General features: G+C 33.2%; 2 protein-coding genes and 1 long non-coding RNA gene across 3 annotated transcripts; 2 read left to right on the forward strand and 1 right to left on the reverse strand.

Annotated features, from left to right (window-relative positions):
- Positions 1-11287: 11287 nt before the first annotated feature.
- LOC127117916 (AP-1 complex subunit sigma-2) lies at positions 11288-13268 on the reverse strand. The gene is made up of 7 exons (XM_051048044.1): positions 13130-13268; positions 12944-13030; positions 12501-12592; positions 11958-12066; positions 11845-11880; positions 11629-11715; positions 11288-11547 (listed from the first exon to the last, which is right to left on the reverse strand). The coding sequence occupies exons 1-7, from the start codon at positions 13130-13132 to the stop codon at positions 11476-11478; spliced, it is 486 nt and encodes a 161-aa protein (XP_050904001.1). The 5' UTR covers positions 13133-13268; the 3' UTR covers positions 11288-11475.
- Positions 13269-35378: 22110 nt separating this feature from the next.
- On the forward strand, positions 35379-36420 carry LOC127117918 (uncharacterized). The gene is made up of 2 exons (XR_007802059.1): positions 35379-35528; positions 35866-36420. It is a non-coding gene; the product is annotated as an uncharacterized LOC127117918 (long non-coding RNA).
- A 15101-nt stretch (positions 36421-51521) lies between these two features.
- Positions 51522-55001, forward strand: LOC127117919 (protein ETHYLENE INSENSITIVE 3). The gene is made up of 2 exons (XM_051048045.1): positions 51522-51762; positions 52567-55001. The coding sequence occupies exon 2, from the start codon at positions 52713-52715 to the stop codon at positions 54681-54683; it is 1971 nt and encodes a 656-aa protein (XP_050904002.1). The 5' UTR covers positions 51522-51762; positions 52567-52712; the 3' UTR covers positions 54684-55001.
- The last annotated feature ends 17088 nt before the right edge of the window (positions 55002-72089 follow it).

A 72089-nucleotide genomic window follows, 5' to 3' on the forward strand; every position in this document is an offset into this window, starting at 1 on the left:
TGTTTATCATTCATCAGACTTCGCCTTAAAAACAATTAGCATATGTCCTAGGATCAATTAGATTGATCCTGTAAGTAACCAAAATATTTTTAATTTGAAAGATCAACGGTTGTTTACCAATTTTCACGGTAAACACTACGGAAATAGTAATCAAATGCGGGATTGAGGAAGATGAAGTCTCCCCCACACTCCCTAATTGCTCAGTGCACCTCTGCGAGACTCTCTCCATTGGGCCTAGAGCATTTTTCTAGCTACACCCCCAATTTTCAGTCTATTTTCGTCTTTTGTATATTTTTTTATTTATTGTTTTCTTATTATTGCTTTATTTATTTACTTTTGTTTTTTCTTTTATTTTCTTTAGTTTTTTAATTCGTTTACCTCTTGTATAGATAGTGTGTCCCATATCTTTTGTTATTATTATTATTATTATTATTATTATTATTATTATTATCATTTTTTTAATTTTTATTATTTGCTTTATTTTTTAATTTTTTTTATTGTATTTTTAGTTGATACATAATTATTAATCCACAAAGACAAAATGACTCTTAAAATTAACCTTTCAAAAAATTCAAAAGATCAAAGGTGCTTGATCAACATCAAGTATATTTTACCCAATGATTTTAAACCGAGACAAATGGTGTTATTTTTCAATTGAAGACTCAAATTGTTTACAGAAAAATTAAAGTCCAAATGATCAGGGTTGTTCCAAATCAAGGAAGTGAAACATTATGGTGCAATTGTGTTAGAAGAGACCCTATTTCAAAAGAAAGTTGGGCTGTTAATGTTCAGAGACTGAAGTTGTACTTGGGTGGTGAGATTGACCGGCTCACCACAATAATTCGACTTGTCGATCCTTGAATCATTGAAAAAGTGTCGAGCTAAAGACATAAAACAAGCACTTTTTGGGAAATTCTGAGCAGTAGAGCTCACGCTGAGCGCGGCTTCTGACGCTAAGCGTGCTTTGCTGTATCAGTAAAAAAATTACTTTTTACTCAATCATTTATCCACTTTCACTCAGGCCCATTTACCACTTTTAGGACCATTTGACGTGGACCAGTTTAGGTAATTCATAAGTCTAATCATTTCTCTTGCTTACCAAATCCTAACCTCCATCTTATCTCACCACAAGCCCTACCTTTTACAATTTCTTTCAATTCTCTCTGCATTTCAAGCTTTGATTCATCATTCAGGTTTGTTCAATCTTATTTTCAATAGTTGAATTAATATTGATGAAATCCAAAGTTTTATTCATTAAGGTGCCTTGTCAAGCTGTTTAGATTATGAACTTGTTGTAGGATCTGAAGATCAAGGTGAGTAAGTCTATGAAGTTGTTGATTGACAACAAATCATCTATAAGGCTTGTCAAGAATCTGGTGATGCATGGAAGGAGTAAGCATATTGACACAAAGTTTCACTTTCTGAGAAATCAAGTTCAGAGTGGACTGCTTGAAGTTGTTCATTGTAACACTCAGATGTGCTGACCAAAGCAATCAAGACTGAACACTTTATCCATTTGAGAGATGAAATTGGTGTTGTTGATTTTAGTTAGCTGAATATGAATTAAGGGATGATGTTAGTTGTAATTCATTTTTATTTTTATTTAGAGTCTGAGTTTGAATTTCATTTGTAGACTCTCTTAGTTTAAATACTAAATGTTAGTTTCAATTTGAATAGAATCCATTTTTTAATCAATTCCAATTCTATTAGAAAAAATTAGTTACATATTCAAATTCCTCGCTATTTCTCTTCGATCATCTTCTTCTTTATTCTTATGCTCCAATAAATAGAAGATAAATAAATATATCTAAAAAATAGATTTTGCAAAAAGGTACTTTCAATATTTCGTAGAATTTGTAAGGAGGAGGGAACATTTTTCATGTTCATATGCAATAAAATTGACTCCTTAATAAAGCTCTTATTTAGTGGCTTGTGCAATTATATTACTCAATGAACTAGCTTCTTCATTTGCAGCTTCGACTAACTCCTCCTACAACACATACTATAATATCAACTTTTATGTTTGTCAAAAAACAAAGCATCAAAATATCAATTTTTCATCATCCTAGGAACTTTTTTTATGAAAGAATATGCAAACAAGAGTGTCGGATATTTGTAGTTCGACTAAAAACCAAGGATGTGTGAGTGCCACAGGTTTGTTGCATATGGATACATGATATTTGTAGTATGCTAACTTTTTACCATGAAAAACAGACACATAAAAAACTCCTTAAAGCAGCTTAAGAAGTATATGAATGAGTTTTTCTAAGTCTGATATTGTCGACTCTAAACCTTTATGTATAAAAAGCATGTGTTTGTGTTGTAAATTCAAAGAGTGGAATATATTCAGTGATTATTGGTTCACTGAAGAGTGTAATTCTTAGGTTTCCACCACCATATGCTAACCAATAACAACATATTTCAAAATAAGAAATGCATGCATTTCAGCAGTAACTATCAGCTATTGACAACATTGGTTATTATTTGATGTTGCTTTTAATTTTCTCTTATAATGGACATGCTTCAAAAATGTTGATACTCCTAAATTTACCTGCAATCATAAGAAGACACTGCACACACATAATATATATTTCAATTAGCAATCATTATTAACTAGAGTTTAATCTTGGCTGCAATTCCATAGTATCCATTCAGCCTTTGTTTATAGAGTGAGTGTTGTTTTGTTGCCGTAATGGAAGCTTATCATCCATCTCTATCAAGTACAAGGACCTTGAGTTGGATTCAATATAAGTGATTTTGATGATGTTGTTGAATTGTTTTGATTTGATTCTTAACAGAAGTGCTTGTGATGATGGTGATGTTTAATTGTTTTGATTTGATTCAGTACAGAAGTGATTGTGATCATGATGTTTGAGATACAAATGTAGCAGCTGCTATAGTTCCAAGTCCCACATCTTATAAAATTAAAAGAAAGTACATGTTTATAAATGCCAGAGAAAGAGCCAGTATCGCCGAGTTGCTTAACATCAACTTGTGACCCATGTGGGGGCATTACTGTGGTGGAACATGGCTTTGGTCCAGCGTGCTGGACTGAGTTATACACTATGCTGGCCTGTCCACTCCAAGTTGAGAGTTGGGCCATGGGGTTTGGTCGAAGGCCCAGATCTCCTGGTCACTAGAATGGAGGGAACCGCATGAGGCTGGCTTCACAGAGCAGTGAACACCTCCTACTCTTGACAGTGGAGGGATCACAGGCTGCTGTATTCTCTCTCCAAATAGCTAGTTGGGCCTAGCACATTGAACCATCACTTTTTTTTTTAAATAAAAAGGATATATCATTTTATAAAATAATTTTTATTAATTTTTAAAAAGAAATTAAAATATTCATTTTACAAATTTGTTTTTCTTTTACGAATTACAAAAGAAAATAATACTTTTTGAAAATAAAAAATAAATTGATTGCTAATTTAAAAGGCCCATAGGGGTAGTATGTATATACAAAAAAATCTTTTTATTTTTAAAGAATAAAATAAAAATTATAATTTATTTACTAATTTAATTTTTAAAATTGTTTCTGGAATGAAAGGCTCGTAGTCGGGAAGAAAGACATGATCCCGACCAAGTGTATCACACTTTAAATATGTTTGCAAGAGGTTTTGCGAGGGGGGGGGGGGGGGGGGGGGGGGAGTATAGTTAATCGTGTTTCTATTTATAAGTGGGTCTGCATGTCTGCATAAAATAAAAAGGATATATCATTTTATAAAATAATTTTTATTAATTTTTAAAAAGAAATTAAAATATTCATTTTACAAATTTGTTTTTCTTTTACGAATTACAAAAGAAAATAATACTTTTTGAAAATAAAAAATAAATTGATTGCTAATTTAAAAGGCCCATAGGGGTAGTATGTATGTACAAAAAAATCTTTTTATTTTTAAAGAATAAAATAAAAATTATAATTTATTTACTAATTTAATTTTTAAAATTGTTTCTGGAATGAAAGGCTCGTAGTCGGGAAGAAAGACATGATCCCGACCAAGTGTATCACACTTTAAATATGTTTGCAAGAGGTTTTGCGAGGGGGGGGGGGAGTATAGTTAATCGTGTTTCTATTTATAAGTGGGTCTGCATATCTTCTTGACTCTTTTTTTTCTCTATTATCTCTTAGATATAGTATGACAAACACTTTAAGTGTTAGTACTATATAATCTTCATATCCCCTATTTTAATTGTCTCTTAGATGAGGTGATAACATCTAATTATGTCTTTGGATAGCTGGTGAGATCTATGCTCCTTAGCTTATGTAATGACACAATTATTATTATAATAGATATTAGTTGGACCCTTAATGCTAGGAACTACACCAAGTTGTCTAATGAACTTCTTGATCTAAACAACCTCTTTTGTTGCGTTTCAGGAAAAAATATATATTGGGCCTCTATGGTAGTATAATGATTGTTTCATGCTTTGAACTCTTCCAACTCAAAACGCCACAATTTAAACAAAAACATATAACCAGATTGTGATATAAAGTCATCTTTATTTGTCTGAAAGCCAGCATCAATGTGATATATTACAACAAGTTCTTCCTGACCTCCATATACCAAGAATGAATCTCTAATTCTTCTTAAATACTTGAGGATATTCTTGACAGCACCCTAATGACCATCATCTGGATCAGTCTGGTACCTGCTCATTGTTCTCAAAGAATACGAGACATATGGCCGAGTGCCTAACTTGTCATGCACACATCCTCGGGGTGATTTTCGTTGAGGAAATCAATATTGACATCCATTTTCCATATTTCATAATCATGATATACCATGATAACAAGTAAAATTCGAACAAATTTAAGCATTGCAATCGATGAAATTTTTTCATCATAGTCTATACCATGAATTTGCTTAATCACTTTAACAATATGTCGCTCCTTACCTTACCATCCATGTTTCTCTTCTTTTACATGACCTCCACTTTGTGGGATTAACCCCTTCAGGTGGAACCACAAAAGTCCATACTTGGCTAGTTTACGTGGAAAACATTTCATATTTCATGACCTTTGTTCACTTCTACGATTCAGGTTCACTAATGGTTCATTGGTATGTCACCTTGCTTGGTTATGATAAATCCATATATCTCGGGTTGCTGATGTATCTTGTTGGATGTGCTTACATGTACTATCATTAGTTGGTTTTGATGACGATAATTGATTAATTAACCATGAAGATAACAAATCTATAAGGTAAACAACTTTTGGATGTTGAGAGTTATTTGTTACAAATGGGTTGATTTCAACCGCCAAGTAAAACTTCTGATGATGAGATCCGATCAAAAAGATATCTTAAGCTTCATCAGTCAGACAATTCAAAAATAATATTGAAGTGATAATCAAGTTGTTAAATCAAACCGATGATCTTGAAGTATTAAAGAGAGAAAGTGTGAAAGCTTGGTTGATCATGCACTTAGCATATTAGAGTGATCAGTTAAAATGTAAAAGGTTAAGAGTAATTCTTGAGTTACTAAGACAATCAAACACACACACACACAAGTTTTTCAAAATGCTCTTGAATTTCATAAAACTTTTGGAAACCCTATCTTTAATCTTTTTAATGCAACATTAAGTGTAACTTAATTCTAAGACACAGTTAAATATAAGGATGTTATTATAAAAGTATGTGTAGTCAATCCTTACTTTAATATAGGACAACAGTAATTCAAAGAGACTATATGTAAGTTAACTAATGACAATATCTCACAGATAATGGATACGAGATATCGAGTCTTCACATATCTATAAATATTAAGAGTGATATTTATACTAGATTGAACCCTCATGCGAATACTACATAGTTTTTGTGTGTAATGTCATAATTTATTCTCGTAATGATAGTGGTGTATGTCACCATTTGACTTAAAATCACTATAGTCCCTACTTCAGGAGCTGGTCACTTTAGTATCATCAAATGTTGCATGTAAAAACACGACTATAAATTTAGTTTATGGGGTACCATTACTATAAAATATACATTTTATAACATCTTCTTACTTCAGACATTTATTCTACCGAAGTAACACTCATCTTTAGGCACCTTTAGTTTTTGTTAATTATTAAAACACTTTTCAACACGGTCAAAACTAACAGCCGTGGTGATAGGTTAAAGAGCGACACACTTTGAATCTCAAAACCAACAATTTTGCATGTTTTCGTAACAAAAAGGGTGTGCCCCTTAATTTTTATATTTATATTAAAATCAAACTACTTTTCACTACAGTCTATAGTAGAAACCGTTGTGAAATGTACCCCGGTACACCCAAAAAAATGTGTTAATTATATACATTTCATCACAATTGGTACTATCAATCATGGTGAATATTATTACCTATACATAAGCGGAACTTTTCTCATTTCTGTAGAGAACAACCATAACTCTTCTAATGTAAAACCCTAACATCTCTTTCGCACCTTATCCCAATCTCCATTAATGTTTGCATACCATTTCTTCACAAAACTCCAACATATCTTCTTTAACTCGTATGGATCAAGGAAATATGTCACGAAACATGCAAGATGGAAACACGAAACTTATTTCTTTGAATTCCTCTTCACATTTCAGGTACATGAGACATTTTCACCATTCATGTTATGAGTTATGTTATTGTTATAGTTTAAAATATTTGTTCTTTATGGTTCTTTGTTTTTCTTGTTGTTGAGACGGTAAACCCTTATAGGTTGTATGTTGTTGAATTTTGTTTAGTTATTTCGTTGCTTTTGTTGAGTTGTATCTTGATGCTTGTGTTATTTTTGAGGTTTTTGTTGAGTTATGTTGATGGTTTTGTTGAGTTATATTGTTGTTTTTGTATAGGTTGTATGTTTTTGTTTGTGTTATGTTTTTGTTTAGGCATGTTGATATTTTTGTTAAGGTATGTTGTTGTTTTGTTAAGGTAAGTTGTTGTTTTTGTTATTGTATATGTTTTTTGTTGAGTTATGTAGTTGTTTGTCTAAGGTAAGTTGTTGTTTTTGTTGATAAATTTTGTTATTTGTGTTATTGTAGATGTTTTTGTTGAGGTATGTTAATGTTTTTGTTGAGGTATAAGTAGTTGTTTTTATTGATACAAGTTTATGTTATTTATAATGTGTTTGTTAAGGTATGTTATTGTTAATGTTATTCCTTGTACATTGAAACTTTCATTCCGTTCAACCAACATATCATAGAAGATAAGTTTATTATATCATATGCGGTTTGAGTGTTTTACCAACCCTCACTGAATATATAACCTTTAAAATTGAATTAGAAAATAATAATATGAAAAATTAAGTTATATTAGAAAACAAATTACATTTATAAATATTTTTTGAGTTTTCTGCAACTCATTATGCATATCTCACTCTTTAACGATTATAATTAGGTTCATCACTTATAATTCTCCAGCCATCACCTCATTCTCTATTAGTTATGTATGCAAAGTTAATACTTTGAAGAATGAACTAGTAGAGAAAGGAGTGTTGGTTGAAAAATTCGAAGCATTGAAATTCTAATTGTTAACTAGCGAGATACGAATAATGAATTGCAGAAATCTCAAAAAACAATAATTTGTATAACTTATTCTTCTAATATGACTTAATGTTTTATATTATTAATTTCTAAATCAAATTGAACGCTTATATATGTTTAGTGAGAAGTTGGTGAAATAAGCATTCCACATAAGTTATAATAAACTCAAGTGAATATATCACCACGGTTGGAAGGTATAATCATGGTGAAATGTTGTGCGCTAACTCTTTCACTACAGTTCGAACATACAACCATAGTGAAATATTGAGAAATCTCCCAAAATTCTTTACTCTAGAAATGTCAAAAGTTATTTACTCTCTCAAAAGCTATTCAAAATGTTTTCCCCTTAACTCTGAAATATTGTATATATTATGATTCATAAAATTGATACTCTTAGTAAAAGGAGTTGTTAAAAGTGAGAAATTTCACAAGACACTCAACTCGGAACCTACTTAAGAATTAAGTTTGGGTTTGGAGTTTGTTCAATCCACCCCCCAGGAGGGCCTAGTGACTGTACCATTCTCATCAGCTTTTTAGATCATGTATCATTAAAATTATGATAGATAAAAGTGTATATATATATATATATATATATATATATATATATATATATATATATATATATATATATATATATATATATATATATATATATATATATATATATATATATATATATATATATATATATATTACATGACATTTTTAATTTATTTGTTTACTGATAAGTCTCATGTATATATCAATGTGAAGTACATGTCTCTGTTTACTGATCTTAACCATGTCAACTAGGCATGGGGTATGCTGCATTGACTGTACTATCTTCTGCACTTGGAGAGGCGAATGTCTTTAAGATGAGGATTTTTATATGAGTCTATTTAAGGTATACAAATTTATTATGTCTTATTAATTTAGTTCTTATTTATGACATTTGTTGAATTGCCTATGTTCTTATGCAATGTTGGATATATGAGCACTACTCGTCCATTTGTGAAAGACAGGTTAGTCCTACCACTACTGGCTTCACATGGGCCAAGAGATGGAAGGCCAAACATTCACACTCATATGGTCTTCAAAAATACAGGTAGATGATCGATGCATTGATCTTACACGATGTCATTCGGACACCCTACGCATACCATATAGTGCGTCGGGAGTTTGACGACACTTCCCTTTTTATGGTTATCTGTGATGAGAGACCTTAGTGGCTAGACACTTAAATGAGAGGTGGCTGCGCCAGTTTGGGTATGTCCATGACATCCCACGACCAGTCCTTGATGTTCCAACTGAGGGCATTGGTATATGATTTGTGTCTAACATTATTAGTTATGCCTGTTATATTACAGATCATGTAGTGGAGGTTCAACTTCCTAAGCAGTGCATGAATGGTTCCACTTTTTGAGCATGCAAATGATGTTGGACCTTATGATATTGAGGGTCTTCTGATGACTTGCCACCGCCTCCACCTGGTATTATTGACCAACAACGGCTACAGAGAATCAAACTTCTTTCATATAATATCATGCGTTTGGCAAACCTAGATGATTAGATGTATGTGTTTAGCAGATAACACAAATATCTCATGGGGGATGTATGTAGATTTTATTATTTTTGTATTATCCATATACTATTTGTATATTACTGACATTTCATCTTAACAGTTTATTAGATAACACTTTATCGGTTTCATTATTGCGGGATTAACATAACTTAACACATGACAATTAGCATAACATAAAACGGACAATTACATAACTTGACAAAACAATAATAAATAAAAAAGGTATACACTACTAGACGATTATAGACGTTTCAACATCTTGATTATATTGTCGACAAATCTAGTAATTGTCGCATCAAACTCGATCAATCCCTTTGTTGGCCTACGATGATATGTTCTCCACATAATCTTCAAATCTTCATCAGTCTTCAGCTCAATGTTGTTGTATTTCACTTTTGCTTCAGTATCAATTCACGATGCACAAAGCTAGATCTTATCCATCTTTCTATTCTCGGTGTTGAACAACAGATTATCCAACAAGGATCTCAGAACAGCGAGACTAGTGGCGTTCTTAGAGAGCCAAAAAGCAACAAGAGGTTTCACACCGTTGAAGGGAAAAATTGCCATAAACAAATATTGAAACATTCTAAGATGTTTTTTAACAACATATGATCTAGCTTTTTAATTGTCCTACAAAATATTTGATATATGCATAAGCTTTTTAAAAACAGGTGATTTTACACTATCAGGTTTTTCAGCCTTTTGGGAAAAATACGATAATCAATTGTTTTTTTTTAAATCAGTATATTTTTCCACGCACTTTTATAAAAATTGGTAAAAATGCATACCTTTTTAGAATATCCTACCGGATATTTACATTCATACCAAATTTTTAGAATACACTACTAGATTTTCGTGCGTTATTTTTAACTAGAAAATGACAAAAGTATTTTGATATTATAGAAATTTAGAGGGCTATCAAATACATCAGAGGGTTGGCAAGACAAAATCTCATGGATTTGGTTATATTTTTAGGCAATTTCTTTTTCCACCCTTATAGATTATTCTAAACCCTTGGAGAAAAGTAAAAAAATGCCCCTAATTTTCGGAGATGCATCTCCGAACGCGCTTATTTTCCACTAAATTGAACATAAACAAGTGAGCCATCCATTATACTTAATTTTGAAGATGCATCTCTGGATACACCATATTTTTGTAAAAAAATGGTGCTTTCAAATATGCATATCCGTAAAGTAATGCATCAGCAATGCAACAAATATGTAAATATCAACAAACAATGTTCCTATTAAGAAAAACAATTGAAAAACAGAAAAACGATTAAAAACAAATAAAATCAAATTAAGAATCGATAATTTTTTTTGGATTTTTTCAAAAATATATAAACAGAAAATACATTAAAGAAAATAGAAAAACAAGGAATTTAGAATTTTCAGGATGGTATCCCGTATTTAGTCCCTAAATACTGAGACTTTGATCCCTGGTTTTTTTTCTTATGAAATGGCAAGGTAAACTTTCGATTCATAGTCGACTTTTTTACGTTAGTTCACGTAAAGCCCAAAAACACAAGAACACAAGGACCATATAACGAGGATACAATTCCTATGACTATAATATTGGTTAAAATCGATAAAGTCCCCGAAAACGACTCAAATTTCAATGAAACATATTGTGTAAATGACTTCAGGGGTGCTTCAGGAGATGCATCTCCGAATTCACCATTGAGAATTTCAGAGATGCATCTCCGAACTAATTTTTGGAAAAAATGGGATGATTGTGAAAAATTTACAAAGGATGAAGAGATTTAAGGTTTGTCCCGAAATGTATTTACGAAAATTTCTGAAAGCATTTTTAAATTTTCAAAGATGTGAAACACACCACAAGGGTGAGAAAAACATTGCCCTATTTTTAAACCCCATATTCTTTTGAACCAACTTAAAGCCCATATTTAATAAATGTCATATACTATCCACACCAAATTCATGAATTGCTTTTCTTCGGTAAAAATAAAAATCAATATTTATAAATAACAGTTTGGATTGAAATTCTCCTATAACTTCATTTTATCAATTATAATTTTTGAAAAGAAGAAAATCAGAGCCTAATTTATACCAAAAAACTCATTGACAATTTTTTATTTGTCAATTTTTTCAATTTTGACTGATTCAGACCAATTTTCATCGATTTGTTTATGACCGAACCAATTTTTAAAACACTTGCAGTGCGGTAGACAACTGAAAATTTCACAAAGATAGAAAAAAACAAAGAGAAAATAACAACTTTTGAAGATATGATACAATAAGTCAATATTAAAAATAAAAAGAATACAAGAAGTGGTAAGAATTTGGATTTTTTTAAACTTAAGTTCTATTATTTGACAAAATAAGGAGGGAACCATTTTTCATGTTTATTTGCAATAAAATTGACTCCTCAATAAAGCTCTTATTTAGTGGCTTGTGCAATTATATTACTCAATGAACTAGCCTCTTCTTTTGCAGCTTCCACTAACTCCTCCTACAACACATACCATAGTATCAACTTTCAATATCAAAATATCAAATTTTTCATCAAACAAAGGTTTAAAAAAAATCATACTTGTGCAGCTATGAGTCTAAGAGTTGTTCTCTTGCTAGTCTCTTGCATCATTCCAGCCAACAAAACTTCATCCAATATAAAATATGCCTGATCATATCATAACATATATTTTCACCATTCAATCAATAACTTTGTGAATTATTATTAATGTAGAAAAAAAACATATTTAAGTTTATTAATTATTAGAGAAAGTGTGTTTGAGATGAGATTTTTTACCTTATGGAAATTAAAGATTAAATCTAGCTCACAAACCTGGTGAGAAAAAAAATTCATGACATTAAAATTTGTAGACAAATTATTAACAAGAGTTCATAATGATTGATACTCACACTGCCAAAATAGCGATCCAATGTCTCAACATAGTGATGAATAATGGAAAGTGTCTCTAATTCATTGTCTTCTTGATCATTGCATATGCAAAAGTAAAGACTAGCATATCTAAACAACAAAGACAAACTCAAAGTTATTTAAAGTTTATCGATGTATTTTGCTCATTAGACGCGTTAACAGATACTCGAAATACTCGAACATAAATATAGTTAATACAATATTGACTATCACGTGTATTATCACACATGTTTAAAATTTATCACGATTAAATTATGAATAAATATGATCTTATAATATATTTATCACAGTTAGTTTGTGACTCAATAGAATTTTATTTTTTTATCCCAGTTAAACATTGAGTAATCTGCACATTATTTTCAAAAATTTAAGATAACCTTGAACACTGTCTATAATACTAATAGTTATTTACAAAATTGAAAAACATAAACGAAATTATATGTTGGAACAATGATATATCAAATATTACACGGTCTTTAATCAAATTTTTCGGTGCGACGTAATGTTAGAGAGTTCAAACACACCTTTTATAAACAACTTTGAGTCCCCTCCACTCCACAAAGTTGCATAGCTTTGGGCCTCGAGAGATAATTAAGCCACTTAACTCTCTAAGTACCTAGCTTAAGACATTAATTTGAACAAGGGGAATCAATATTCAAAAGAATGTCACAAAACATGTAACATATATTCACCTACTTCATGAATACAAAAACATGTAACATATAATCCTACAGACATTCGATTTCAGAAGTGTAAATTCGAAACCGAAACATCTGATCGTTGTTTATTTATGTTAGTTATGATGATTCAACATGGATTTTTAATTCCATCCAAAAGACAAAATTTGCACTTTCGGTGACAAAAGCAATGCACCATGTGATCTCAAATCCAACAATTGATACAATTTGATTATTTAATTTACAAGGATGTTAGAACAAACATTTTATATTTGAATAGAGACATGTACCTTGGATCTTTCCTTTTGAGAATATGGTGAATACCATTTTGTGAGCCTCACTTTTCCTTGTCTACTAATCAGAAGCACAAAGTGAATCTACAACAACAAAATAATCACAAAGTTCAAATTACAATAATCATATATTCACATTCACATGATCTGAAAATAATATTTAACACCAAATAAAACATTTACCATTTGATAATATTATTGATGAATCTGAGAGAAACTCTTGAGAAAGGGACAGTGGTGGCATTCCACTTTTTTTAGGCAGAAAACAAGTGGTATTCTTCTTTGTAATGAGGTAAATATCAAATCTGTGTTCTGACTTATACCAAATCCTACCTTGTTTCCAAAATTGAGGATCAAATATAAAGCTATGGTTAATGAGTATTTGACTTTTTCTTTCAAAAAGAAAAAGTTACAAAAGTTTTATTCATTACACACGTGTTTGTATACATGATGTGACTTTATGGTAGGTATAATTAAAATTAAATATTTTAATAATTTAGTAATTGTAATTGATTAGCTACATAAAACATTTTAACACTATGATGCATATAAATTAGATTTTAAACATGATGTATACACATCTTCTAATATTTTTTAGACTGATATTTATGTTTTTTATTTTTTATTTTGAAAATTGGACTTTTATTTTGCATTTTTTATTGGATGATTTATGTTTCGGAAATTGAAATAAAATAAGAATACTGATGTGTGGTACAAAGAATAATGATAATCAAAATAAATTGTCTCAAGTAAAATTAATTTGTCATTTAGTGAAAATAAATCTACTCGAACAAGAATTAAATGAAACACTAGAACGTATAGAATTTATTTATCCAATTTGATCAAATCGGTCTAGTTTAGAAAAGAGAGTGACTATTTAATCCACTATACTTAAAAAATTGTTACAAGAGATTACAAAATAAGTTACACGAAAATAGTTTTCATCCACAAAAGCCTCAAAAACATCTTCCTATTGAGCTTCATACTTTAAACCACAATTTAAAGATCCATCAAAATACAATAATACTTACTTCAAAACATCGTAACAAACCTGATCAAGATTTGCCATAAACTGACTTACTATGCTAACTACATATGTTATGTCTAGTCTACTACGAACAATACCACATATGATGTTTCCAATCCTACTTGCACGAGTATTCCTCATCATCTTCTTTTCTTCTTCAATTTGAGGATATTGCATAATTGAAAGCTTTGTGTGATGATAAAAATGAGTATTGATAGTTTTAGCATCTTGCGTTCTAAACCTCTCCATCATTTTTTTTCAAATTATTAGATTGAGATAACAACAATTCATTCTTCTTGCCGTTTTTCATGATATATACATTCCTAGGATCATGTTAGCTTCACCTAGATCTTTCCTCTCAAATTCAACATTTAAAGTTTCCTTGAACTTATTGATATCTACCTTGCTAAAGTTTACTATAAAGATATCATCGACATATAGAAGAAGATAAAGAATGAATTTCTCATTCACCTTCAATATGTATATACAATTGACACAACTATTTCTCACAAAACTACACTTAAGAAGAAATTCATCAAAACAAGGATACCATTATCTTTGACTTTGTTTCAACTCTTACAAATATTTCTACATTAAACATACTTTAGAATTGTACTCTATAAAACCTTCAGGTTGCTCCATGTAGATTATCTCTTCAATGTCTTCGTATAAGAAAGTTGTTTTGACATCCATCTATTCCAACTCAAGATTATAGCGATAAATATCCTTATAGAACAATGTTTTACCACAGTTAAAAGATTTCATCGTAATCAATCTCATCCACCTTAGTAAATCACTCTGGTACAACTCTTGTTTTATCTTGGTTATTTAATTCCTGAAATACATTCCTTATTCTTGAAGACCTATTTGCATCCAACCACCTTTTGTTTTTTAGGTAGTCTCACAAACTCTTAAGTATGGTTCTTCATTAATGAATGCATTTCATCATCCATCTCCTTCAATCATCTTTGACTATTTTTGCTTTCAAATGTTTCCCTAAAGATCTTTGGTTTAGAGTATAGCAACTTTTAACTATATTCAAATGCATAACAAATAAGGTTAACATAATTGTATCACTAAGGTAGTACATTCTTCATCACAATTATATCAAGAGCTGACTAATAATCAGAAGCCACTACTAATTTCCCCTCTTTGGTACTAGAAGAAGAAACCTTAACTTCCTCCTCGTCTCGAATCTATCTAATAGGAACCTCCACCTCAAACCGAGTCTTTTGCACCATAGTTTCTGATTCTTTCACTTCTAGGTGTTTACATTTCATCCTAACACGACTTCATCAAAAGTAACATCTTTGTTTATGATAAATTTTGATCCTCTAGAATCCATCTTCCATAACTTGTAACCCTTCACACCTTATAGATAACTAATAAATATGCACTTTACAACCCTAACATCAAGCTTGTCTTTCTTGATATGCGCCAACATCTAAGCTTCAAAAGTGTTCAAATTTGAGTAGTCTACTAATTTTCTTCTTCAAACTTCCATAGATGTCTTGAAGTCTATTGTGGACAAACTTATCTTGGTTAGGTAATTTATTTTTACAACAACTTCACCCTATAAACTTTTTGATAGTCATTTCCTAATAACATGCATCTCATTCTTTTCAAAATGGTTGTATTCATGCATCCAAATAAAACATTTTATTAAGGTGTTCCATCAACAGTCATATACCGCTTACAAAAAAAGAAGGTCATGTACCTTTAATACCTTGTTTCAGGCAAAACTCAAAAAACTAAGCTGAAACAAACTTTAAACCATTGTTTGTTCTTGTAGCGGTGTATTCGTTACTATATGATCTATTGATTAAATCATAAGCAATGTATACAATGAATATAGAGTCGCCACCGCACTTTTATTTATCCTAAGGACTGGCTAAAAAGCGAACAAAAGCCTAAGAAGTTTTACACGTAGAAAACTAATGGAAAAGATCAGAGATCGGGGTAAGGGGTAAATTACGCAATGGGAAGGTGTTAGGCACCCATCACGTCCTAGGTACTCCTAGGGAGCCCTTTTCACACTTTGTTGTTTGAAAATTATTATTTGTTATGACATAAGCATTGTGCAAACATGAGTGGGATGATGAGGAAAGAATGTACATGTTAATTATTTTTGTGTTCGAACGGATGAACCCGTTGCCTACGTACCTTCCATCAAAGGTAAGGATCAAAACGCCGTAGTTCGGCTAAAAACTTCCAAAAGTTAGTGGATTCAATTTTAAAACACAAGCTCAAAGGTCTTACGTTACCCACGGGAGAAAACTCAACCTTATATAACAACTAGTCCACCATGTGAGAAAAGCTTCCACTTGCCAGGGAGGGGTTAACCCTATAATAGGCAAGGAAGGCTTACAATTCATCTACTAAGGACAAATAGGTGAGATTAATATCAACCAACTAGGGTAAATCAAACCTATAGCTAATGTATGAAAACTTAACAAACATGGACAAAGCCACAAAATCATTTGAATGGGTGAAGTTATTTGGATTATTTACAAAAAGGTCAAAGTATGATTAAAGTCAATTCAAAATGAAGTATTTACAAAAATGAAGTTTGGAAAATCATGGACTTAAGGTCCAAGTTTCTAATTTGGAAAGAGGTGAGAATATTTGCACAACACTTATTTCAAGTTTTTAAACATGTGTGAAAAGGTAGGACACAATGGGATGAATGGAATGGTGTGTATGTAAAACTTCTTAGGAGGGTCCGCCTCTTGAAATCATATGGGAAATGATTCAAGTGGGTCCTTAGGAGTAGGCTACAAATGAGCAATGAACATGGTAACAGATGAAAGTAAATAAAAGCGGATCCTGGATGCCACTCAATGGTCTTATACCTGTCTCCTAAAACAAGTAAGGATATCAGAAGCCACTCTATGGACTTATACTAATCTCCATCAGAATAACAAAAACAAAACAGGGAAGTCAACTGCCAATCCATCTGGACTTATGTTAACCTCCACAGTATGATCCTAGGAATACAAATGCCACATCACAGGGACTTACAATGAATCCTCACATACAACAACAATGCTCGAGGCAATGGGTATGAGTGACCAATGAGGTCTTACACTCTACCCCTTCCATGTCATGGGAACAGATGCCAACTTACAGGGACTTATAACTGGTTCCTCAATGGGTAATCAAACAAATCACATAGGTATGGACATGCTACAAGGAGCAATGAATGATAGTAAATGCACAATGGCAAATCAATTAATCATGTATAAATGAATCAAGTAATCAATCACATAAATTCAAGTAGCACACGCTATAACCATTCAATGAGGCTCAAGCAAAAGGGTTTGACTATGAAAGTCCACTGTAAGAGGTAAGTGTCGCTCTTAACCTTGCCATTGAGGGGCTAAGGTGAAGCAGATGAAAGGATATGAGGGGTGTGCCTCATTGCTTCTATCTCATGTCCGAGAGAGCATGTAAATATAAGAATGTGGGGGAGTTCAGAAAGATGGAACTCTTTCCCCGATTAGACTCGATAGATCTTGGGTTTGGATCTCAATGCTACAACCATGTAATGGGAGCAAGGAGAAGACTCACAGAGTAGTGGGAGATAGGCTATTTATCTCTACCTTCCACCAATTGCCTCAAATGAGGACTTTTCCTGCTTGGGACAAACATAAACAATCACAATCAATGCCTCTTAAGGAGGACTTCAGACAATTTGCCCGGTCAAATAACAGACCGGGTCTCCAGACTACATGAAGAAGAAGGTTCTATACCTCAATGCCAATTGCTTATAAGCAAAGCAATGCAAGTTCTTAAGAGAACTGAGCGACTAAAGGGTACCTGGAAACAATCAAGCATAATCAGCATCCCATTCATAATCAGATAACAATGTAGGAATCAATTAACAAAGTACAATTATACAAATAATGATGTGCATAGCACAAGGCTCACATGAACCAAACATCCTACAAAACAAATACATTAGTCATATGTGTCAAGTAACACAATCCATAATGTGGAGCAAATTCCTTAATCATTAACTCCTTAACCTGAAAAGGCACAATTAACTTCAAATATAAGTAACATGACCACTAGGACTAGCCTAGGGTCAAAAAGATGGAAAAATGTTAAAACAGCAAGCTAATCATGATCAAATTCAAGTAATATCAATAACAAAGGGATCCCAATTGGTCCCATATTCAAACTATGCTCCTATTTCTATTTATGCAACATGGAAGGTAAAAGATGCAATGTGGAGTCTCATACAAACAACCAGCAAGATCACATTCAAATAAATGCCAAAATGGCACCAAAAAATCCACAAAAATTATGTTCTAACCAGAAGACATTCAGCAAGCCACATGTTAATTTTCAAGTCATTTGGACTAGTAGATCAATAGGAATTAATTAAACATGACAAGGCATGCAAAAACAACATCAAATGAAGCCTACAATTATGCATCAACTTCAATCTAATGGTAAACAGTAATGGTGCATTATAAATCAGTAGGACCAAAGCCAAATGCTACATTAATGTGTTAGGAACTATGTCATCAATTTTCATGGTCATTGGACAAGGCATGAGAATATGGCAACATGAATAAGAATGTGTCACTAGCTAGGTTCAAAAATGATAGGCAGCAAGAAAAAATATGAATCAAATCGAAAATGGATTGTAAAAATCCACAAAAATTCACAGGGGATGTTAACATGTTAAACAAGCTTCATGCAAAAATTCAAGGCCATTGGCCAGAGGGAAGCATGGTAAACAATTAGGGGAATATAGCCTATCAAACTATGTCACATATTTACACATCCAAATTCAATAATTCACATATAATAAACCATAGACTCAAAAATTATGAAACCTATGTCAAAAAATCCAGAAGGATGTCAAGAATCAATATCTCAATTTTCAATTAATTTGGATATAGCATGTGGTTTCTATAATTAAAATGGTAGACATGTGAAATTTGGCATACATCATGAAGATCTCTATGGCAATTCAAATTTCTACCAAGCAACATTTTTATTTTTTGATTCTATAAAAAAGTAGAGAAAAAAAGAAGATTATCAAAAAAAAGCCTCAATTTATTTGGATTATTATTGGATTTTTTTATGAAATTTTTTAAGTTGTTAAATTTATTAGATATTTATTTAATAGTATACGAATTAATTTAGATTAATGGTACAGTGGATTAATTATGGAATTGCTACTACTGTTACAGCCAATGACAGTAATGTGAAACTCTATAGCCAGTACCAAAACGGCAGCGTGTTGTTTAATGCGGTGGCGGCAATTGATTTGTCCAGGCCACGCGGGAAACACTATTTCGAATTGCTCAGCGCGGACGATGGATCGAAGTGAAAGATTTTCCAGAAAATCCTTCTTCCTCGCGCAGCCGGTATTGTTCATCCACACCGGCGAATTCGGTTACGGCTATTTCTTCACCAAATCCAATAAACCGTATACCGTTGGAAAGGTTATTACGCGTAGAACACGGATATGCCAATGAAATCGTCTAGAAGTTAACACACAGCAAGGATCGATGGAAAGAAGTTTTAACATGTAACCTTTGAATCCACATATCTCGATGAATAACGGACTAAATCACACGATTCAAGCATCAATCTATTCTATGTTCCAAGCACTACCTAAACCACATGCCAATTCTAACAATCGGAGGATTCGAATCTTACCTTTTGATGATGGTTTCTGTTGGAATTGCGTGTATTTGGCCTCGGTTTATAAAAACAGATGGAGCAATTCGATGTAGGAGATGGTTGATGATGGTCTCTCAGCTCAATAGTGCACGACGAAGGTGAATTTTGCTGCTGCCATGGAAGCTCCTTGTTGCAATAACTGGAGTTTTGACCGATTCTTGATCCGATTTTCACGAACAGAAATCCTCCACCACCTGCAGATGATGAATGCTACAAAGGAAAGCACAAAAATCAGTGGATTCTTGAAGAATTGAGTGAAAAAGTGAAGAAGGATCTTGGAGGAGCTTGAGAGAATTTGAAGAATTTGATTGTGATTTGTGAATTGTGATTAGTCCTTGCAATTCTGTTAGAGTTGTGCTATATATACTCCTAATTAACAATGCCTAAACATGATTAGTGAAATGGTAAATGCAATTAGCTAAAATGGAGGTGTTTTGACAAAATGGGATTTTCACCCTTGTGCATGAAAATGGTGCATGAAGTAATATGGACGTGAACCATGCTGTATGAGAGCTCAAAACAAAGCTACGTATTGATACCCAAGCTCCTGCATCGATGCCTAGCACATTTTTGACAGTACGCATCGATGCATAACTCGTACGTATCGATACATAACACTTTTTGACAGTATGCATCGACACATGACTTGTTTGTATCAATACATAACATTTTTTAACAGTATGCATCGACACATAACTCGTGTGCATCGATACATAGCCATTTTTGCCTTGCGTGTATCGATACGAAACTCGTGTGCATCGATACATGAAAATTTTCGCCATGCACGCTCGGTGGTAATTCGATCATATCTCCTCAACCGTTCATCCGATTCTCATGATCTTGGACTTTTTGGAAATGGGAGAGAAAGATCTACAACTTTCATGTTCAACAAAATTCCATTTGAAGCTTTTTCGATGGAGGAAAATTGAGTTGAAGTTGTTCCAAAAACTCGCTATTCTTTTGGAAACTTGCAACCATAGGTCATTTTTCCTTTTGGAAACTTTTGGTATGACCTTAAATCCTTCAATGTGAGTATTTGAAATGTCAAATGAGACTTATTTGAACATGAATGGAGCATTTCTAATCACTTCCCACCTCCAAATCCATGATTAAATCCACAGTTGACCACAACTGACTTCTGTTGACTTTTGGTTGACTGGGCCATATTCTGATGAATTCCAAGCCTCTTTCACATGAGATCTTGATTCCAAATGATATCACAAGTTATATGAACTCTTGATGAAGGATCATGGTGTCCAAATTCTTCAAGAATGGCCACCATCAATTGCTCAATGCCTGATTTGACTGCTTTGGCCTAGCTAGCTTCATCTGCAAGCAACAAGGTTAGATGACAATATTTTTGTACTTTTGGTTAGTAAACATATGAAAAGCAATGACACACAAATGCTATACATGCTTGGTGATCAAGAACCACACTCACAAGGTATCCCACCCACTAGGAGGGCAGCTAAGGTATGCAAAGATCCTTGAGGCCATGATATGATATGATATGGGCCATGAGGGATCTTAGGGCAAAAATTGGGGTCTTACAGTTCTCAACACTCTCAATTTAGTTCCCAATTAATTTCTTATAAGAGTATGTCATTTCTTTAGCTTTTTTATTGTGTCACTTTTATTCTTTAAATGTAGAGGCGTACTAAAAATCATTAATAATAGTGAGGAAATATAATTACCCCATGAGTTGTCATTCTTGTCCTACCATATATTATTATTATTATTATTATTATTATTATTATTATTATTATTATTATTATTATTATTATACATACTACTTTCAAACTTCACCCTATGTTGTTTACCTAGGTATTGATTGTAAAATTTTAGTTATTTCTAATTTCTCACTTCCTAGCAAACCTTGTTTCTCTATCTCAATCAAACTTCTTTCACTTATTCTAATCTCAAATGTCATAACTTGGTTTTGTCATGAATGTCTTGACTAGCTAAAATCGTAGAGTTATCTAAAATATATAATTATGCATTTTAAACCCTTTAGTCATAATCAATGTACTATACTGATTTTCAACTTTCAACGGTATACACTCAAATTCATGAAAAAGATTTAAACTAGAAATATATTATAGGATACGACTCATGTATGATTGTCAACAAAACAGACTCTTAGCCTAATTACATGTGTTTTGTTAAGATACTAAAATTAGTTTTTCCTATAATGTATATTACACTAATTTAATCAAAATGAATAAGTATAAAAATATCAATTTAGATTTGACTTAATTATATCTTACCATTTAACTGTTAAATTTATTAAACTTGCACACAAGAATTATCAAATAATTAAATATGTCAATTTTGATCAACCAATACTAACTCACATGTATGTCATTGAGATTTTGTTAATTAATCGTAAACTAGACAAATTTCTAACCATAAAAAAAACCATTGTTTTCTTGTGGAAGATAATTTGGTGGTTAGATTTATTTGACATTTTGTGGACTACAATCAATTATCATTTTAATTTGTGAAAAAGAGATTAAGCATGATTTTGATGGGGTGCATAAACAAGTCTCTTTATTGGTTAAATGATCTTTTTTAATTAAAGATAAAATATCTGAAATCTGAATGGTGTGGGTAAAAGTGTGAACTTTAACCCTTGATCCATAATGGGTAGGGATTATGATTATATATATTATATGACTAAGTCCCTCCTGTAATCATAGAATCAGAAAGAAAGACTCCACAACTTGCCCAACTGAGTGTTGTGAACGGGAGTGTGAGATATAGAGGAAGATCAAGTCACTCATCTTTCCAGGATTCCGAATCAAGATGACAAGAAGAACCATCCTTATTCTCACAAATCATGTCTTCAACAAATAAATATTGATGTTTTAATTTCATATAATTGATCAATGAATTTTTCCGCTTAAAATTCAGATTTTGAATATTTAACTAATTATAATATTATAAATACAAATTCTTAATCGTCCTTAATACTTTTTTGAATTTTATTATTTTATAAAATTATTACATAATTATAATATTTGTGTAGCTACATTTTTTTACTCTAAAGATACTTCTCATTAAAGATATGTGTTCTTGATAATATTTGTTTGAAATAATGTTATATACAATTGAGCAAACATTCTGTTGAAATTTTCATTTGAGAAAACACAACAATAGAATTTAACCCTACAATATTGACACATCAAAGAAACATAATAGGACATATTACATATGGTGCTATATGAAATATATGTATCAAAGCTAGCTATTACAGAAATGGATTATTACCAATATTTATATTATTTTTTATCTAAGATCTGACTAAAGTACTTTCTGAGTCTGGTAGTTACGGGAGATCCCTTTTAGAGAATGTATTTGACTCTGATGTTTTTTAGCATTGGTATTTTGACGCTATTTCCTACATTATACCATATGTACTATGTACTATGAATTGTTCATAAATACGGAAAACAATATTGTAAACAATGAACAATACATGAATAGTGACGTGAACAAAATAGTATCACCTGAACAATACACGTGGGAAAATAATATTCGTGAACAATGTCCATATAAAATGTATGAACAATAACTTTTTATAATAAAACAATGTTGATTAATGAAATATAAAAAATTTGTTAATGAAGTGATGAAATTGGTTAATAAACGCTCAAATATTAAAAATAATTTTCATTAATAAAATAAAGTTGATTAGTGAAAAGTAAAAAATTAGTTAATGAAGTGATGAGTTGGTTAATTAAGACTTAGATTAAAATAAAATAAAATATTGATTAATAAAATTATGACTTGGCTAATCAAACAATTTTATATTAGTACCCCTTAATTTAAAAAAAAAACTTAAAAAAATTTAAGAAAAAATAATAAAATTATTATTATAATATTTCATTGTTCACCGTATTGTAATGTAACTTTTGATGTCAAAATAATATTTTTGGTTTTTTTTACATCATTTGATTATGATGTTTAAAATTCTCAATTTCTGACACCACCCAAAGGTGGGACAATCGGTCGGTTTTGTTTTATATTAAATTCGAAATTTAAATTCGACGCAAATCGTATTTTCATTCTTAAAGCTCAATTTTGACCAAATTTTTTATTTATTTTTGGTGGATTCAATTAATCGATTTGTCAAATAAATCGAATAAATTTAGTCGGTTTAATACTACTAAACCCATAAAAATGGTCATTTTCTTTTATAAAATTCACAAATATTCATTTTTTAATTTGAAAAAAAAAACTACCAAAATTTTAGAATAACAAAAAAGTTATTATTACATGATAACATTCTCAATATCATTTGACGTTAATTTTGTCATTATCATACTTTAAACCACAAATTAGTTAATAGTCAAAATTTCATAGTATATGTTCTCATATTCTTATTAGTACACAATCAAATCATTAAATTATAAAAGTGATGATAATCTTACAACATTATAAACCCCATTTTATAATGAATCAACTATATTGTAATAGAAACAAATAAAATAAATATTAATTGAGTTCTATAGGATTCAGTTTCTAAAGTGTCAAAAATAAATATCTGATCCCGACCAAAGTAACCATATATTATCCAAATTAAACAATTAGCTCAACCTCACATCCGACCCGACCCGATCCGTTTGTACAAAACAAACAATGAGTCGGTCGGTTTCAATCGGACGGTTTAAATTTGTCCATCCCTAAATTTTATAGTGTTTTTTCACTACCAAACAATTCCAATATATTTTATAAATTTAAAATGAATACTAGTTATAAATATAGAAATATTTATTATATGAATATCATAATTTAGAATGACAAATTTTGGATTACTTTGAAATGTTTAGTACTTCAATAGTATGCAAATCACTTTGTTAAAATAACAATAATTATGTAGAGACGGGCTTATAAAATTTACTACTTTGATATGTTTAATACATTTACTAAATTGTCATCATATTTTTGGCACTGTTGTGGGGGACTGTTATGTTATTTCGATAGGATAATTTTTGTGCTCTGTTTTTATTTTTATTTTTAGTTTTGGTTATTTTTATTTTTGTTATTTTTATCATTTGTTTTATTCTAGTTTTCCGATTTCTATTTTTATTTAGTTTTTATTTATTTTAGTGCTACTGAGGTATTTTTCTCCAAATTATGTATGCAAGATAAAGAAAGACATGTAAGATGGAACTTGATTTTCAACTCGCTATGTTAGCACAACTAAAAACTTTATCGAAGCAAATTGCTACCTTAATGCTAGTTCCAAACGATTGTTAATCCACTCAAGGCATTACAATGAGATTTTTGTGGCGAAGGTCATGTCAATGGCCATTGTGTACCAAAGAGTTGTGTTAAAGAGGCTCGCTATGTGGGAAATTATCAAGAGTCAGATTCGTACTCCAACACCTATAATTTATGGTAGGATGATTCACCACCAAGGGAACCATCTCTTCTAGAAGAGGCTTTGAATGAATTCAAGAAGTTTACTGAATGCAACCTAGAAGCAATGAAGGTCACTCAAGAAATACCTGAAAGGGGTCATCTCTTCTAGAAGAGACTATGAACCAATTCATGAAAATGACTCAAAACGACTTGGAAACAATGAACTCAAATATTGAAGCATTCAACAAGAACAATGAAGCATCTAACAAAAACATTGAAGCATTCATGAAGCATTTTGAAAATCAAATAGAGTAGTTATATGAACAAGTGGAAGCTTAATCAAGTGGAGGTTTTAACGGGAAGACATTGGATAATCCTAAGGATGATGAAGTTTAGAGAGAAGTTGAAGATGAATGAGAAGTAGTTGATGAAGGAGAAATTGAAAGAGAACATGAAGAAGAAAAATGCATGCCATCAAATGATAAAACTTAATCAAGAATAGAAGAATCAGAGGTGAAAAATAGATACGGGAAAAGAGTAAGAATGCAAAGTGAGGATGATTCGGTTTTGGATGAAGCTCCAAGTGCAATAATCTGTTTAGACATAGATATTCAACAAAATCATGTCCCTAATGAGTATTTTAGCAACAAGGTAGATGGAAGAAAAGAAATTGATAAAGTATTAGATGTCATTTATGTCTTGTTCGCTACTACCAATCTGAAGAAGATATGAAAGCAACATCATCAATACCTCAAATTCATGAGATTCCTACCAAACAAAAGGAAGAAGAAGGATGATGTACTTTTTTTGGTCATATATGCCTCCCTAACAGAGAATCAAACGGTCAAGTTAAGGATTTTAAATACGTGCTGCATGGAAGGTAACCCACAAATTTATGTTTTTTTCTTTTTCTTTCGTTTTGTCTTTAAAGTTTTAATTTCATTTTTTAATAAGTATGTTTTCCCTGTTTCTAAACCGCTTCTTCTTTATTTAACGAATAAATTTGTTTCTATTGTGTTCTTCAGTTTAGAGTATAGTGTTTTACCAATGACAAAAAGAATAAAGACAAAAGTAAAGAAAAAACAAAAGAAAAGAGAAAGGAGAGTTGTTATAGAAGTTCCAAATGTAGATTATAAAAGTATGAAGAAGAGTAATATTCGACAGTGTTGTACTCAATCATCAGATACCTCAGCAAGTAAGGTTTGAACCAAATAATTTCACTATTTACCTTCTTTATTGTATGAGTTCTTATATGATTGTTCATCTGCTAGGATCTGCATTACCGCTTAGTTGTTGTCTTTATGTTTGATTACATGCTGAAGCAAGTTATTTGTTTTAACTTATACCCTTTCTTAGGTGAACCTGAAAATAAATTTTATTCGTTGCTAAATCCTTTGAGTCTGAGCCATTTCTTTAGGTGACTTAGCCACAAATTTATCCCATTGACCTAAAAGAGAAATCTTTCCACTCTCTCTTTGGAATTAGGTAGATTGTTATTTTTCTATGTTTTGTCATGATACATGCAAACATTTATCCAAGAAATTGAACCTACAGGTCAAATGTATACCACATTGACACAAGCCACATTACAACCTGTGAAAGTCCTCAAAAGCATGTTTTCGAATAGAAAGTGACAATTTTTTAGAAATCTTATAAATTCATATGTTCGATGTCAATTGTATGTGAATGAGTGTTTACCATATTGTCTTAATAAGAGTGAACGATGAGATTGAGAGAATGTTTGAGTATATAAAAAGTTAATTACTACAAAATACACATGTAACCTTGAACACGAAGTTGATTTAACCTCGGATACAAAGGCGAGGTAACGAAGGGCGTCAAAAGTTTCCACTTTACCCATCAGTTTTAAAGTAATCGAGGGAATAATTTAAATGGTTGTTGGTCCGATCCTTAACAACAATATTTTTTATTTATTTTCAAAACTAGCATCATATACCTTTCGGTTTATTAACAAAACCGAGGGAAAAGATATATTCTCTTTTTTTAAATACTTATTACATTGTTTACACAAAATATTAATAAATTAATTTGTTTATAAACTATATTATTTATACATAATATTACATTGTTTACACAGAATATTACATTGTTTAGACATAATATTACATTTGTTCTTCATCGTCATCGTTGTTGGTGAAGAACAAATGTTGAATATCTTGGGGAAGAGCAAATGTTGGGGATCCTCGTTTCATCGATCTTGAGGAAGATCAAATGTATGATATAAAAAAAAAGTTAGATAAATAAAATAAATATTTATTTATATGATAATTTAAGAACACAAACCTTGAATCCAAATAATTTCCTACTCTTACAATCCATCATAGAGAAATTTTCCCAAATAAAATATAGAATTTTTTAAGTTTTAAATTTTACATGTCAAATGTTTCATTATCAAATTTTAATATTCATAATGTTTTTATAATAAGGGCTTTAGGTTTGACGCGAATCACTAATGACAGTGTGTTGATCAATGATAATAATTAAATAAGCGACAAATATTTGTTTAAGGGCGGTGAAGAAACTGAATAAACACACTTATATTTTACCTCGACTATTACTCAAAACCGAGGTAAAATGTGTTTTTTTAGATAAAAAAAATACAATAAAATATATTTCATCCCAAGCGCCACATACCTCTCGATTTCTATAAAAAAAATGAGGGGATTTTTTTTTTAATTTACATTGTTTATACAAAATATTAAACTAAGAAATTTTTTCAATTAAAAGAAATTTCTAATAAGTTATTTGTTCTAACTAAGAGAAAAAAAAAATTGTACTTGTAATCCATCTCAGAGAGATTTCATTATCTTGAGTAAATGCTTTCACAAGAAAGAGAACAAAATGATTATGTTTAGGAATAAATTTTTCAATGCTGTCAACCGAGGAAAACAATAAATTTATCAATATTTTCTTTGATTGATAACATATGAAGGTTATTCCAAAAATACAACAACAACATCAACAACATTATGTTCTGATGGATTGCAAGAGTAGAAAAAATGTTTTGTTCAAGATAGAAGAATATTGAAGTTTTTTTTTCTGTCTTGCAATCCGTCACAAAGAATGATGTGTACAAGTTTGGAGCGGCTACATATAAGTTAGGTTTAGGGTTAAATTTGAGTAAGAATGATTGCTTTTGATTAATGGTCTATCTATCTTTATGGTTGACATATAGCAAAATTAGTTTAGCACGAGTGTCCTAAAAAAAAGTAGTCTGATGATGGTTAAACTTATTTTCATGTGTTAACCATCATTATTAGTCTTATTAGTCACATAATCAAACTTCTCATTTCGTTCATTCATTTTATTATCCAAAATTGTGTAACTACACATTTGCAAGAGTGGAATTCAATAATAAAATAATCAAATTTATATTTTTGGTCATTCACGCGATTACATGTTATAGGTTAGATAATCAAACTTCTTATTTCAGGTTTTCACCAAATTATCTAAGATTGTGTGAATCGTGTATTTAAACGAATGAAATGCAATAAGAGCAAATTAAATACTTTTATCCAATATTTATAAGAAATAAAATAGTTTTATAAATGTTCCTTCATTGGAGTCCGTAGTATCCCAAGATAGAGGACTACTCAAACATGATTAAAGATAAAAGGAAAGTGAATAGATAAAATCATAACAAAAAGTTGACACAAGAAATAAAATTGACAAAACTTGATTATATTACTTAAGTTAAAGCGGAACATGAACATTACCAATGACAAGACAACACTAAGGAAGAAGAAATATTTATAAGTTTCTGCAATGTTAATGCGAAGGAAACTTCAAGAATGGGATGATAATTCTAAGAATTGTTTGCTCTATAAATAGCATATGACTCATCGATAAATGTCGAAAATGAGTAAAATTCAATAGAATATTGAAGATACTTATTTACTTATTTTGCCTGTAATGGTTAATTTAAGTATTAGCACTTTTATACCTTATTCAACACTTGCATAAAAAATATCAATAATTGATTAATGCTAGTCTTTAAAAAAATCAAATGAATGCTTAGCAAACAAAAGTCAGAGAGTTTAAATATTTTTGCAATGAGGAAGCTCGCGAGGTGAGATAGGTAGCTCTCTTGGATAGTCATGGAGGAGGTTTGGTTACCTATATGGATGAACTATCAAAAACTTAAATTAAGGTGAAGTAACTTAAGCTCGCAAGGTAAGCCAACCAATTTTCCTGGCAAGTCAAAATGGTTGTGACACGCCTACATGGATGAGAGGTCAATAACCTAAAAGTGAATGAAGCTTAACTCATAGGGATAGCTAGACATACTACTTAACGAATTAAGAAAGTTTTGACATCTACGTGGATGATTTGGAAAATAATAAAAGAAGAAACAACCTTAACTTGCAAGGCGTGCCACATTTCACGTAGTTAAATGTCACTTATAAGAACTTATAAATAGATGGTCTTGGTTAGAGCTTAAGCATATTATTGATTTTGAAAGATAAAAAACAAAAAGAAGGAAATGAGGCATATCAGGGGGCAAGGTGTGGGCTTTCATCCTTGAAGATTCAAGTTTGAATGTCATTTCATATTTCTTCATCTTGTATAAAGCTATCATCATCATGAATAACAGTGTTTTCTATGTTTTAAATTAGAATTTTTTACAAAAATAACCCACTTTTTCAAGGAAATTCCCAAAATACCCCTAGTTTCAAAAAAAATCCCAAGCTACCCCACTTTTAGGAGGAGGCGCCAATTCAATTGGCGACTCCTCTTAAAAATTGGATGCAGGCGCCAATTGGATTGACGCCCCTGTGTATAGCTTGAGAGGAGGCGCCAATTGAATTGGCGTCTCAGTGTAAAATGCTATTTTTTTTGTTATAAATAGATGCGTTGTGTGAGTCATTGTTACACATCTCAAATAATCATTTGGCAATCATGTTTGGTGTTCGTCGCTGATACGGAAAGGTGATTTATGCGAGAGACGAACCTCAGATGCTAATGCTGTTCTGGAACATCACTACGTTCGATCAACTGAAGAGAGAGTTGGTTCGTTGGTTAGATGGGAAAATACCAGAAGGGGAAAAATTAGAAGTATTGAGAGACTTGACAGTATCTTTGGTTGGGTACGAATGAAGACTGATAAGGATGCTAGGGAAATGATGTTCGGTCGAGACAACATCAATTTGATTGTTGTAATCAATTAGAAATATTTCTGTTTTCAGATAGCTTATTTTGTACTGAGGTTAGTTGTGAACCTTGTTGTAACAAAAACTTAATGATATATAATGATTGAAGGTTACAAAAATACAATGTTACAAAAAGCTTAAGACCTAGATGATGCTCCTCGATTGGGACAGTTGTTCTTGTTGTGTCCTGGTTGACGACAGATACTACATAATCTTATCGTTTTATCTGTGGAATCCATCTATGTCCTAATACGTGTGCTTTTTGGCCTTCCTTTTTTCTTTCTACGCATCTCGTCATTGTACCAAACTATATCACCTTCATATGTAGGCCAATATTCCTCCATTGGTAGTACCGAGAAGCTTTGATTATATACATTCATAACGGTGACGACCTTGTACACATCAGATAAATGGTTGTAAGCATCTTGACGGGTATTAGCGCATGTTGCAATGACATGGGAGCAAGGTATGCGGAAGGCTTGGAATTTATCACAATCGCACCAACTTCTGTTTAGTCTAACAGCGTAGGCTAAATTTGGTTTCCCCTCGTTGTGGTCCATTGTTTCCTGGACGCTGGAATTTTTCCTATGACGGTCAAAGACTGTTACATCGTGTGTGCTAGCTTTTATGCTCTCCTCTTTCATGACCTTCATGCAACACTCACTGAATACTTTCCCGGACATTAACACTGCACTCCATCTTTCACCTCTGGTTGCGAACGTAAAAGCCAACCTATAATAGGCCGATCTTACCAAGGCGGTTATCGGCAGATTTCGAATTCCTTTGAATACCCCGTTCATGCATTCCATAAGGTTTGTTGTCATGTGGCCCCATCGACAATCTCTGTCAAATGCCCTTGTCCACTGCTCTACTGGTATGTTATTTAGCCTTCTCCCTACGTCTTCATTAGACAGTCTAATTTCATCACGATAATATTGAAATGACAGCTGAGTTAGAGCATACCCAACATTCACCACCTTCTTGCGAAGATTCTTATCTTTTATAACACGCATGAAGTTTTGTGCAATGTGTCTGATGCAATAGACATGGGTAGAAGGAGGACCACGCCATCCATTGTCATGATTGTTGTAGGCACTCTCAATGGCAGCATGTCCATCAAAAATAAAACAGAGATTGGCTTGTGGAGCCACATGCATTCTGAGATGTCGAAGAAAGAAACCCCATCCACCAGCTGTTCCACCTTTAACAAGAGCAAAGACAATGGGAAAGACATCGTTGTTGCCGTCTTGTGTAACCGCCATGAGCAAAGTACCCTTATATTTGTCGCATAACCAAGTGACATCAATTTGAATAATTGGTTTGCAGAATGCGACACCTTTAATACGTTTGGATAATAGGTTTGCAGAATGCGAAACCAAGAAATCAGATCTAGGTCTTGCATGCATGTCCCTATGGAGACGCCAATTCGAATGGAGACACATCTTAAAAGTTGTACATGGTCGCCAATTCAATTGGAGACATCATGCAAGCACAACTTTTCATGCTCCAATTCATTTACCTATAAATACATCCATTCCATCAAGACTTCTTCCACACCATCACTCTCACTACTTCTTCTATAATACTTTTTCTACAATTTCATCTGCAACAACTTCTTGTAGTTTCATCTGCACCAACCCCCCGATAAAATTTCTATCCTCACAATGGATGAATCACATAGAGGAACGGTTGCAAACATCGCAACATATGTAAGTTTTTTCTTTTGTTAACTTTTTATCTTTCATCTTCACCAACCCCCTTTTATTTTAATATACCAACTTAGTCAAGTTTTTTGTTCTTTCTTTTATAGGATGTATCAAGCTTCCGGACTCGGGTCCACGAATATGTCCATATGGACTCGATGATTCAACCTTATGTTGAACTCGTCGGTTTTGGTCATATAAGCAAGATTTTGTCTTGGTCCGTAGATAACAAATTCATTCTAGCTTTATGCGAAAGATGGAGACCAGAGACACACACATTTTGGTTCCCAACCGGTGAGTGTACCGTGACGTTAGAAGACGTCTACATGCTTTTGGGACTGCCCATTGAAGGTAAGGCTGTTAATGGTAAAACCAACTATGCAAATTCAATTTGCATGGATCTCTTGGAGACTGATTTGTTAGATGATAACGCAAGAGGTCAAGGTATACTACTTTCACGCCTTAAGTCGTACTATAATAGTTTATACTTAGATGAGCATTCTACCGAAGATGCTCGAATAATAAAAACCAGGTGTTACATCATGCTGTTAATTGGCTCGTTTTTATTTCCCGAAGATAGTGGTTCTAGAATGCATATTATGTATTTACCTTTACTTAGACATGTAGATATAATAGGAGGTTACAGTTGAGGATCTTCTTGTCTAGCCTATCTCTATAGCTCTTTGTGCAAAAACTCACACAAAGACACATCTACATTTTCTGGATGTGCTGTTTTGCTACAAGCATGGGGTTGTTCAAGACTACCGTCCCTAGCACCCATCAACAACAACCCTTTCACATTTTCGTATGCACAAAAGTAAGTTATTTAAATTGCTATATCTTTACTTACTTCTTTAAAGATTATTATCTCTAACTAATATTTTTTGACTTTTTGGTGTATATGGTCTGCACGTGGTATGAGTTACAACAGATGTCCAAGATACTGTATTACTCAGTATCGCAATCTGTTGGATCACCTTCGACCGACAGACGTAAGGATAATAACATAATTATTTCGTTATACTTTGTTAACTTCTTCTACCTAGATTATAATCCTATCTTCTTTCACATTTCAGTTTATTTGGCGTCCATACCTTAATTTGGATCATGACCATCAGGTCAACGCTGAAGATGCGGCTGTATGGACTGCATGCACACTGATAATACGGTTCACAACCATGGAGATGCACAACAGTGATCGTGTGAAGTTGCAGTTCGGTATGCCCCAAAACATCCCAGATCCCCCAGCTAGCCTAGGAGAATGACATCTACGCAAAGTTAACGATCAATGGAACTTCAATCCATGGCAAAGCTTCGCAAGATCAGAGTGTCGCAAATGGAAGCACCGTCATGACCATGTCTTAACTGACGCAGTCATGCCAACTGAAGAAAAACCAAGGCGTACTTATATGGCTTGGTACAGATTGATTGGTTTTCAGTTCATCGCCGAGGATATGTACTTGTACGACCCACGCCAGATGACTTACCACCTGACACCTCAACATCAAACCCCCAACAACAGTGTCGGACCGGATACACACAACCCCATGTCCGTCAAAGTTTCGTTCAACCAACACACAAACATACAACCAAAACATGTCATACACCCAACCCCAATACCAAGAGCATACCCGATACCACCACCAACAAATTGACCATCAACCTGAGACCCAACATCGCTTTGCACCCACCCCATCACCCTACCACAGTCGCCTAAGCCAGAACACCCAACGATCATTCAACATCAACCGCCCATCCTTCTGCCATAGCCAAGAAGCTCAAACCTCACAAAACCAAAACATCCAACAACCTTATCTCTACCAAACACCCCAACAACTTTTCCAATCTTTCCTCGACGCATCGTTCACACCCATGTCTCCCTTCAACCGTCTCGGTCGCCTATCAATGAGTCAACCACAATCCAACTTCTCTAGCATGGGTCATGAGCTCAGCTACGGCGGTACACCATCGATACATACTGAAGACTATGCCGACTTGTCTGACTACCTCAACAGGCCTTCTCCTGTAGTTGGTAGTGACGCTCCTGGGCCCTCAGATGCTCAAACACCGGTACTGAATCATCAACATGGGTTAGGGCCACTGGTTAGGGTAGATAGAGGATGTGGGACCGAAGGTCGGTTAGGTGATCCCGGTCATCACCATTAGGTTTTTTTGTGCAAACGGAAAATTTTATTAATATCAATTGGTCCTATTTCAGATTTATCTATCACGTATACCATTTACCAAAAAAATTGCAGTTTACACTGAGGCGCCAATCCAATTGGCGCCTCCTCTTAAGTACTACACGGGGGCGCTAACCCAATTGGTTAGGGCACCTGTCCTAGCCAATCCAATTGGCGCCTCCATTCAAGTATTTAAGAGGAGTCGCCAATTGAATTGGCGCCTCCTCCTAAAAGTGGGGTAGTTTGGATTTTTTTTTGAAACTCGGAATATTTTGAGAATTTCCTTGAAAAAGTAAGTTATTTTTGTAAAAATTTCTTTAAATTAGATGTAATTATGATTCTCTTGTAAACATTATTAATGTGGTGATTATATGAAATCTTGTTCTTAGTATATCAATATTGTTATTTTTGTTCTTAATGTTTTTCTGACGTTAACCTCTGGAATTTATCTTTTAATTTAAAAAATGTTAGAAATAGATTTTATACATGATAAGTTTATAATAAAGATATTGATACTTTTTAATTTGTAAGAATGTGACTAGGTTTATTATTATTATTAAACATATGATGATGATGCTATTGAATATATTAAATGAGAGAGAAACAAGAAGTTAATAGATTTTGTGTTGTTTTTCGAGAGCAAAAATGTACTGTTAAATGATAGGTTGTGATATACTTATAAAACTTGAAATCTTATAATTGATTATACTTATAAAACTTGAAATCTTATAATTGATTAAGATACAATTTTAAATGATTAATCAATGAAGTCTAATCTTAAACCCGTTTTCTCAACTTTTATAGATTTATGTACTTTTATATTATTAGTTATAAAAAAACAATATACAAACTTCACTTATAAATATATAGGTTATTGAATAGTTGAATTAGACACCAAGCCCTTCGGGAATATTATGACCAATATCTTTTTTTCACATAAATTTGAGAATGCAATAATGTTTTTATAAAATATTTTACTTTTACTAAATAAATCTTATTAAAATATTATAAATAATATAAAAAGTAATATATTTAATTAAATAATACAATTGAAAAAATTATAATTATAATTATATTAAAACGATAGGTATTTTGAAACAAATGGAGTATTAAATTAGCTTTGATAAAACGGTTGTTATTTTAAAACAAATAGAGTATTAAATTAGTTCTATTAATGAGTTAAAAAATAACGTAAAGAATAATAATTAAAATATATAATTAAAAATATAACTATCATTTCTATCTTAAAAAGTGATAATAACAATCATTATAAAACAAATGCTATTTGTTAAATGTTATTTTAAATCACCAAACCTAACTACGAGGCACTCGCGGACCCCACACACAACCCACCAAGAACTCTCCAAATTCCCCCTCCCTAATTGACCTTTGGTCACCACTCACAAACACCCATTTCTCTCTTTCCTGGTAAGATTCCCTTCATCAATCAAAGTTTCATCTTTCTTACTCTCCACTTCCTGATCAGTTTTGATGATATTCTTGAGAAAAAAATTGTTGAAACATTTCTATTTTGTTGTTTTCTGTCTCACCATGTTTTTGACGATGGGTCTATGAGAGAATATTTTTAGAATATTATCATTGAAGCTTGTTCTGTTCTATCCTTGTGGTTTTTGTACTAGATTCCTTCGGTTATTGATAGCCTAGCCCTGACTCTGCTCTAGATCTAGTATTTAGTGTTTTGATGATTGAAATGAGAATTTTATGATTTCCTTTACTGATTTGTATTCTTTTGTTTTTCTGTCAGTCACCACCATGTGTTTGATGATGTTTGATGACACGAGGTTTTGTGGTACTCTGCGGCAAACCGTGCCAGATACTGTGGTTGATGATGATTATAGTGACGAAGAAATAGATATAGATGAGCTTGAGCGAAGGATGTGGAGGGACAAAATGCGTCTGAAGCGATTGAGAGAACAAACCAAGGCTAAAGAAGGGAGTGATGCAGCAAAGGAAAGACAGTTTCAAGAACAAGCAAGGATGAAAAAGATGGCAAGAGCTCAAGAACAGGCAAGGGTGAAAAAGATGTATGGAATATTTAAGTACAAACCGACGTTAAAGAAGAAATTTGTGATACTGCAATATTAATTAATTATAAGATGCTTATAATACAGTGGGTTAAATAAACATATATTCTACGGTTACTATAAATAGAAAATATGTAATAGTATAAGTATATGTCTATGTGAATGTGAGTACATATGTATTCACATGTATAATTAATAATTAGTGAGGAAATTTGTTTCACTCATGTTAAAAGAAATTAAGAAATATATGTATGTGTGTCACACTCTTTTATGTCCCTATAATTAGTTCATTAGTGGGTTGTCATTTTTTTAAGCACCTTATTGATAAATCCTGTTCGAGAATCAGGTTTAGCATCAAATAATTTAACATCTTTCAATCGTAATTGTGGGGATTAAACTGTGATTCTTCCTACTAAATCTAACAATCATCATTACTTAACTAATTAATTATGCGGTCATCTTTTACCAAGCAGGAGAAAAGAGAACAAAGATATCTTCATTGCAAGTTTCAACTAAGGTAGGACCAACATCACCAAGAGCTCACAAACTATGTTAAAATGCTAGAATTCCTAATTAAGTAGTAATTTTTTTTAAATAATTTTTTCCAAAAATTTTAAGAAAAAAGAAGATTTTTAGAAAGATTTTAAAAAGAGGTTTTTCCATAAGTTTTAAGCAAAATAGAAGATTTTTAAAAAGATTTTAAAAACCCACGTTTTTCCAAAAGTTTTAAGCAAAATAGAAGATTTTAAAAAAGATTTTAAAAAGAGGGTAGAAGAAGAAGATAGATAAATAAATAAATAAATGAGATAAGATATATAGAAATAACACCATATCTTATTGTAAAAAGAGTGATGTTATGCATCATGACAAAAGAAAGAAACTTATATTACTATTATATTTAAGCCACAGGATGCCTAAGGTATATATAAAGAAAAGGTACAACGTAATATTTTACAATAAAGTTAAAAGAGATAATAAACAAATTAGTATTGTCGACCTATACTTAAGACACCCCCAATTGAACTTTGAAGGTCAAGCTTGGACACATGAGAATCAAAAGTAGGCTTGTACAGTTGTTTTGTCAAAAAAATCAACAATCTGAGTTTAAGTGCTGATGGGAAATAATTTGATAAGTCCATATTCGATCTTTTCACGGACAACAGGGCAGTCAATATCAATGCATTTTGACCGTTCATGTAAAGATGGATTGTGTGCGAGATATATTGTCGAGTTGTTATCACAGTAGATGGAAGTTGGATGAAGAGAAGGACTATTGAGGTCTTTAAAGAGGTAATGTAGCAATTGGATTTCACAGGTTAGACTAGCCAAAGCCCAGTATTCCGCCTCAGAGCTGCTCCTAAAGACTATAGTTTGCTTCTTAGATTTCCATGTTAGAAGAGAAGTGCCAACGAACACTGCATAACCAGTTACCGATTTTCTAGATGTTGGGCAGGTAGCCCAATCAGAATCTGCAAAACCAGACAATAATAAATTATCATTTGCAGAATAAAAAAGTCATGTTCCAGGTGCAGATTTTAAATATTGCAATACTCGAACAACAACTTTAAAGTGAATAATTTTAGGACAAGAAATGTATTGACTAAGCTATTGGATAGCAGAAGCAATATTGGGTCGAGTAGTAGTTAGATAAAGAAGTTTTCCAATGAGTCTCCGATATTGAGATTCATCCTTAAAAGGTGGAGAATTAGGGCAATGGAGTTTGATAGAGGGGTCATAAAGAGTTTTCGAAGGCTTGGAAGCGAGGTGGCCAAATTCTTCCAAAAGTTCTAAAGTTTATTTTCTTTGGTTGATCATGATGCCTTTGGAAGATCTGACAACCTCTATCCCTAGAAAAATATGAGATTTCTCAAGTCTTTTATTTTAAAAGCGTCATGTAAAAAAGATTTAACAAAGTTGATTTCAGAAATGTCATTGCCAGATAAAACAATATCATCAACATATATTAATAATGTCGTAAAAGAAGAATTTGGATGCTTAGTAAATAGGGAATACTCAGTAAAAGAATGTTTATTTCCAATCGAAAGTAAAGAATCAGACAGTTTTGAGTACCACTGTCGGCTGGCTTGTTCAAGTCTGTAGATGGAATTTTGAAGCCGACAGACCTTGGTAGTACAAGAAGTTTAAAGTGAATAATTTTAGGACAAGAAATGTATTGACTGAGCTATTGGATAGCAGAAGCAATATCGGGTCGAGTAGTAGTTAGATAAACAAGTTTTCCAATGAGTCTCCGATATTGAGATTCATCCTCAAAAGGTGGAGAATCAAGGCAATGGAGTTTGATAGAGGGGTCATAAAGATTTTTCGAAGGCTTGGAAGCGACGTGGCCAGATTCTTCCAAAAGTTCTAAAGTTTATTTTCTTTGGTTGATCATGATGCCTTTGGAAGATCTGGCAACCTCTATCCCTAGAAAAAATCTGAGATTTCCCAAGTCTTTTATTTTAAAAGAGTCATGTAAAAAAGATTTAACAAAGTTGATTTCAGAAATGTCATTGCCAGATAAAACAATATCATCAACATATATTAATAATATCGTAAAAGAAGAATTTGGATGCTTAGTAAATAGGGAATAATCAGTAAAAGAATGTTTATATCCAATTGAAAGTAAATAATCAGACAGTTTTGAGTACCACTATCGGCTGGCTTGTTCAAGTCCGCAGATGGAATTTTGAAGCCGACAGGCCTTGGTAGTATAAAAAGAGGTATGAGCAGGAAAAATTAAGCCTTAAGGCAACGTCATGTAAACCTCTTCATTTAAATCACCATGTAAGAAAGCGTTATTTATGTCTACTTGTTCTAAAGACCAACCTTTTATAGAAGCTAAAGTAAGAAGAGACCTTACCATGGTGAGTTTAATAACGGGAGAAAAGGTGTCAAAGTAGTTGATATCCTCAATTTAAGTGTATCCTTTGGCACCCAAGCGAGATTTATAGCGTTCTATCGAACCATCTGCATTATACTTTATTTTATATACCCATTTACAACCTATGAGTGTTTCATTGTTAGGTAAATCTACTATGGACCAGGTATTGGTTGAAATTAAAGCATCTAATTCTGTTTCATAGCATTTTTCCAACAATCTAGTTTACATGCTTGATTATAAGTCTTAGGTTTAGTCATAGAAGAAATTGAAAGACATAAATTTTTATAAACAGGAGAGCAATCATCATAATGTAAAACAAAAGATAAAGGAAAAGGGTTACCATGAGAAGTAGTGTTGGTGGATAGATTTGGTTGAAGGAGATCATAATGGTAATCCTTGAGGTATGTAGGGGGAACGACTGGTCCTTGTTAATTGTCTTACTAGGATATGGGGAGGTGGCGGGGAAGGAGTATCATGAGGTAAGGGAGAATTGTGAATAGGAGGGGCATGGATGATAGGTTGATTTTGAGATTTAATGTAAGGTGTGGTGTGTTGAAGAGGAGGCAAATGTTTAAGATCAACCTCATATGTGTAAGAGGGTAGAGGTTTGGGATTGGTGGTGGGTTTTAGGAATTGTGGAATGGGAAAACAGATTCATAAAAAACTGCATTTCGAGAGATTAAAAACTCATGGGATTGTAAGTCATAAAGTAAATATCCTTTGGTTTCATGTCTACAGGCTAGAAAGATGGGTTTTCTAGCCTCCCGGGGGGGGGGGGGGGTTCAAATTTAGTGTTATGGGCATGTATGGTTGAAGCATAAGTGAGGCAACAAAACATTTTAGGTGCAGTACTGTGGGGGCTTTGTTGTATAAAAGTTGGAAAGGGGATCAATGCTTTAACAAGGGGAGGGAATTATGTTAATAATGTGCACATCATGTTGTATTGAAAAGTGCCAGAAATATTTAGGGAGGTGAGCTTGAAAAAAAAGAGCTCTAACAACATTTAGTATGTGCTGATGTTTTCGATCTACTAAACCGTTTTGTTAGGGGCATTCAACATAAGAATGATGATGTAAAATCTGTTTGGCATTAAAAAATCATGCATTAAAAATTCTAGATCATTATCACTTCTAAGGCATTTTAAAGACATGGAAAATTGAGTTTCAATAAATGATATAAAATTAGAGACATATTGTCTTGTTTCGCTTTTAAGTTTCATCAAAATTATCCAGGTAAACCCACCATAATCATCTACAAGAGTAAGAAAGTATTTATGGCCATTAGTGGATGGGGTAGAATAAGGACCCCATATGCCAGCATGCACGAGATCAAAAAATTTAGAAGAAGAAGTAAGACTAACAGGGTATGGGAGATTTTTATGTTTAGAAAAATGGAAAGTATCACAAGGGCCACATTTATTAAAAGGAAGAAAGGGAAATTGGGCAGAGATACACTTGTGAGTCGAGTCAGAAATATGCCTTAACCCATGGTGCCATAATTTGGCATTGTCTAAACTAGAAGTAGCATTAAAAGTAGAAGCAGGAAAGGACGAAGGAGGTTGAACATGTAAAACATAAAGGTCGCCAAAACGCTCAGGTATACGAATCATTTGCTAGGACAAATTTTGCAGGATTAGACATTTATCAGTATGGAAAATGAAAACACAAGCAGAAGTCGAAGTTAATTGGGTGACAGAAATTAAGTTGACATTGAATCTAGGTATGTAGTAAACATTATCAAGAGTAATGCCATTAGATAGGGTGACAGAGCCAACTATGGTGGCATCTGTAGTAGTTCCATTAGGCATGTTCATAGTAAAAGGAGGGATGGTGTTGTAATTAGAAAAGTTAGATAGGGAATAGGTTATATTGTGAGTAACATTAGTATATATAATCCAAGGGATATAATGTTTACCTAAAGGAGTAGAGATCAAATTGACATTACCAGAAGAGGAGATCACCAAGTTGACATCTAATTCAAAAGGGGTGGAGTCTTGAGGAGTGTTGTTTGTAAGGTGTTATTGGAGAAGGTTGATAAGTTGATGATATTGGTCTTAGGACGATTCTAAAATCCAGGTGGATAGCCATGTTTCACGAAGCAATGGTCGATGGTGTGATTTGTTCTACTACAGTGTATGTAGACACAAGTAGAGTTTTGATTCTGGCCACGACTTATGCTATTTGTATGATGCCCTCTTCCTCTAGAAAATGATTGTTGAGATCCACAGACACCCCCAAAATTGTATTGAACCTGAGAAACTAAGGGGGGAGTTTTAGTGGTAGAGCTGGGAGGGGTTAATTGTTTTTCTTGACCAAGAACAAGGGAGAAAAGCTTTTACGTACTAGGAAGAGGATCAATAATCATTATCTAAGATCAAACATGGAAGTATTGCTTGTTTAGTCCATTTAAAAACTTGAGAACCTTGTCTTTTGTTCGCAAAATTTGCGAAAGTATGAGACGGCACTACAGGAACACGAAATATCACATATCCAGTCACAAGTTGGTCAATTGGTATCAATCTGCTCCCATATAGAAGTTATTTGCATGAAGTAACTCGAGATGTCAAGGGTTCCTTGATGAAGACAAACCGAATTATCTTGCAAGTCAGCAATTCGGAAGATGTTGCCTTCAAAAAACCGGTTGCGTAGATTTTCCCAGACAGTGTGAGCATTTTCAAACCATAAAATTTATTGAGCAATATTGTCTGTGAGGGAGCGTTGAAGCCAAGAGAGCACGAGATTGTTGCATCTAACCCATGGATCGTGAAGAACGCTTGTTGTGTTGGGTTTTTAGAAAGTTCCATCAACAAAATGCAATTTGTTTTTGGAAATGAGTGCAACACTACTACAAAAAGTGCTTTTAATGTCGTATGTGAAATGCATTTTACCTCGGTTACAGTAGCGATGTAGCGAATGACGTCATGAAAAGTTGTCACTTATCACCTCATTGATTTAAAAACCAAGGGGTAACGTTATATGCACATGGGCTCGAACCCTAACAACATCACTTTTATTATTTTCAAAACTAGTGTATCTTATATCTCGGTTTATCTTGAAAACTAAGGGGTAAGATTATTTCTTTTTTTTAATTGCTACATTGTTTATCTAAAATATTACATTGTTTACACATAATATTAAAATAAAAATCAAATTCCCTAGAGATATAAATAAAAATTAAATTCCCTAGGGATCTTGATAAAAATCAAATTTCTGAAGATCTAGATTTTAGATCTTCGAATTATTAAATCTTGGGGAAGATCAAATGTTGAGTGAAAGATTTATCTACGGATCTTGCATGCATATGATTCTGAAGCAAAACAAAATAAGGGTTAGATAAATAAAATTAATATTCAAATATAAGATTTTATGCTCAAATTAATATTTAAGAAAATAAACCTTAAACCCAAGTAATTTTCTGTTCTTGCAATCCATCTTAGAGAATTTTTCCAAACGTCTTTATGTTTCAAGCGTTTCATGTTTAAGATGGATCCCATGGTTGAGGTGCTTCCAACATATCGCTGGAGCCAGAGCTCCGGTCTTCTTCTCCGGTGGACTGGTCCACCTTTAACCATCACCAAAATGAAAAAGCAAGACATGGATTCAAAGAAAAAATGCTCAGGACCTCGAATCTGGCCTTAATTTTGTCTAATTCCAAGTATATGAAAAGATACAGGGATTTGAATTTTGAGGATCATGAACTGAGTTGCTTCGATTTGACCTCAAAGCAACTCAATCTTGTTGCCTACATTGGTAGGACTTCAGACAATCAAAAATCAACAAGAATAATGGAGAATTGAGAGAGAATTGAAGAGAAGAAGTTTCTGAAAAATCACCTTCGAGTTGATCTAATTTCACTTGATCTTGATCTGGATTTGATTGCTTTCTCCTCCTCTTGCTTGCAGAAACCAGATGAGATGAAAAGGGAAGTGAATTTTTGGAGTTTGAACTTCCAAACAGAAGATGAAGTTCAAGCTCGATTTCAAGAGAAACCTTCAAAAATTCTATGGCAATGAGGGTTTGAAATGGTCTAGCAAAGCTTGGGCAAGGTGTTGATGATGAATCTGAAGCCTTAAGCTTGTTTAAATAGGCAATGCACTTGCACCAACTGAAAATTGGACAAAATTAGAAACCTCCTTGCATGGGGGCATGGGCAATTATTTGGGCCTTGAGGATGATTCAATCCACTCCCAATTCGTGTACAAAGTATGCTGAAATCATCATGTGGAAGCATGCAAAAGGAAATGATCATGTGAAGTCCAATCTTGCCAAAACACTTCCCATAATGAAGCCATGCGCAAGTCCCTCAAATTTAATCCAAATGAGATGATATTGGATGTTTTGGAAATGTGAGATCAAGGGAACAACTTTAATGTTGAACACTTTTTCATTTGAAGCTTGGATCATGATGAATTTTGAGGTGGAAGTTTGGGAAATCAAACATATTTGAAAAATTTCTAAGTCCCAAGTCAAATGTTCATTTCTTCCACCTTGAATAACTTTTTCTATGGACTTCAAATGAGAAAAGTTCCTTCATAAAAGTTGTATCTATTTCAAACCTCTTCAATTTGGTCACAAATTTGACCTCATTTGGATTTGTCATAAAGGATTTATGCATTTTAGGAGTTGAGGAAAATCACTTGTTCAATGGTAATGGCCCAAAATGACTTATAATGTTTCCTCTTGGCACATGCATTTGAAAGTTGAATTTTCACTTCCTCTAAATATAAAAGTTTAAGTAGACATCTTGAAATTGATCATGGAATTTTAATGGCTTTAATCTTATAAAAAATGAGCAAGTTATGGCCTTGGGAAGTTGACCTTCAAGCTAGGGTTTAGACAAAATGACCTATAATCTTTCACCATAAAAAAATGACTTTCCAAGCAAAACTAGATCTAGACCTCAACATGAAAGTTGTTTGTAATGTCATTTAGAGTAACTTTTATCTTGGAATCAGTTTCATATGACAAATATTGTAGGAGACAGGGTCTAGGGAACCCCAGTTTTGGCCAGTTGACTTTCTCTGGTCAACCACCATGAACCAACTTGCAAACTTTAAGTTCTCTTGATCTTTGGGACTCATGAAGAATCATATATGAATAAGATGATGTAAGGTGAAGTATACCTTGAAATATTTGATCAATTATTGAAGAAGTCACACAAGATACCCAAATGAATTAGGGTTTCCAAGGTAAACAAACTCCAAACTCTTGATGATTTCTTGATCAAAATAAAATGTGAAGATCATAGGGATTCATATATGATGTCTAGAGCCATTGTGGACCAATTCTTGATTGAGCTCCTTGCGTTCAGGGTCTCAAACCCTAAGTATGAGCCTGATAGAGCATAGGTGAGCATGTGCACTACCTACAAAAGAGTTAAACTATACAATGACATATTTTTGGTATTTTGGTTAGTAAATAAAGATAAATGGAGTATGATACAGTCAAATGTGTTTGGTGATCTCTCTTAATGCAAACCCAATGAATGAGGGGTAAGGAGGATGCCAAGTTGTGATCCCAATGCTAATGCATATGATGAGATAACATGAGGGATCTTAGGGTCAAAATTGGGGTCTTACAAGTAGGAAGGTTATTTTGAATGCATCTCCAAAAAAGTAGGGATTTAGAAGGAGGGATGCTAGAGTTCCATACTTGCATATGCCAAGACACCTCAGAGTCATGCTTTTAGATGAAGTTGTAGGAATCCTTGAGTTTCAAGCAACCAGAGTCTATATGAGACCAAACTCTCGTGTCATCCAATTCTCTATCAGGGATATGATAAGTGTATGGATGGATAATAAACTAGGGGAGACCATAATGATATTGAGAGAGAACTCCCATATTTTGTTATCAATAAAGTCACTAACCTTTTTATTGAGAAGTGCAAGATCCAACACAAGCATATTAAGAGCTTGTGACAAAGGAGGGCCACACCACGAGTCTAGCCAAAAATTGATTTGTTTACCATTACCAAGGCTCAAAGTCGAATTGTCCATGATTATAAAGAAGGAATTTTTTGCTGAGATCTAGATGGAAGATGGGATATGATGCTTGATATTTCCTCTATTTCTTAGAACTCGACCTTTGAGGAGATGAGCCCAACTTTCTAAGGAAAGAAGGGTATCCTAATAAAGCTTGAGGTTAGCAGCTTGGTTCATGGTGGATAATGACCTAATGACAAGACCTCAAACCTTTATAGGTTTACAACACTTCATCCAAGCAACTGTAATAAGTTTCCTATTCTCAATGTCTCTACTCCAAATGAAGTTGCACATTGAAGATTCCAAAGTTTTAATTAAACTAATCGACCAATCATAGACTTGTATGCAATATATGAGCATATTATGGATAATAGATTTCACTAGCTCAACTCTTCCTGCAATAGATAAAAGTGAAGCTTTCTAGGTACTCATCTTACTTTTGATCATGTCAATAATGAATTGAAAATGCTTGGGATTTAGTTTTCCTATGAAGATAGGACTCCCGAGTATATGAATGGGATAATGCAAACGGAAAAGCCAATATGAGATGCAATATGAGATTTCCCGACGTCTGACATGGCACCTGCATAAACTATTGATTTGGAGGCATTGTATGATTGACCCAAACAAGATGCATATTTATCTAGTAAAGTATCAATAACCTTAATGGACCTTAAGTTTCCTATACAAAAAAACATAAAATCACCAACATACAATATATGGGTAGGAACCTGAACATTTATAGCCCCTTTCATAGGAAAAACCTTAGCTTCCTCAACCAAATTGGATATATCCCTACTCAAAACCTCCACAACCAAGAAAAAGAGAATATAAGATATGGGGTCACTCTGTCTTACTCTTCTTTGACACTTAAAAAGTTCATGTAGTTTACCATTAATGGAAACAGAAATGTATGCAAATTGAAGAATCTTGTGAACCCAACTACAAAATTTGCTTAAAAAACCAAATCTCCTAAGGACATGAAGAAGAAACTGTCAGTTTAAAGTATCAAATGCTTTAACAGTGTCTATTTTAAGAGCAACATTACCATCATAACACTTCCCATTGAGGATATTGATGGTAAAATTAAACAAATACAGTCTTTTATGCTTTTGCCCTTGATGAAATCTTTATGCTCATAACTGATAATGCGTGGCATAAATGTAGCCAACCTGTCAGTAATGATTTTTGTGATGGTTTTGATTTTGAAATAGGCTAGAGCAATTGGTCTAAATTGCTAAATGATGTTGGCATGGAATCAACCCCTTGGAATTTTATTCTCATATTGGATTGAATATCTCTTTTTATTTTTTTAGCTTATTTACTTTACTTAGGTTATGGAACGATATAATTATATCTAGGAGTGGCAAAACGAGTCATCTGCCTCTTCCCACCTTAAACCCCGTAAAAAAAGGGATAGGGCGGGCAAGTCCGCCAAATGAAATTGATTTTAAAAATCTAGTCCGCCTCGCCAAGATGACGGGTTGGCGGGTAACGGACTTGTCCGCCTATTTTTTTTATAATTTTTAAAAATAAATTAATAGATTTTTTCTTTTACATTTTAATTAAATTTTTTACTTATTTTTTAGAATACTTTTTTATAAAATTTGCAAAAAAAAAAACAAATGTAAGAACAATAATTAATAGTTTCATGTTAAGCTTTTTAAATAACATTTTTTTTCTTAACAACTCATATTATATATAGTTACTATTGCTTCATATATATATATATATATATATATATATATATATATATATATATATAATTATTATTCAGTTTTGTAATTTCATTTGTGTTGAGTTATTGTTCTGTATTAAATTTTGATGTTGGAAATTGATGTGATGATAGCAACAGTAATGGCTATAATAGATCGCAATTTTTGTACGTACACTTGTAGTTTTGTTCATTGTGAAATAAATAGAAAGAACATAACATTATTTTCAGTCTGCATTTTTCATTTGGATCATAAGTTGACATAAGCTTTTGTAATTTAGTGGATGTCATGCATGCGTTTTATTCCAAACCCCTCTAAAATAACATAGTAGTGGCAAAAACGAGTCGTGACCCGCGGATCGGCTCAAAGGATATACGAGGAGTGCTGCAGCGGGTGTGGGGGAACTGCAGCGGATAGACGACCCAAAATAAATTTTTTAACGAGGATACAGATTGATCCGTCCGATTAGACCCATTGATCCGTCCCATTAGACCCATTTTACCATTCTTAATTATATCCTCTTATGAAAAGGGGTATGATTGATAATTGAGTTGTAACTATTAGTGGCAATTAATTTCATTCATAAGACTTACTAAGACCGTTTATTAGATTTTCTATAACTGTTAAATTAGAAGAATCCCAAAAGTGGCAACTTAAATTGAATGAATCAATGAATTTTCCTTTATTCAATGCTTTCCCATCCCACTCTCTCTCACTAAAACCAACGTTTTTATTACTCCAAACAATCCAATAATTCATGCTATACACGGTTTATTAAATGTAAATTTCAACTGTAATTTCTATTTCTTAATTTACTAGTATAAAAAAAATTACAGGTATTTTACTATAAAAAAAATACAGATATTATTTACTATAAAAAAATTGTAGATATTTTGTTTATTTATTTTGGAGAGGTGCATGTGTCTTTGTTTTTTCGAGGTTGAACTGACCCAGGTTAGGTTATCTTATCAAAATCACCAAACGTCCAAACCTAACTCCGAGCCACATGCGGACCCTACACACAAACATAAAAACAAATTAAGACAAAATAAATAAAAATAAAACGCCATTTTTATTTATTAATCATAATACTGTACACACTTTCAGAATTACTGTACACACTGTTCACAATAAATGAACCACTATAGTAACTTATTCTAACAACGTTAGGATGAGATTAACTTAACTTTACAATTTCGATTTTAACATTTTTTAATAATATATAGAACACCAATAATTATTAAAATTTCACACACATTTTACACATCTATAATTTAAATTTAATAATGATAACTAATTTAACAATCACAGTTGAAACTACGAACTAGTTAATATATATATATATATATATATATATATATATATATATATATATATATATATATATATATATATATATATATATATATATATATATATATATATAAGAGTAATAATTATTTTAATTGTTTATGAATAAAATTGAAATTGTTGAGATTTAAATTGATATTATAATTTTTAAATTTAGACTATCAATCAAACGACACTATAAGAATTTTAAAATATATTTATCATTCATATATAAATATTAATTAAAAGTATTGATTTTATGTTAAAATATTATATATAATAATAATAGTAATAATCATTTAATGTTATTAAATAAAAGGTAGGACATCTGTTTTATAGTAAATATCACATTTTAAATAAAAACAAATTTAAAGTTTATTTATTTTTCAATTACACAATTTAATTACTTATTTAAATGTAATTATATTGATAAAAAATGATAGTTATATTTAGAATATCTTAGTTCTATTTCAATTGTGAAAAATTATTTATTTATTGGCAAAGCATTCTAGAATCATTCAAGATACACTCATTTAAATTATAAAAATACAAATAAATTTATAATAATTTATTTATTGGCAAAGCATTCTAATTTTTTTTTTATAAAATTTATTAATGTTTCAATTACACAATTTAATTATTTATTTAAAAATAATTATGTTTAGAATATCCGTTTATTTATATTTCAATTACAAAAAAATTATTTATTTTTGGCAAAACAAGCATTCTAGATACAACCATCTAAGTTAAAAAGAATATGAATAAAATTATTAAAGGTAATCTATATTTGTTCTATAGTAAATATCACATTTACAATAAAAAAATTTATAAAGTTTATTCATTAATCAATTACATAATTTAATTACTTATTTAAATATAATTATGTTGATAAAAAATGAATGTTATATTTCAAATATCCATTTATTTATATTCCAATTATAAAAAAAAAAATTATTTTTTGGCGAGGAATCATTCAAAATACACTCATCTAAATTATAAAAATATAAATAAATTTACAAAACGTAGCCCATCTATTTTATAGTAAATATCACATTTCTAATAAATATTTTTGTAAAATTTATTAAATTTTCAATTACAAGATTTAATTATTTATTTAAAAATAATTATGTTTGTAAAAATAAGAAAGTTATGTTTAGAATATCCATTTATTTATATTTCAATTAAAAAAAATAATTTATTTTTGGCGAAATCTTCTAGGAGCATTTTAGATACAACCATCTAAATTATAAAGAATATCAATAAATTTATTAAAGGAGTCTATTTGTTTTATAGTAAATATCCCATTTTAATTATATATAGTAAATATCACATTATAAAGTTTATGTATTTTTCAATTACACAATTTAATTATTTATTTTAATATAATTCTGTTGATAAAAAATGAATGTTACATTTAAAATATCCATTTATAATTTTTTTTTTGAGGAAACGTTCTAGAAATAGAATCATTCAAAATACACTTGTCTAAATTATAATAACATAAATAAATTTATAAAACGTAGCCCATATGTTTTATAATAAATATCACATTTCTAAGAAATATTTTTGTAAAATTTATTAATTTTTCAATTCACAATTTAATTATTTATTTAAAATAATTATGTTTGTAAAAATAAGAAAATTATGTTTAGAATATCCATTTATTTAAAATAATTATGTTTGTAAAAATAAGAAAATTATGTTTAGAATATCCATTTATTTATATTTCAATAACAAAAAAAAATTATTTTTGGCAAAACATTCTAGAAGCATTCTAGATACACCTATCTAAATTATAAAGAATATAAATAAATGTATTAAAAGTAGTGTATAGTAAATATCACATTTACAATAAAAAATTTATAAAATTTACAAAAATATTTCTTAGAAGTGTGATATTTATTATAAAAAATATAAATAACTTTATAAAAGGTAGTTCATCTGTTTTATAGTAAATATCATTTATTTATATTTTAATTATAAAAAAATTATTTATTTATTGGCAAAACATTCTAGAATCATTTTATATACACACATCTAAATTATAAAAAATATAAATAAATTTATAAAAGGCAATCCATGGACTTTATAGTAAATATCACATTTTCAATAATTTTTTTATAATTTTATTAAATTGTACAATTTAGTTATTTTTTAAAAATATAATCATGTTTGTAAAAAAAGAAAGTTATAATTAGGATATCCATTTATTTATATTTCCATTATAAAAAAATATTTAATTTTTAGGGAAGGATTCTAGGAATACACTTATCTAAATTATAAAAATGTAAATAAGTTTATAAAAAGTAATCCATCTGTTTTATAGTATATCACATTTCCAATAACTTTTTTTTATAAAGTTTATTTATTTTTCAGTTACACAATTTAATTATTTATTTAAATATAATTCTGTTTATAAAAAAATGAAATTTATGTTTAGAATATCAATTTATATATATTTTAGTTATAAAAACTTTATTTATTTTTTAGCAAAGCATTCTAGATACACTCATCTAAATTTTACAAAATATAAATAAATTTATGAAAGGTGGTCCATTTGTTTTGTAGTAATTATCACATTTTTAATAAAAAATTATAAATTTATGAAAGTTATGTTTATGACATTATTAATATATTCTTTAAAATAAGAATAATTATCATTCTAATTGTTTATAAAAATAATGTATACTATTACAATTAAGGTTGATGTTGTAAATTTTAGATTATCAATACTGATCCAGCCACACTATGATAGTTTTTAAATATATATTTTATTTCAAAGAAAATTATTAATAAAAGATATTGATTCCATTTAAAATTAGGTTATTTATATATATATTTGAATTAATATTCTTAAATTTATAAAAGATGCTCTATCTATTTTATAGTAAATATTCCATCTGCAATAAACAATTCATAATTTTTTTTAATTATACAATGTAATTATTTATTTAAATGTGATTCTATTTGTACAAAACTAAAAGATATTTCTAGAATGTCCATTTATTTATATTTCAATTATATAAAATGTACTTATTTTTGGCAAAACATTCTAGAAGCATCCATCAAAATAAAGAAAAATATAAATAAATATTAATATAAAAAATTAAATTTTACAACAATAATTTATATTCATGTTTCTCAATTGTCACACATCAGCTAAACAATTATTTTACTCATAAAATTAATTTATTTTTAGAATGCCATTTTTTAAAGTATATTGATAATTTTTACTTTAATTAACAATATTTTAAAAGTAAAAATTTCATTCTTTTTCTATTATTTCTTAATCTATCAATAAAACTAAAAACAGAGAAGAATTTAGAAAAGAACACGTCTATATACAATATAGTGAGTATTGATGATATACACTAATTAAACACGTTAAATACACTATTCATTTTTTAATACTATATGTTAAAATTAATTAAAAAAAACAGTTTATAATAAAATCTAGCACTATATAAATTTAACTCCAACAATAATGAATGACACCACTTTTGACATTCACCAAAACATTATATTAAAACCAAGATAATGCTCACCACCCTCTGTGTCATGTTCTTTTTCTAACTCTCTCTCTCTCTTTCTTCTCACCTTCCTTCTTCTTCTTCTCCTCCTTTTCCATCTCTATATCTTCCATTTCTCCAATTTTCTCCTCCCTTATTGACCTTTGGTCACCACTCTCAAATACCCATTTCTCTATTTTCTGGTAAGATTCTTCTCACCAATCAAAATTTCGTCTTTTTTACTCTTCATTCACTTCCATTTTGATACTTTTTTTTTGTTGCTCAATATAATTTGTAGGGTTTTGTTGTTTTTATTGTATGTGTTGATGATTCTACTACCATGATTATTTTTTAACTTTTCTTTTGTTGATCAACAGTTGAATTTATTGAATGTTTCTTAGTTTCATGTTGCTTTTTTTCAATGCTTTTGGGGTGTGTTAGTGATTGGATTGGTGTTAGATCCTGTTTTTATAGTTGGATTGATTTGTTTCCTGATCAGTTTTGATGATGTTCATGGAAATTTATTTGTTTAGACTTTTTTGTTTTGTTTTTCTGACTACCATGTGTTTGAGGATGGGTTTATGAGAGAATCTTTTTAGATTATTATCATTGAAGTTTGTTCTATATTTTGGTTTTTTTAAATAATTTTTTTTATAGTTTTCATGTTTAGTTTGTATGAGATTTAGATTTGGATCTGTTCAGTTATTGATGGTCCTGCATCTGATCTATTTAGTGTATTGATGATTGATTAGTGTTTTTTTTGATAGAAGTGTGAATTTAATGTGTGATCGGTCAATTTCAGTTTTTCTTAACTCCATGCTCTTGTTCTTTAGACTGTATTGATTATTGCTAGTTGAGAGAAAAAAAATTGGCTTTTAAAAATTTGGTGGCTAGTGAATCTTAATTGGGATTTTTGTGTAGATTTGATGTTTTTGTCATTCATTTTATCTGGAGGGTATCATTTGATCTTTGTTCCGTCTAATTTGTTCTTTGTTGTCTTTTGATAGGTTTAAAGGTCTGAAAAAAGGTTGATAACTCTTTGACTTGAGTTGGTGTTTGAAGCTAAACAAAGGTTTTTGAAACCCAATTTACAGGTTGAAGCTGATTTTTCTGGAAATTTGGGCCATCTTTAGCGGTGTTTTCCTGAGAAAAGATGATGATGTTTGATGACATGGGGTTTTGTGGTGATTTGGATATGTTCTGTGGTACACTTGGGGAAGGGGATATTTCTGTGAGGCAAACCGAGCCTGATTCGGTGGTTGAAGATGATTACAGTGATGAAGAAATGGATGTAGACGAGCTTGAGCGTAGGATGTGGAGGGACAAAATGCGTCTGAAGCGTTTGAAAGAACAAACCAAGGCTAAAGAAGGGATCGATGCTGCAAAGGCAAGGCAGTCTCAAGAACAGGCAAGGAGAAAGAAGATGTCGAGAGCTCAAGATGGAATACTGAAGTACATGCTGAAAATGATGGAGGTTTGTAAGGCACAAGGATTCGTTTACGGGATAATTCCTGAGAAGGGAAAACCAGTGACCGGAGCATCTGACAATCTTCGTGAATGGTGGAAGGATAAGGTTAGGTTCGATAGGAACGGTCCGGCTGCCATAGCCAAATATCAAGTGGATAACGCAATTCCAGGAAACAGTGACGGCTGCAACTCCATCGGTCCAACTCCTCATACCTTACAAGAACTACAGGATACAACGTTAGGTTCTCTCTTATCGGCACTTATGCAGCACTGTGATCCTCCTCAGAGGCGTTTCCCCTTAGAGAAGGGTAACCCTCCGCCATGGTGGCCAACCGGGAACGAAGTGTGGTGGCCCCAAATTGGTTTACCTAAAGATCAAGGCCCTCCACCTTACAAGAAACCTCATGACTTGAAAAAAGCATGGAAGGTTGGTGTTTTAACTGCAGTTATCAAGCATATGTCTCCTGATATAGCCAAGATTCGCAAGCTCGTGAGGCAGTCCAAATGCCTTCAAGATAAAATGACGGCCAAAGAAAGTGCTACCTGGCTGGCCATCATCAATCAAGAGGAGTCCTTAGCTCGAGAGCTTTTTCCTGAGTATTGTCCTCCGATGTCTTCTGGTGGAGGCAGCGGTTCTATGGTCATCAACGATTGCAGCGAGTATGATGTTGATGGGGCTGAGGATGAGTCCAACTTTGACGTGGAGGACCGGAAACCCGAGAATCTTCATCCATCCAATCTTGGGATGGAGAGAATGAGGGGAATGTTTCCGGTTCAGCAACTTTCTTCACCAATCAAAGGAGAGGTTGTCACCAACTTGGATTTCATTCGGAAGAGGAAGATCTCTAGCGACTTCAACATAATGATGGATCACAAAATCTACACTTGTGAACACCCTCAATGCCCTTACAACGAAGTTCGCCTTGCTTTTCAAGACAGGCCTTCTAGGGACAATCATCAATTGAATTGCCCACATAGAATCGGTTATGGCGGCCCTAATTTTCATGCTACTGAGGTTAAGCCCGTTATTTTCCCACAAAGCTTTGTTCAACCCAATTCTGCAGCTCAGCCTACTAGTCTGGTTCCACCTTCATTTGATTTAACCGGACTCGGGGTTTCAGAGGACAGCCAGAAAATGATCAGCGACCTCATGTCAGTCTACGACACAAACATCACAGGAAACAAGAATGCAAGTTCAACCAATTGCATAGCTGTCGGAAATCAAAACCTTTCTCAGCACAACATTCAGCAACAACAACAGGAAAATTTCTTTTCAGGTCAAGGAATGGACATCATAGGAAACAAGACTGCAAGTTCAACCAATTGCGTAGCTGTCGGAAATCAAACCCTTTCTCAGCACAACATTCAGCAACAACAACAGGAGAATTTCTTTTCAAGTCAAGGAATGGTGATGGAATCAAACTTCTTTCCTCGCGACGAAAATCAATTCGACCGATTCAAAGCCGTAAACACTACTCCTTTCGAAACCAACCACCACCACAACAACAACACCACCAATAACACCCATTTCATGATTGGCTCTCCATGTGATCTGGCATCCTTTGATTTTAGGGAGGACATTCAACAACTACAAGGAGTAGTAGGAATGGATAATCTTCACAAACAACCAGATGGTTCAATATGGGGCTACAACTGAAAGTAAAACTTGTGTTCCAATGGCTTTTTTATTGTGTCATTAAAAAGGGATATAGACACACAAACACACACTCTTATCATGTGAAATCCCTTTGACTCAAAAATCAAAGGTAGTTTAGTTTACTGCATTTTTCTTCACATGCAATCGTTTAGGTCTAGTCAGGTCTTGTTCTGGTATGTGGCAATAAATCATGTTGATGTTATGTTTCCATAATGTAACCAACCAACCAAACCCTCTTGTGTTTTCATCACTTTCACCTCTATTATATTGTTGTTATGTACTACTTCTGTGATATAAATAAGATTTTTGTTATAATCACTTATAAATTGTACTTTATTCCACCATATTCTATTTCTTGGTGCTACTGAGACATACCTTAATGTTCCACCATATTGATGGTTAAGGAATCTGAATAATGGCCCTTTGGTTATAGGAGGTGAAAGGTTTTTGTCTTGTTATGCAGCACTTTGTTATGCTTATCTTATTTTCCATGTGAAATAGACCCTACCATTACAGTTGTTTTGGCATATGCTAATTAAGATGCTATTCAAATACGTGACCAACTTGTATGTTTTGTGGGGTCCTTAATAAATGGCACACGTTGTCTTTGTCTTTTTGAAGTAGAGGATGGTCAAATCAATAGGGACAGGATTGTAATTCTTCTTCTTCTTCACTCCATTGAAAGTAGTAGTATTATTAGGCGGCTGAATTTGATGCTTCTGTTTCAGTCTTTAGTGCTTTGTTTTCTTCTTGCTCTTTTTATTTTCACATTTCAATGTTCTCGTCAGTTCTGTATTTAGTGACCATAAATGTCTCAATGATCATTTCAAATTTCAATGCATATTTTTTAATTCTATTATTTAATTAATAATTAATGTTACTTTTATTATTTTTAATATTTAATAAAGGATACGTATTTTAGTAAAAATATTACTTATATTTTCTTTTTTATCTATTTATTATTTTTTTAATATATATATTTTTTTTAATCTATGTAAAATAATTAACTGAATCAAAAAATATGTTTTGCTTTTTATTGATTACTGGTCTTGAATGACACATGTGTCATCAATTTTAGTAATGTAACAAAATGGTTTGAAAATGCTATTCCCTCAGCAATTTTAGTAATGTAATAAAATGGTTTGAAAATGTTACTCCCTCTCTCATAAAAAATATCTTATTTAAATAATATATAATATCTTATTTAAATAATATATGATTTAAAAGAAATATTAGATAAATTGATTTTAATAAAAAATTAATATCATTTACTAAAATATTTTTATTAAATATAATTAATAAAATAATTAAATAAAATGAAAGTTAATAAATAAAAATATAATAGTGAAGAAATAATAATAAATGTTATGTTGTAATTAAATGGATAATTATTTTAGGATAAAAAAAAATACAAATGAAATATTTTTTATAAGACGGAAGAAATATACTGAAAATGTAAGTGTACCACGTGTCGTGTCGTGTATGTCTGTCTTGTGAGATGGTGAGATGAGACTGAAAATGTAAGTGTACCACGTGTCGTGTCGTGTATGTCTATTATGGTTTGACCTTTATATAACATGTGTTTTTATATAACATGAACAGTTAAAACTATTAACGTAACAGGGTGATAGGTAATTAATCTTGAAAAATTGTGACAAAAATGCTCTTAATTTTGATGCTGATTTATCAAGTACAACATTCTTTTTTACCATAGGACCATCAATTTCTTCTGATCTACCAATCTAAGTTTCTGACAAAAGAACATGCTCTGCGTATGATCTGTTTTTCAGCATCTGAAGCTATAAGAACCTGGACACTCGGCAACAAACAAACACTGTATGGCAACAAATAAACACCGTAAGAACTTGGGACACTCGGCAACTAACAAACACTATCAGTTAATTCCCTAACATGCATAAGAGGTAGAAATGTTTCATAATTAAAGAAATATTTTATTTTTATTTTTATTTTTATTACCAGTATCTAATCTACTGGATTGAATAATTTGGTTCGGAGATCAGCGTAGTTTCAGTCCATTTTCAATCGTAATTTTAAAAAATCGAATTATAATCCGCCCTATTAAATCCAGCATCAATCACCGAGTTAATGATAGGAGAAGAGTTATATTCCCATATCTTCATGGAGAGTTTACTTAATACCTTCATTTATTCAAAGAATTAAAAAAGTGGAAATCAAGTTATCAATAATTTATAGTAGTTGACTTCTTTGGTCTATATATGTTTTGTTTATATTATTAGTGATGAAATCATAAGAGGTTATTTATTTGACTACACATAATTTATGTTACTAAATGAAAAGAATGATCCCTATCCACTACTTTTGTTTTGTTTTGCTTTGTCTTGAATATAAAGGAAGACAGCTACATAGCTGGCCATATGGCTTGCTTGTGGTGATTTTTCATTATAGCCTACAAAAACCTAAAAGAAATAGCACAAGAATTTTGTGTTGTGTTATATCTTATCTTCTTGAGAAAAGCAAAAAGGGTTAGAGTTTCTTCTCATTTACTTAAACAGCTTCTTTTCTTTAGTTTTTAGGTATTTTAAATTATTAGTATTAAGATGAAGATTTATGTAGTGGCAACTACTCTAAAGAAAGTTCATTCAGTTATTAAGTTAGCAAAAAAGTGTTTTATTTGATTTAGTTTTCTAAAGTTATAAAATGAAATATTAAATCTATATCATGTATGCATATTAATAAGTGAAAATAAAAATATAAAACTTAATAGGTCCTTATTGTCTTTTCCCATAAAATTTTATTAGATACAATTTTATATTGATAATATAATAATTTTTTTTTAAATAACCATTATTTTAAAATTAAATATTAAAATAATTATATTTTATATTATTGATCAAACTAACCACTTTTTAAATTAAAAAAATTGTACGATAAAATGGTGTATGCATTATATTTTTGCTTAAGACGTCAATCCTAATAACGCATGCATGTATCTGTCGCCACTGCATGCGACGCATACATACATCCCTACATTATTCTCTATCCTAAACATCATTTTGACTGACGCATATTTTAAAAAAATAATATGCGTCAGTGGCGTATGTATGCATGTGTCACATGCATTGACGATAGATATATGCATGCACTATTAAGATTGATGTCTTAGTGCAAAAATATAATGCATGCCCAATTTATCCTGATTACTGTTTTTGTCGTATAATTTTTTTATTTAAAAAGTGTTTAATTTAATAAATAATTTAAAAATATAATTATTTTACTATTTAATTTAAAAATATTGATTCTTACACTAAAAATTCGCAAGAGATAGAACTATACAAACTTTTACCAAAAAGTATTCATGCAAAAATCATCATCACTTGCTGACACCTAACATGCACATGTTAGGCCAACACTATTAAGTAGTACTTGAAGTTTATCTAATAAGAAAAAGAGAGATAAAAGAAAGCAAACTTTCACTATGCAAGCTTTTTAGTTTCGCACAATTATTGTAGGCACCTTAGCATAAAATTAAATATGTACACATGACTCCATCTAAATTTTACACAAATAAGTTGAAGTAGGGTACTCATGCTACAATTTACTATATCCACTTTTTAAGCATAAAGTATCAACATCAAAATTTGACATGTCACATTGTGTACCATCCCTCATGCAACCCACCTTTCCTAATATAGTGTATCTTTAAAGATAGTGGAAACATCTCAACTTAAATTCGATCTTAGATGTGGATGGTTATTCTATATCTATACCAAATGTAAGTTTCATTAAATTTAATTAAATAGTTAAATACAATTAGTTAATAATTTTGGTAAATATGTAAGGTTGATCTTTTTCTTTTAACCTAAAGTATCTTTTCTAAATGTTATATAGATAGAGATTCCAAAAGTGCCAAATATGTCACTTTTCTATAGAGGGACCTCTTTATCTACATTGATTGCTTCTAGATGAATTCCAAAGATTGGTAAATACCAAAGTGATAAGAGATAAATGTTACCTAGCTAGTTTAATAGGTTTCATATATTTTTCTAGTATTAAAAAATCTTTCTAGTAAAAGAGTTTAACATATTTTTATTTATCCATTTTTCTCTTACTTTACAATATAAAAAAATAGCAAAATTTTCATGCCACCAATAATGCACACAATTTTTATCTTTAAGAAAAGAAATTGGTAAGAGACAACTAATTTGTTTTATGTTATGTAAGGTTAGGAGTGGGATGCATCATGCATATATACCTCTACCACCAAAATAACATTATTAGGGGAAACTAAATGAAAAAAAAGTTATGAGAAATAAAAACATGAAAAATGAACACTTTGTGAATAGACCCTTCTAGAAAAAGGTTAGAAATAATAATTAAAGGTGAGCTTTGTTCCTTATAAGATGCAATTGCAACCCACCAACACCCCTAAAGATAGGCTATAGTTTTATCAATTATTCTATACCGATTCAAAGGTATTTAGGAAACAGTAATAAAGAAGTCGAAACTTGAAAGAAAATCATTTAATTATTTTATAAAGTTTGAAAAGATGGTTAGGTATATTATTGAAATAGAAAACAGAATATGAGTAAGAGAGAGAAAGCATAGCTTACAATACAATTTTTTATTTATTGATACTCGAATATAATAATATCAAATTAAATTATGCGATGTTAATTGTTAGATGATTTAATTAATGATTTCATGGGATTAATTATTATGTACTGTCAGTGTAAAAAAATTTACACTGTCGATTCATCACCATCATCCGTTTGCATTACTTTATAGATTTTTAAAAAAAAGTCAAATTTATTTTAATATCCAACATCTAAAATTAATTGACGGTGTAAATTCCTTTTACATTGTAAATATATTTCAATTAAATCTTTAAATCAAATAGGTTCTATTCGAAAAGGTTGTTAATTTAGTTATGTATTCGAACATTATTAATAGATGTTAGGTTAAAGTGTAATTTTATATGTTTTAAACTTGATATTGGTGGCCTACAAATATCTGTTATGTTGTAATTTAAAATATAGTTAATAGTAAATATATAATTTTTCCTTTTTATAATATAATTTTCTCTCTCTTCTTTCTCTATTTTTCTTCTTTCCCGTCTTTTTCGAAAATCTTAATTGTTCCAATAAATTGGTATTAACGAGCCCGGGTTGCGATTTAGTGAAATTCTAAAATGGAAAACAGAAGCATAATATCAATGCAATTCCCAACAAATCTATCGATTTTCAAAGGTGAGAACTACGAGAGGTGTGTTGTGCAAATGAATGTCGTTTTCAGATTCTAAGATGTGGATGAAATCGTGAATGATGAAGTACCATCATTGGAAGCGGATGTAGATGATGTTTAGAAGGTTGCGCACAAGGAACAAAGAAAGAAAGGTGGAAAAAGGTCTATTATTCATTCATCAATGTGTAGATCCTAACGTGTTCGAGGAGATCATTGAAGAAGAAACGTCTAAAGGAGCGTGAGACAACAATCGAAATCAATTTACTTACTTAACAAATGTCAAACTAAGAAGATGGTCGACCAGACACCTTATGAGGCTTGGGAAGGATTGAAGCCGAACATTAGTCATCTTAAAAGATTTGGATCAATGTGCTTTAGGCATGTACCTGAGCAATTGTGGAAAAAGATAGATGATCGAAGTCATGCCATGATGTTCATATGTTATCATTCGACTGGTGCATACAAGTTGTATTCACCAAATGATGATAAACTAGTAATTAGTAGAGAAGTTCTGATGGACAAAAGCAACGGTTGGATTTGGACTCAGGATTCAATTCGACATGAGCAAGATTCAGTCATAATTGTTTTTGAAGAAGAAGATAAACAAAATGAAGCCATAACAACTTAAGATGGAGAACCACTTGACCAAAATGTCAAAAGATCGAGTAGAAGGAGAACTGAGTCGACACGGTTAGCTGGATATGAGAGATTTACAGATCAAGCAATTGATGCAGATAATGATCTCATACAAGAAGCGATGATGATGGATGAAGCAAAATAAATTAATTTGGATCAAGCCATGAATGATTCAAACTGGTTGGCATCCATGAAAGAAGAACCCCGGGCAATTGAAAAGAACAAGACCTGGGAACTTGTCGAAAGATCTAGCAAGAAGCCAATTGACGTGAAGTGGGTCTACAAGGTGAAACGAATACCAAAAGGTGAAACTTCCAAGTATGTATTGATTTTGAAGAAGTCTACGCATTTGCTGCAAGGTTGGAGACAATCAGGATTGTTATGTTGACTGCATCAAACAAATGATAGAAGATACATCAATTAGATGTAAAATCAACATTTCTGAATTGACCATTGGAAGAAGAGGCCTATGTCACTCAACCACCAGGATTCAAAATCAAAGGGCAAGAGCAAGAGGTGTACATATTGAGGAAGACTCTATATGGCTTGAAACAAGCCCTAAGGGCTTGGAATAAGAGAATAGATAACTTCATGATCGGAGCAGGTTTCATAAAGTGTGTCTCAGAACATAGAGTGTATGTAAATGATGCTGACAAGGTCAGTCGGATCATTTTATGCATGTATATAGATGATTTGTGTTAGAACAAGTTTGGTTCTACAACTATCCTTGAGTTTTGATGATAACAGAATGTAGAGAACAATTTGGTAATCTAAATATTTTACTGAGTATGCAAAAAATAGGAAACAAATCATGACTCTGAAGACAGACGCTGAACCAAAGGATAAAAACGTGGTTACAAACAAGTTGATTCTAATGTTTCAAGTCAACTCTGATTAAAAGTCAACGTATCGGAACAGAAACCATCTAGATATACTCTGATGAAGATTATGACTACCTTCTTCTAAACGTTTCAGAACCCTATCCTCCAAAGACTCTGAAGTCTCTCCAAAAACCATCGCCGACTATACTCCTTCGTCGCCGGTTTCTTCTCCATCTCACCTACTACAATCTGTCGACACCGCTGGTGAGTTCATTGGCTTCCCTATCCAGATTAGTGATAGTGACTCTGACTCAATCACTAGTCCTGCAACGTATACGGATTCCAGTTCGACTAGTTCTGACTCTAGTCTTTCTTCAGCTTCCTTGCCTTTGCAGGATCCAAGGGGACCAGTGGGTGTCGACACCAATAAGAAACCACCTTCTCACATTACTCCTCTGTCAACTGCTTCTCCTTCTTCTCAAGCTACTCCTCTGTCAGCCGCTTCTCCTTCATCTCTCCCGGGGCTGACGATAAAGCCTTATGCTTTAGAAGCAATTGCTAGGCTCCGTAACTTGGTGAGATCACGTGATGCCTCTTCTGACTCTGAACAACTTCACTCTGGCAAAATGGGATCTGAGGCAACGAAGACCAAAGCTTTAATGGACAAAGTTCGCTTTCACGCCTTGAATCCTGACCTCCCTTTTGTGCTCAAGCATGAACCTGCTGTCGGTCCAGAGATCTTGCGTGTGCTTGCCCAACTTAAAGATCTTCAGCTCTCAGAATATGCCAAGTGTGCAACGTCCGCTCTAGAACAACTTCTGGTTCCCATGTTGCGCCATCTCGACAATGTTAGGGAAACTGAATGCCAGATTGCTTCTACTGAGGCCTTTGTGAAGGAAAAGTGGGAGTTGGTGATGAATGCTGACGCGGAGGTCACCAAACTGGTGGGGACTATGGAGGAAAAGAACAAGGAGTTGATATCCAAACAAACAAGGGCCACTGAGATACGCCAACAAATTGATGCCCTTCGGCGTCAAATTGCTACTTTGGACAGTGAGTTGGAGTCAATTACCAAGGAGGAGTCGTGCTTTATCGACGAAGTTCTCAAACCTGCCCAGGCCACTGTGGAGCAAACCACCGGCGACGCCTTAGCGGTAGCTGAAGAGCTTTCGATTATTGAGAAGAAGCTTGAACAGCTTAAAGCCCAGGCCGACACCTTGGAGCCTACGTCTCTGCATTACAATTTTGAGCTTAAATATTTTCAATCCAAGTTTGGCCAACTTTGACCGCTTTTATTTTTGTGTTATTTTTGTGTAATATATCAACAATGGCTTCTTGCCAATTTAATGTTATCATTCTTATTTTAGCACTGTGTATTTATTTTCTGTGCCTTTTGTAGCTGGTTTTCAACATAGTTTTCTCCAACATAGTTCATTCGACAGTCATTTAGTTTATCAAAATCTTGACCTCTTGAAGGAGAGGCCTATATTTTTTCAAGTACTTTCCATTCACCCTTAGGATTCGCCTATCTGGTGCCAACTCCTCGACCTCGTAGGCGTTATTAGAAAAGGCCTGCAAAACCTCAAACGGTACTTCCCAATTAGGGGACCATTTACCCAAAACTCTATCATTTCTATCCATAGGCAAGATCACTCTCCAAACTAGATCGTCGACAACAAACATTTTTCCTTTCACCTTTTTATTGTAGGCTCTGGCGACTTTTTCTTTCTGCCTTCGTAGGGAATCCAAGGCTAACATTCTCTCCTCATCTAAGTCGACCAACTCGTCTGTCATCATGCTCCAATAATCTTCAGAAGGTATTTCATATTGCCTTTGGGTTCTGACTGTCTGAACTTGAATCTCTACTGGCAACACTGCGTCATGCCCATATACCAATCGAAATGGAGTTGTTCCAGTTGCTTCTTTTGGTGACGTTCGACATGCCCACAAAGCTTGGTCTAACGTCTTATGCCAATTTCTTGGCTTCTTCCCTATATGTTTCTTTATTAGGATGATGATCACCTTATTGGCAGCCTCGACTTGCCCATTCGCCTGTGCGTAATAGGGGGTAGAAGTCAGTAATTTGATTCCCATTTATTTTGCAAAATCTTGCACTTCTCGACCAGTGAAGACTGACATCTGGTCGGTTGTGATTGTTTCTAGGATGCCAAATCTGCAGATGATATGACTTTGGACAAAATCTATCACAGCCTCTTGGTCTACATTTGTTAATGCCACGACTTCGACCCATTTTGTGAAATAGTCGATACCGACCAAAACATACCTTTGTTGTTTCGACGATGCTGGTTTTATTTCTCCGATAACATCCAATGCCCACCCTCGAAAAGGCCAGGGCTTCACAATTGTATGCAACTCGCTTGCAGGCACATGCTATATGCCCCCATGCAATTGGCATTCCTAACATCTTTTAGCGAATTCAATGCAATCTTTCAACATTGAAGGCCAATAAACTCCTGAGCGCATCAAGAGCCATTTCATCTTCAAACCTGCTTGATGCACCCCACATGCTCCACTATGTACGCTAGACACAGCCACATATGCCTCACTTTCTCCCAGGCATTTTAGTAACACTCCTTCAACTGTCTTTTTAAATAGTTCATCATTCACCAAGACGTAGCTAAGGGCCCTATATTTTATCTTTCGATCTGTCGACCCTACAGGATTACGTAAATAATCGACTAGCGGTTTACGCCAATCACTTTCCCCCTCGTCATCGACGGTCAGAACTTCAAAATGATATTTATCTACAGCTCCCAACTTGATAATCGACAAATCTGATGGTGATAACAATGTCGCTCGTACTTTCTCTCTTACTTGGACCTCTTCATCCTGGTCTTTCGACGCTTTGTACCCTGAAGCCTTCTGCGCCAAATCATTTGCTCTCTGGTTCTCTTTTCGTGGTATGTGCTGGAGGTTGACTTGCTCAAACCTCTTGAGTAATATGATGGTAACCACAAAATACATGATTAAATTTTCTTTAACACACTTGTATTCTTTCGATGCTTGCTTAATTACTAACTCCGAGTCTCCCATAATTTCGACATTCCTTGCCCCCAATTCTAGCAGTAGTTCAAGTCCTGTAATCAGCGACTCATATTCTGCTTCATTATTTGTGCACACCCCTTCAATTCTGTATTTGAACTCTGCTGGAATTCCATCTGGAGAAATTATGACTCCTCCTATCCCAGATCCATGCTTATGTCTTGAACCATCGAAGTATAACCTCCATAGCGCTAGGTCTACGTAATTTTGCGCCATTTCGACCATTGAATGGTCGACAAGGAAATCTGCCACTACCTGCCCTTTCATTGCTTTCAAGGGTACGTATGTCAGAGAGTATTCCGTTAACGCCAAAGCCCATTTCCCAATTCGAATATGCAAAATTGGTTTAGACAACATGTGTTTAATAATATCAAAGTGGGAAGATACGTATACATCAACAAGCTTAATATATTGCTTTAGTTTCATACAAGAGAAATACAAGCATAGACATAGTTTTTCTATATCACTATACCTAGTTTTAGGGTCATTAAGCATTCGACTAAGGTAATACACAGGTCTTTCGACACATTTTTTATCCTCTTGGACTAACATACTTCCTATAGTCGATTCTGAGGCTGCAATATACAATCTCATTGGCCTATTCCTAACATGAGGGGCCAGTACTTGAGGCCTAGTCAAATACTCTTTGATTTTGTCAAAAGCCTCTTGGTGTTCTTCTTGCCACTTAAAATCCTCATTCTTCAGTCGAAGTAGTGGGGAAAAAGCTTTTGTTTTGCCACTTAAATTTGATATAAATCTTCTAAGAAAATTTATTTTCCCCAACAAAGATTGTAGTTCCTTTTTGGTCGACGGAGGCTTGACGTCCATAATGGAATTTTTTTTGCTTTGGTTTACTTCAATACCCTTTTTATGCACCATAAAGACAAGGAAGTCGCCTGCCTGCACACAAAAAGCACACTTTAATGGATTCATTTTTAATCCATGTTTCCTCATCCTTAGAAAGGCCTTTCAGGGATGTTCGACGTGAGTATGTCGACCATTTGATTTTATCACAATATCATCAATGTATACTTGCATGAAGTCTTCAATAAAATCATGGAACATTGAGTTCATTACCCCCTGATATGTTGCTCCGGCATTTTTCAAGCCAAATGGCATGACAACCCACTCATATGTCCCCAAGGCTCCTGGGCATCGAAACGCCGTCTTCGACACGTCTTCTTCTGCAATAAAAATTTGGTTATATCCAGCATAACAATCTAACATACTTAAATATTCGAAACCAGCGGCCGAATCGACCAGCATTTCCGCCACGAGCATGGCATACTCATCTTTGGATGTGGAAGCATTTAGATCTCTAAAATCAATACATACTCTTAAAGACCCATTTTTCTTGATGACTAGCACAATATTGCCCAACCATTCGACATACCTTGCAGTTTGTATAAACTTGCTTTTCAGGAGTCTTTATACTTCTGCTTTTATCTTTGCCATGATCTCTGGGGCGAACCGCCTGGGCGTCTGCTTTACTGGCTTTCTTCCAGTTTTTATTGGCAGCTTTAGCTCGACCAAATCCCTACTTAAACCAGGCATTTAGTTATAATTCCAAGCAAAACAGTCTCTAAATTCTTTAAGTATGGATATTACCCCAGACTTTAGTTCTTTGTCGATGTTGGCGTTGATGTATGTTGGTCTCTTTTCGCCATTTTCGCCAAGGTCAACTTCTTCCAATGGGTCTTTTGGTCAGATTTTCTCTGGTGCCTTCGGGTCTTTTTCAAACCCTAAAGGTTCATTGTCATAAATACAGTCCAAACGCTGCATGTTGACGTTTCCTTTAGCCAAAACTGGCTTATCTGTAGGCTTTGGCCCAATAACCATATACCCCTCTTTATTTAACACATAAGCTCCGACAGCCATGTTTTCTTCAGCCTCTAGAGCCGACTTTATTTTGTTCTCGGCAACGTATGCCGAAATCTTTTTTAGAGCTTCTAGCTCAGTCATCATCAGTGACATCTCCCCAGCCTGTCGGCCGGATACCTGTATAGGATGGATCATCCAAACGTTCCACATCCCAAATGAAGCCATGAGTCTCGTGTAAAGTTAGAGAAACGAAAGCCTCACTCAGATTAGCATATACATCCTCAGCTGGGAAACAAGGAGAAATGTTGGTCGGCTTTCTCTCGAATTCCTTCTTGCCGACATTATTTACGTCAGCCATGAAGTACCCTTGGTCGGCTTCGATATTTTCGACCACTCCATCTTCTCTCCAAATCACCAATCTTTGGTGCGCTGAAGATGGTACGGCCCTGACACCATGGAGCCATTCTCTTCCAAATAACAAGTTGTAACTTGGCTTAGAATCTATCACCATAAACAATGTCGGTCTAGTTATTGAACCCACCGTGATGTTCACCACAATCACACCCATGGTGCTTTTCGTTTTTCCCCTGTAGTCAGACAAAACTACGTTGTTGGATCTGATGTTAGTATCATACTTGCCAATCTTCCTCAAAATATGGTGCAACATGATGTTGACAGTGGCACCACAATCGACCAAGACTTTGTTGAGAGTTACGCCTTCCACTTTGGCCCTTATCAGCAATGGTTTCAAATGATTTTTCATAGTCATTGTGGGTCTTTCGAAAACTGCCTCTTGGCTTTCAACAGAGCCATCGTTTAGCACAAAATAGCATCTTGGCTGGTGCAAATCCATTTCTTTAGCGTCAGCATCGTCTACCGACTCCTCCACTTCAGTCACACAACTATATTCTTGTGGTAGAATTGACACCATGTTGACCAAGATATCCAAACTTGCTTCGGACTCTGAATTGAAGTCATCAGTAACTTCATCAGAACATTTCTCAGTTGGTCGACGAACATACTCTCTGATCCGTTCTTTTGCTGCTGTGTCGACCTTCACAACAACCTTTTTCCCAACATTCGCCCCACTGGCCATGCCTCTTCCAGCTATTCCTCTAGTAGCCTCACTTTCGGCCTGTTTACGCCTCTGAAAGCGTCTCCATTGAGTCCTCTACAGGGGTTCTTCCCCAAATAATTTTTCAGAGACATGGGTCCTTTTTTCAGACTTGAACTCACGCCTGTAATTAATTGCTAGACCTCCTCTAGCAGCAGCAACAACCCCTTGTGGGGCGTCTTGTTTTCCTTGAGGCTTGACCCAAGTGCCTCTAGGGACACTTGCCGACGGTACAAAGCTCTTAGGCCTCACTTGGGTATTTTCCACAACCTTTTTTGAGTCTCTTTCATTCTGGTACTCTCTGGTCGGCCCGTTTCTTTTGCTTTTACCCAACTGCAACTTCTGGAAATTTTCCGCGGCTATTTTGTCGGTGACAGCACCACATCTAGGGCACATGCAAACTTGTGAACCCTTGTTCTTGCAGCGATACAGGAAATCTACCAAGTCTTCATCAGCCCTTGGGTAAACTTCAGCTATATCGACATCTGGGCTTTCACCAGTTTGCTCCAGCATGTCAGCCTCATCGTATTCGGTGATCTCGACCATGTTGATCTCGATTGGCTCCATGAATAGGGCTTCCTCCTAGTGGAGAGGATCAGCGTCGATCTTCATTTTGCGACCAACAAATTTCAGCCTGCCTTCTTGAATCGCTTTTTGAACCAGATCCCTAAAAAGGTAACAATTAGAGGTATTATGACCAAGATAGTTATGATACTTACAAAAACCTCTTTTCTGTCTTTGTTCTAACAGTGGTATTTTAGTACCAGGTGCTACCACCATTTGACCATCTTTGACCAACAGATCAAAAATTTCCTCACACTTTGTCACATCAAAAGTATAAGTTTTCGAAGGGAATTTTGGATTATTTTCGACAGGATTTTTTCCTTGCGCAGGAAGCAATGATCGACACTCGTAGGCAGATCCTGGCTTTAACTCAGCCATGTCAATTTCTAATTCGGTCGATGAAGCATAATCAACCTCATATATTGGGTCTGTTGCATCGTAGTCGACAAACGCTACTTTTTCTTTCTTAGACTTATTGTGTCTAACTTTTTCTAACCTTAGCCGTTCAAGATGTCGAACTCTATCGGCCAATTGTAACATACTTTTCACAAAAGTTGGGTCTATTTTCTTCCTAATGGAATAATCTAACCCCCCTGCAGCCATCTGAACAAGTTCATGTTCTGGAACTTGCGTACAACATCTAGCCTTTAATGATCTAAATCGATTCAGATAATCGTCGATGCTCTCAGCAAACCTTCTCTTGATACTAGACAATTCTGCCAAACTAATTTTGGAGTGTCCTTCGTAAAACTGTTCATGGAACTTCTTTTCTAATTTGGACCACGAATCGATTGAACTTGGGGCCAAAGAAGTAAACCATGTGAAGGCAGCCTTAGTCAGATAGGAGGGAAAGTTTTTTACTCTCAGACATTCATTATGAGCTAGATTTCCTGACTCTGTTAGATATCTGGCAACATGCTCTATTGTCGATTCACCAGATTCTCCCCTAAATTTAGTGTACTTAGGCACTTTCATTCCCCTGGGTGCCTCGACTTGGAGAATAAATTCAGCTAACGGGGAGGCATACAGTGGCCTTTGCAATGTGGCACCCATACCATTTCTAGCCATAATCCTTTCGACAATAGTTGTCAAATTATTTTCCACTGCTAAGTCTTCTTGTCGATGTTGATCGACAATTTGATCAACATCCTAGTGTCGGTTAACCAGTACCATCTGGTTACGTTCTGCGACTCCTGATTCAACGCCTTGATTTTGAAGGGGTCTAAGGATCTGTCCTTCGTGGACTGTCTTATCTTCTGCTGCCCCTATCTCCATCTGAACAGGAACAGTTTGCCTAACCACTTGTGCCATCTGTCGAGCCGGTGCCCCTAGAAAATTACACAAGCGTGTCAATTGATTCGCCACCTGCCTATTTGTTTCAGCAGATTCCTATATAACTGGATTAAAAACTGTGCCCATTTGGTTGGTTAACATGTTAACCAATTCATGGTTACTATCATCCATTTGTTGTCTCAACACCGCTATTGAAGTGTTCGACAGCGGCATGGTTCTGTTCTGAGTATTATTCCTAATGTTGCCCCCTTGCGCTGATCCTTGCAAGGATGTATTTGTGTTTTGGGCGTTGTCTGAAAATAGTGCTGCACTTGATGTCGACTGATATCCTGGCATTAAGGAATACGACATTCCATAAAGAGGATTTGTGGTGCCAAAGCGAGGCACATAAGGTCTGAACACCGTTATCGTTGATCCTGAACCCCCCGGTGGAGGTAGAGGAATTAATGTTCCAATCGCACCCGTAGTCGACATTGTTGAGGCTGCACTTGTCATCGGTGGCAAAGTGGCAACCTGTCAGATTACTGTTTCCGTAGTGGATAAAGTTCCTCGTGGTACTTCATCTGTATTAGAATCTGACATTTTCAAAGTTTCTCGCGGCTTACTATAAAGTTTGCCACTTCTAAGTTTCATGCAATTTCGCAACTGCGCTAGCACTGTCCCACCGGGCGTGCCATTTTGTTTACTTTAGAAATTGGTAAACAACCGCTGGTCCTCCCTAGGCCTTAAGACTAAGGGTTACTTGCAAGATCGACCAGTTGATCCTAGGACATGTGCTAGTGCAAGTGTGGCTTGTCCAATTCGACGGAATAACTTTGTGAGGAACGACTCCTGACAAAGTATTGAACGAGCGCAGGTTTTTCCACACGAACGGTTTAAACGATGTTATAGCCTATGGGTGACTCGTGACCGACAGTGCTATAGCATTCAAAAGATGTACACGACGAACACGCTTTTGGTGAACTCTATTATCGTAATAGAATCAGTGTCGACAGCGTAAACGACAACATAAAGTGATAACGCACAAGTAAATGAAATTAAAATAAAATGTTTAAAGGGAACAATTGAAAAGTAAGAAAGTTGCATTGAAATAAATGTCGTGATTCACGTACATAGCACTCTTAAAAACTCTTGCTTCCTCACGCTGGGAATGAGAAGTTTCTTACAAGTGACTTTTAGTACAAGGTGAACACCCCGAGCCCCTCGTGGGATATTCTATTTATACTAAACTAAAGAAACTGCCTACAGGCTAAAAACTCCTAAAAACTAGCAGACGTCGTGCCACACGATCTGCAAACCGTTCTACCCACGTCTTGCAAACTGCTCCAGATTCTGGCGCTTTTATTCTTCTTGTAACTGCTAGTCATTTTCCCATTTCAAATTTCTCCCGCCCAAATATTTAGGGCGACACTGTCTTCTAAGTATTTGGCATGAAAGAAAATTCTTTAAGTCCCAAGCTCCATTTTAGTCGACGGAATGGCCTGTCGACCAAACACACTTCTTCTGTCGGCTTCATCCCTTAATGACTTGTGTTTTTCCCCTCTTCCTCATCTCAGGCGCATCTTCATCCTTTGATGGGGTATAACCCCCAAATTCACAAGACCCTATCACCAATTATGCTTTCAGCATGCCTTAGAGATTTCTCGTGGTAACACCTGGATACATATGAAGGGATATCTAATGTCATTGTCTTACTTGGAAGACAATTAAACAAAGTGATGAAGAAGATAGACTGAAAGGCAAAAGCCAATGTCAAGAACAAGTCATTCGACATCACCAAAAATCAGGATTTTGGCAGAAGGCCCAAAACTGAAGAAAAGACTAACCAAGGAAAAGGAATACAATGCCATGGATGTGAAGGGTTTGGTCACATAAGGGCTGAATGCCCCATATTTCTCAAAAGGCAAAATAAGAGTATGTGTGTCTCTTTGTCAAAAGATGATTCTGAAAGTGATCCAGAAGTGGAACCTACCAAACAGGTTACCGTTCTGACTGGAATTTGTGACTCGGATGAAGACTCTGACTGTGAAGAACTAACCTTTGAAGAACTAACCTTTGAAGAACTTGTTGAATCCTACAAAGAATTGTCTCTAAGAAGTGAAGAAGTCTATAAATTGGGAGAAAATCAAAATAAAAGTATTGCTCAACTACAAGCTAAGAAAGTAGAGCATCTCACTATCATCTCTGATCTGAAGGAGAAAGTTGTACTCCTCAATTCAAGAATTGACAATATGACTAAGTCTGTAAGAATGATCAATAGTAGTTCGGATGTTGGGTTGACTTTGGTCAAAGTTTACCAAAAAGTCAAATGTTGACCAAAGTCAACAATTGGTCAAAATTGTCAAGACTTGTAACTTTTCATGTAAAATCAAGTGTGATGGTTTAGAATGGTATGAAATGGATTGACAAATTGGTTTATTTTATGACTTGAAAGCTTGAATTCGAAAAGAACATGACTTATGTAGCGGTAAATTCATGACCATTAAGCTATGGATAAATTTAACGTCAATAAAACCAGAGTCGCCACCGCGCTTTTATTGTTTCCAAGGGAAAAGGGAAAAGTACGAACAAAACCCAAAGATAATAAGTTTTCAAATCAAAACTAATAAAATGCCAGAGATTACAGGTAAGGGGGTTGGTTACACAAAGGGAAGGTGTTAGCACCCAAAGTGTCCTAGGTACTCCTAGGGAGCCCTTTTTTGTGTGCATATGTGTTTTTGTGCAAAATGATGTTTGCAATAAATAGAGTGTGGGGATGAGAAAAGAATTCATTAATTATATTTTTGTGTTTGACAAGACCTTCGGACTTGTGCCTAGGTACCAACATAAAATGAGGGATCACAACCTCGTAGTTTGTGGTATCAATTTCAA

This window comes from Lathyrus oleraceus, chromosome 2 (assembly GCF_024323335.1).
Source record: "Lathyrus oleraceus cultivar Zhongwan6 chromosome 2, CAAS_Psat_ZW6_1.0, whole genome shotgun sequence".
NCBI lineage: Eukaryota > Viridiplantae > Streptophyta > Magnoliopsida > Fabales > Fabaceae > Lathyrus > Lathyrus oleraceus.

Coding starts and splice junctions, on each gene's coding strand:
- LOC127117916 (XM_051048044.1), bottom strand. Junction 12,593..12,943: donor CTCAAAAGGAAAGATCCAAG/GTACATGTCTCT, acceptor GTCTTAAGCTAG/GTACTTAGAGAGTTAAGTGG. Junction 11,548..11,628: donor TTAGACTCATAGCTGCACAA/GTATGATTTTTT, acceptor TATGTGTTGTAG/GAGGAGTTAGTGGAAGCTGC.
- LOC127117919 (XM_051048045.1), top strand. CDS start 52,713: ATGATGATGTTTGATGACATGGGGTTTTGTGGTGATTTGGATATGTTC.